This window comes from Erythrolamprus reginae, chromosome 1 (genome assembly GCF_031021105.1).
Source record: "Erythrolamprus reginae isolate rEryReg1 chromosome 1, rEryReg1.hap1, whole genome shotgun sequence".
NCBI lineage: Eukaryota > Metazoa > Chordata > Lepidosauria > Squamata > Dipsadidae > Erythrolamprus > Erythrolamprus reginae.
In genome coordinates this window covers 89,878,186-89,950,274 of record NC_091950.1, presented here as the reverse complement: position 1 = coordinate 89,950,274, position 72,089 = coordinate 89,878,186, and the positions used below count along the sequence as shown (strand labels likewise).

General features: G+C 40.5%; 1 protein-coding gene across 1 annotated transcript; it reads right to left on the bottom strand.

Moving 5' to 3' along the window:
- Positions 1 to 11,807: 11,807 nt before the first annotated feature.
- On the bottom strand, positions 11,808 to 65,051 carry LOC139157587 (deubiquitinase DESI2-like). The gene is made up of 6 exons (XM_070734499.1): positions 64,912 to 65,051; positions 54,689 to 54,695; positions 29,274 to 29,346; positions 26,035 to 26,128; positions 17,905 to 18,046; positions 11,808 to 12,050 (listed from the first exon to the last, which is right to left on the bottom strand). The coding sequence occupies exons 1-6, from the start codon at positions 65,049 to 65,051 to the stop codon at positions 11,808 to 11,810; spliced, it is 699 nt and encodes a 232-aa protein (XP_070590600.1).
- Positions 65,052 to 72,089: the final 7,038 nt, after the last annotated feature.

The window sequence follows — 72,089 nt, the reverse complement described above, 5'->3', positions numbered from 1 at the left end:
CTCGAAGAGATGACACCATTTGTGTTCTTTTCCTCTCTGTGCATGCACAGAACACTTTGCACATGTGCAGAGGATAAAAGAACCCAAATGGTGGCATCTGGCCAGGTGGTTGGAGCTTTCTGATCCCTTCGTGATTAGCTCTCCGACGACCAACTGGCATGAGCAAACCAGGAGCATTTCACCCTTGTATTGCTTGACTGTTTGATTATGTTTCATCAGGTCAGCATCAACTCTTTGTACACACACACACAGACACACACTGCTGTACTGCTCCTTGTAGCAGGGGATTTTCAGGGGATTGTTCCTAGGAAGGATGAGCTAAGAACATCAACAATGTATGTCAAGAGAGTATACAGCATCTTCCAAGAAGGGTCACCGTCACCTAGGACATCCTCTTCAGTAAAGCAAGCCTGTATTGGGCAGCAGCAATATAGAAAGATGCTGGAGGCAGAGGGTTACTTTAATGTCAATGGCAAAGGCATCAATTCAAGCATTCTGTATGGGAGAAGCCAATGATAAACCATTCTTGTTCATTGAGGGGGTAAAATCACATGGGTAGAAATTAGAAATGGATGAAGAGCCGACGTTCTAATAACAGGCACATACTGTGGATAGCAGATGACCCTGAAGTGTTTCTAACTACATCACAGATGCTTCAATTTATGCTTGAAATAAAAGGCTACATAATATTTACCATCAGGAGTAAGCCATTTGCCTGGGCAAGGCTGACTCATATATTCTAGTAATGAAATCAGCAGTCATGGTGTTCTGCAAAATAATTATTGGTTCAGATATATAGTGCTTGTTCAGACTCTAAGTTTTATTTTTCTTTATTTCTTTATTTAGTTTTGTTCTTCCTTCCTTTCCTGAGCCCAAACTAACTGATTTGGTGCTCCTGATTTGTCCTTACTGCAATGCTGCATGGTTAGGCCAAGAAACAGAGACTGGGCCACAGTCATACATTGAGTTTCCTGAAGCCTGTCAATTTACATTAATCTTTTGAAATTGCTTGTATTATTATTATTATTATTATTATTATTATTATTATTATTATTATTAAATCATTTTATTATGCTCTTGCATATGATAGATTTGAGTTCCAATTCTAAATGTCCAGAAAGCAATTTAAATACATACCGGTACTTGTCTTGTTAAATAACAATCCAATATTTATACCAGTGTTTCCCAACCTTGGCAACTTGAAGACATTTGGACTTCAACTCCCAGAATTCTCCAGCCAGCGAACGCTGGCTGGGGAATTCTGGGAGTTGAAGTCCAGATATCTTCAAGTTGCCAAGGTTGGGAAACACTGATTTATACAATAGTAATTTTTGTTTCATATGCATACATAAAAATATGTAAATTAGATTAGATTATTTTTAGAGTTGGAAGAGACCTTGTAATCCAAACCACCTCACGCCCACTCAAGCAAGAGTCCCTACACCATTTGGGACAAATGGAAGTCCAATCTCCCTTTGAAAGTCTCAAGTGTTGGAGCTCTCACAAGCTCAGCAGGCAAGCTCTTAATTAAATAAATAGCTGTATCTGTTATCAATCCAATTATTGATGTAGCAGAGAATAACGGGTGATGGGTCAAGCATTCTTGTTTCTGGAATCAGCCCAAATGTTTTACCTGAAGACTACTTACTTTCACACATGACTGGATTGACAGTTGTATCTTATTTCAAGATGAATGATGTGATGGTATACGTCCGAGGGCAAAAGTGCTGGTTGTGTGCTTCATACAACTCTCTTCTCTAACCCTAAAAGCCATGGGGCTTCCTTTGAAAAGTGTTCGGAAACTTCAGATCATGCAGAATGCGGCCGCAAGAGCCATCGTGGGGCTTCCTAGATTCGCCCACGTTTCCGCAACACTCCGTGGCCTGCACTGGCTGCCGATCGGTTTCTGGTCACAATTCAAAGTGTTGGTAATGACCTTTAAAACCCTACATGGCATTGGGCCAGAATACATCCGGAACAGCCTTCTGCCGCACGAATCCCAGCGGCCGATAAGGTCCCACAGAGTTGGCCTTCTCCGGGTCCTGTTGACCAAACAATGTCGTTTGGCGGGCCCCAGGGGAAGAGCCTTTTCTGTGGCGGCCCCAGCCCTCTGGAATCAACTCCCCCCAGAGATTAGAACGGGCCCGACCCTCCTTGTCTTTCGCAAATTACTCAAGACCCACCTTTATCGTCAGGCATGGGGGAGTTAAGATATTCCTTCCCCATAGGCCATTACAAGTTATGCATGGTATGTTTGTGTGTATGTTTGGTTTTTATAATAAGGATTTTTAGTTGTTTTATTAACTGGATTGTTACATGTTGTTTTTATCATTGTTGTTAGCCGCCCCGAGTCTGTGGAGAGGGGCGGCATACAAATCCAATAAATAATAATAATAATATAATAATAATAATAATAATAATAATAATAATAATAATAATAATATCAACCATGGCAGCTAGTTCAGATCTGCTTAGGGGTATGGCCAGCCCTGCTAATTTCTTGTTATGAGAATACAGGATTAGAACTTAGAATTTGATCTGTCAGTTTGTATAGACAAGAACATACTATTTAAATAATTATTTAACTACCATTTTTTTAAAAAAAATCCAAATGGTTTTATAAAATCAGAAACCATAAATTGCAGTCTAGGAACAGCATCAAAAACAACAGCAAAACTCAGGAAGGACCACAAAGGGTAAAGCAGCAAAGAAAAGGCATTCAATATTTTAAAGCCAGTACTGTTCAAAAGAAAAGAAAACCCAAAGAGCTGACCCAGGCGCTTTTGTTAAAATCAGAGATAATTTTACTTCCCACTGAATTTCAGAAACAACCATAAATAATCAACCTTCGTATATCCATATTTGTCCAAACAGCACTTAACTAGAATAGAAATAAGCTGTTTATAATCAACTCTCTGCTGCTTTGTGGGCTCCCAGATAAGTATGTATCTGCATTGCACCAAGAATAACAACACTGTGTCTTAATCTGTACATAGAGGATCGTTTTTAAATGTATTTCATTCGTCTTCGAATGAATGAAGCAGGATCTTCACTGCCCTCCTTGTCCCATTAAATTTAGTATGTTTAATATAGGTCAGCAGGCATTGCTGTGAATTGCCTATTGTTTTTCAACCTTTGTGCTTTTGGAGCCAGGGCATTCAAGGTTATTATTATCCTATATAACATTTCCTAGTTTGTAATTTTAGGAACAGCTTTTTGAAGGAGAAATTATCCCATTAAGTAATGCAATACCTAACATTGCCTCTTCATCTTTCTCTGATTACAAAAAGAATCCAAGAAATATATAATTGCCACCTGCTGTATTCTAAGGTTCTAAGTTTCTTCTCTGTTTTTTTCATATTTGCACTTGCTTGTTCTGAGGAGATAATATGATTGTACAGCTCCCGCATGATGGATGGATGGATGGATGGATGGATGGATGGATGGATGGATGGATGGATGGATGGATGGATGGATCGATCTATCTATCTATCTATCTATCTATCTATCTATCTATCTATCTATCTATCTATCTATCTATCTATCTATCTATCTATCTATCTATTTAAATTCTATGGCCTACTGACATTTCCTAGGGCAGTGATGGTGAACCTTTTTTTCCTTGGGTGCTGAAAGCATTTCATATGGAAGTTCTTGTAATATTTGCTTTGTTGTTGATTTCTATTTGTTGTTGTTTTTATTTCCAGTTTGGGGTTTGTTTTTTTAATCTACTATCTTTACATTTGTATTTTTCATGTTTTTGTATTTTTATTTTTTGTTAGTCTCTGATAAGTGAAAACTCTTTTTATATATAGAAATAGTGTGTGTGTGTACTTCTTTCACATATGTTACTATTAGCGTTATGTGAAATGTAAACAGGTGCCCAAAGCAGACAGTTGCTAAACTAAACCATTTTAAAAGCCTACATTTTTTCCAAATGTCAGGAAATACATAATATCACACACACAGCTGCTGCTGGACACAGGCCAAGCAAATTATATGTATAGCTGCCCAACATGAGCAAACCTAGATAAAATCAATAAGCATTTGGCATCATGTTTATGCAACTGCTGTCCATTGACGAGATGCCATATCTATTTAAACCATGCAGTAGAGTATCCATGCACTCGCTGGTAATCGACCTGAAGCGATGGTGTTCTAAAGCAATAAGAACCAAACATTCAGGGATTTATGCTTTCTCTTTTACCAGGACAGATATTCAAGAAAGATGTTAAGATCAATCATATAGAAGAGAACGTATAAGTTTTCTTAAAACTTCAAAACTCAAAACTTGAAACAAGGTGAGAAGCAATCTAGAATTAAGGAGAAATTTCCTAACAGTGAGAACAATAAACCAGTGGAACGGTTTGCCGCCAGAAGTTGTGCGTGTTCCACCATTAGAGGCTTTTAAAGTTCTCCATCACTGCTCTAGAGCAGTGTTTCCCAACCTTGACAACTTGAAGATGTTTGGACTTCAACTCCCAGAAGTCCCCAGCCAGCATTTGCTGGCTGGGGTATTCTGGAAGTTGAAGTCCAAATATCTCCAAGTTGCCAAGGTTGGGAAACACTGCTCTAGAGCCTTCAGGAAAGCTTCCTGAAGCCCTAGAATGCGAAAAACAGCACGACGGGCAAACCGGAAGACTGTTTTCCGAACTTCCAGTTAGCTCATTCTGCTGTTTTTTGCACTCCGGAGCTTCCCTAAAGCCTCCGGAGGGTAAAACGGCCTTCCCCAAATCCAAAAATCAGCTGGCTAATGCACACATGCATGCTGGAGCAGACATAGGGCAGTGTCTCGCGTGCCTTCTGATATGACTAAGTGTGCCACCTGTGCCAAGCATGCCATAGGTTCACATCACGGGTAGAGAGTCTCCTGCTTGAGCAGGGGGTTGGACTAGAAGACCTCCAGGGTCCCTTCATTCTCTGTTATTCTGTTGATCTTTCTGTTAAAAGTGTACAGTTCCACTTCAGAAATTTTAGGAATGTTGTATGGGCATTCTCAAAAAAAGAGGTTGCTCCTTGCCATCTCCTTTGGCTTCCATCCCTCTCCATAGAAACATAGAAGATTGACGGCAGAAAAAGACCTCATGGTGCATCTAGTCTGCCCTTATACGATTTCCTGCATTTTATCTTAGGATGGATATATGTTTATCCCAGGCATGTTTAAATTCAGTTACTGTGGATTTACCAACCACGTCTGCTGGAAATTTGTTACAAGCATCTACTATGCTTTCAGTACAATAATATTTTCTCACATTGCTTCTGATCTTTTCCCCCAACTAGCCTCAAATTATGCCTCCTTGTTCTTGTGTTCAGTTTCCTATTAAAAACACTTCCCTCCTGAACCTTATTTAACCCTTTATAACATATTTAAATGTTTCAATCATGTCCCCCATTTCCTTTATGTCCTCCAGACTATACAGATTGAGTTCATTAAGTCTTTCCTGATAAATTTTATGCTTAAGACCTTCCACCATTTTTGTAGCCCATCTTTGGGCCCGTTCAATTTTATCAATATCTTTTTGTAGGTAAGGTCTCCAGAACTTTTTAGTCTCTCCTATATCTCGTATTTCTTCTCTACTATATCCTCTATAACCTTCATTTTATATTATTGTGTATTGGACAAAATAAATAAATAAAATAAAAAAACTGAACACAGTATTCCAAATGTGGTCTCACCAGCGCTCTATACAGCGGGATCACAATCTTCCTCTTCCTGCTTGTTATACCTCTAGCTATGCAGCCAAGCATTCATCTCCATCTTACCTCTGTCTTTTTTCTGCGCAGAGGAGCACAGAAAATGAAAGAATATAAAGATAGTTTAATCAGACGAGGTAGGTAATCTGACAGGCACCAAGGGAAACATCAATAGGCATACTGGTACCCAGAGGTAGAACGTTGCCGATTCTGAAATAAAACCAAGAAATGAAATTGTATATGGTTCAGATCAGGGGTGGATTCCAACTTACCTCACTGTTGGTTTGCTTCCTCCTGCATCGTATGAACGTGCAGTAACAAAAAATCCAGAAAAAAAAGCTGAAAAAAGATGGCAACCACATGCACAGTACTGCAACTCAGCTTCTGCGCATGCTCAGAAGGGAAAAAAAATTAAACCCCTCCACAATTTTTTTTTAAAGGTGGATGCACCCACGGATTGGCACTGACCAATCTAGTTCAGTGATGAACCGAGGTGGTGCAGGAGGTAGAGTGCTGTGCTGCAGGCCACTGAAGCTGACTGTAGATCTCTAGGTTAGCAGTTCAAATCTCATCACCAGCTCAAGGTTGACTCAGCCTTCCATCCTTCTGAGGTGGGTAAAATGAGGACCCAGATTGTAAGGACAATATGCTGGCTCTGTTAAAAAGGGCTATTGCTAAGATGCTGTTATGCCCTTTGTTAAATAAAAAATGTTTGTTGTTGTTGTTGTTGTTGTTGTTATTATTATTATTATTATTATTATTATTATTATTATTATTATATGACATCATGACATAACTAGTGGGTCGTTACCAGGAAGAACCAATCTCTGGTTCAGATAAATGATTGCAACATCTAGAAAACAGGCATTTTGTAGAATTTCAGCTGCCCTTTTATATAACAAGTCTATACATTTCTCTTTGGTTTTCTTTCTTTAATAGGAGGCACTGTTGTTCTGTTTCTAATAATGATTTTTAAAAATGCTCAGTCAATATGGTCAGCAGAGACAGTGCAATTGCAATTTGAAACAGAATAGCAGACAATGTGGAGACACTAGTCCTGAGAAGAAGTGGTGGAAAAAACTAGAGCTAAGAATACCAAAAATTGAAGTAATGTAAGACATGTCAAAGACCAGGTAACAAAACAAGCTTTGCTGTGTCAGAGTGAAGAGAATGGGAACTCTTGTGTCTTTATAAGAGTTTATAAATCTAGGACTGAAGTGTAGAGGTGATTGATCAGTAATTTGACTAACCCAAGATGACAGCATAGGTATAAATTTGTATTTTTTTTCACCTTACTTTTTGTACGTTTTTCATGCTAAATCCACAATTATTATAACCAGGTTGTAGTAGATGGGGCTACTCACTGGAAAAAAAAATAGTAAATCATGCTAGACCTTTAAATAGCTGCTATTCTTCCTTAGTTTTTAATGGTGGAGAGGAAGCAGTGGTGGGCTCCTACGGGAATGGTCAGGTACGCAGTACCGGTAGCAAAATTTGGGTTTTTTTTCCTTTTTTTCCCTTCTGGGCTCTGGGTATGTTTTTCCTACCATGGTAAATGAGATTGAACGTGTATAATTTTAGAAAAGCTGTGTAGATAATCAGGGGTGAGCTACTGCCCGGATGGTGGGGAACTCAGTGGACACCCAATTTGCACTGAAAGATGTTGAAACAAAATGCATAAGCCACGCCCACAGTGTGCTAGTAAAAATTTTGGTAGCCCATCACTGAAAGGAAGTTTAAATAGTGAATACAAGTGCACTAGAGTGCCTTCTGTCCCCTGTCCTATTGCTCTCCTATATCTCCTATACCTTTCTTCTTTTCCTATATCTCTTCTTCTGTTCTTTCATTGATATGTTCTATTACTGTATCTTCTTTTCTATTCTTTCTTAGATATATTTTATTATGAGTATCTCCTCTATAACCTTCATAATGTATTTTACTATGTGTGTGTGCATATATGTATATATGTCACGTGTTTTTTTTTGCTGAATTTGAAAATTAAGGGAGACTGGGATAGATCTATTTCGGCCTTATTTTGGCCTCATCAGCTAGCCATACCCACTGGGACTTGAACCTGCAACCTTTGCCTTGTAAAGCAGAGAATTAACCTCTAGGCTACAGTATCCAATCCCTTCAGCTCTGCACCAGGGAAGGGTTACATATTTTTGTGTCGAATCACCCTGGTGTATTGAAGGAACATCACAGCTCCTATTTTTGCCTCTTGGCCCAACCCAGGGCCATTTCCAAGCAGTTAATTTTATTGATAGCCGACAATTCTATCTGTATGTGTCACACAAAATTAAGGGAGACTAGGATATATATATACCAGCTGGTACAGAGCTGGAGGAATCAAGGTCTGGTGGCTCAACTGCTAATTCTCTGCCTTACAAGGCAGAGGCTGCCAGATCGAATCCCAGTAAGGAAGGGTGTGGCTAGCTGATGAGGCCAGAACAAGGCCGAAATGGTACCATCCTAGTTTCCCTTAATTTTAAAATTTCAGCTAAAAACATTTGATACATACAGAATATAGTTGTCGGCTATGAATAAATTAACTGCCTTGAAATGGTCCTGGGTTGGGCCTAGAGGCAAAAAGGAGCTGTGACGTTCCTTCAATATACCAGGGTGATCCGACATAAAAAAAATATAGCCCCTCCCTGGTACAGAGCTGGAGGGATCAAGGTCTGGTGGCTCAACTGCTAATTCCCTGCCTTACAAGGCAGAGACTGCCAGATCGAATCCCAGTAAGGAAGGGTGTGGCTAGCTGATGAGGCCAGAACAAGGCCAAAATGGGACCATCCTAGTCTCCCTTAATTTACATATACATATATATGTACATGTATATGTATATGTATATGTATATGTATATGTATATGTATATGTACATGTATACCCACTAAAACTCTCATTGTGTATTGGACAAAATAAATAAATAAATAAATACATAAATAAAAATAAAATAAAATAAAATAAAATAAAATAAAAATTAATCCTTAGTACCATTGTTTTGGTATTCTCTATTGAGTTCCCATAAATTCACATTGTTCACCTCCCTAAATAGGGAGAATCCCTTGTTCTGAGTAGGAGGATCCATTTATGGCATAGAAACCACAGAGTTGGAAGGGATCTTGTAGGTCATCTAGTCAAACCCCCTGATTAGGCAGGAAACCCTACAACACCATTTCAGACAAATGGTTATCCATCATCTTCTTTAAAACATGCAGTGTTGGAGCAACCCACAACTTCTAGAGACAAGTTGTTCCACTGATTAATTGTTGTGTCAGGAAATTTCTCCTTAGTTCTAAGTTGCTTCTCTCCTTAATTAGCTTTTACCCATTGTTTCTTGTTCTACCCTCAGGTGCTTTGGAGAATAGCTTGACTCCCTTTGTGGCAACCCCTGAGATATTGGAACACTATCATGTCTCCCCTAGTCCTACTTTTCATTAAACTAGACATACCCAGTTCCTGCAACTGTTCTTCATATGTTTTAGCCTCCAGTCCCCTAATCATCTTTGTTGCTCTTCTCTGCACTTTTTCTAGAATGACAATAAATAAATAAATATTTATTTATTTACTTATTTACTTACTTATTTATTTATTTAATTTTTTATGTCGCCCTTCTCCTTAGACTCAGGGCGGCTTACAACATGTGAGCAATAGCACTTTTTAACAGAGCCAGCCTATTGCCCCCACAATCCGGTTCTTCATTTGAGCCACCTCAGAAGGCTGAGTCAACCTTGAGCCAGTGATGAGATTTGAACCGCTGACCTACAGATCTACAGTCAGCTTTAGTAGCCTGCATTACTGAACTCTACCTGCTGTGCCCCCTCGGCTCAAAACTTCCTTTTTGCATCGTGGCAACCAAAACTGAATGCAGTATTCCACGTGTGGCCTTACCAAGGCATTATAAAGTGGTATTAACACTTCAAGTGATCTTAATTCTATTCCTCTCTGTTTATGCAGCCTAGAACTGTATTGTCTTTTTTGGCGCTACTTTTTAGGTTTTTAAGGTGATGTCAATTTGTCACGGTTCAGGGTCAGTTAGAAAAATATACACCAGGTCTTTCTGATGCAGGACAGAAGTAATTGAAATATTTCACAAATGTCTTTATATGACGGGCCCCGTTTTGGCCGGCAGAGTGCTACAGGAGGCCATCTAGGCTGAAAATGGGGTGCAGAAGAAGATGCCTCATTTTGGTTGTTACTGGTACGGATAAGGAAAATATAAGCAATCATGATTGTTTTTCCATAGTTATGACTTTTGCAACGTTCCTGTGATCAGTAGCAGGTTCCTACTGGTACGGATAAGGATGCCACAGCAGTAGTAAAACTGGAGCTACATGCGGAGCTTCGGGTCTCTAGTGTGCACACATGTGCGTCCCAGTGTGATTTTGCTTCCTGCACATGCGCAGAAGCAAAATCTTGCTGAGACATGCGCACACACCAGAGACCCAAAGTTGCGTTCGCAGTGCACCAGGGGCAGCAGTAGCTTTCCTGTGAACATCTGATCAAAATTCAGATGCTTGGCAACTGGTTCATATTCATGACCGTTGCAGTGGATGTCAGATTAATTTAACAGCCAGGTAATTGGAGATGAAGGTTCGTTCTCTGAGCTTGGAGAACAAACCTGCACCCTCAGCCTACACTTAAGCTACAGACATTTGCCACTATTGGAAAACCAGGTTAGTCAGTTGCAGTCATTCACTTAACAACTGTGGCAAGAAATGTTGTAAAAAAAGGGGGGGGACTCACTTAACAAATTCTCACTTAAAAATATAAATTTTGGGTTCAATTATGGTCATAAGTCAAGGACTACCTGTGCTTCCAAGGTAGAGTTCTTGGAGCACTTCCAAGGTACTTCTAACACGCTAGTGCATTCATGTTCATTAATTGAATTTCACTATTTAGGAAAGTGATGGCAAACCTGTTTTCCCTTGGGTGCCGAAAGAGCATGGGTGTGCGCTACTGTGCATGCACGAGTGTGCACGCCCATAATTCAATGCCTGGGGAGGGTGACAACAGCTTCTCTCATCACCTGGAGGCCCTCTGGAGGCTGGAAACAGACTGTTTCCCAACTTCTGGTGGGCCCAATAGGCTCATGTTTTGACCTCCCCAGGCTCCAAAGACTTCCCTGGAGCCAGGGGAGGGTAAAAACATCCTCCCCCATTCCTCTAGGGCAGGGGTGGGCAAAGTTGTCTCTTATATGGCTAGAGGACCTCAATTCCCAGAATTCCTCAGCCAATCATGCTAGCTCAGGAATTCTGGGAGTTGAAGTCCACATGTCATAGAAGAGCCAACTTTGCCTACCCCTGCCCTAGGGCAATAGCTCGTGTGCTTGCAGATATAGCTTCGCATGCCACCTGTGGCAACCATGCCATAGTTTTGCCATCACTGATTTAGGATGTTGTATAATCACAAAGTTTTTCTTTCTTAGTTTAAAAAAAAACCAGACTCAGACACATATTTCTAGATAATTTTTGCTACTGTAGTTGGAGAGCAAAGTGTTCTTCAGTCTATTATACAGTATTTGAATTCACACTCACACACACACATACACAAAATCTGCAGTGTTTGTATAGGAGCACCTTTCACTGACCATTCCAGTGGCTTAAGAAACTAGTGATTTAAAAAGAACGCAGAGACAGTTAAGTGGCGTTTGCTGCTGGTCTGAGGGAGGAGAAAGTTGAGGCTGTAGTTTCGGTTCCTCTTTTCAATATTTAAAGGAGCCTTGGAGGAATGGGACAGAAGGCCTTCTGCATGTGTGGCCAGAGTTAGAGGATTAAAAGAGTTCCAGATGAAGCATCTGTCCCTCAATATGGCTTCTTTTCAGGGCTGCTGCGTCATATTCCAGAGAGCGTAATACTTTTTGCTTCGTTTTCGCAATGCGGAGAATGTCAGCTCCAGAAGTTTAATCTCAAGACACCGTGTTGGTAACAATTCTAAATGTAGCTTTAAGTAAACGGCAGTCCTTTGAAAAAGAGGCAAAGGTTTCAGCTTGTCCTGGCAAGAATGCTTCACCGGTTCTCGGGGAAAAGATCGAGCAGCTTCGGGAAAAGACGAAGGAGCAACCAGTAGGGCAGGGGGAACGTTTTGAGGGCCGCTTCCATGGGAAGAGTTCAGACCCTTGTGTGCCGGCAGGTTCGCGAAGGTCCTGGGGCGGAAGCAGCTGCAGACGTCGATGGCGATTCCTCATACGTCGTGTCTCCCTGCTCTTCCTTATGAAGGCCAAGGTTGATGTGAGTCTGCAGAGCGGCGGGGGTCAGCCATTCCTTGGGGAGGCAGCTTTGCAGGAAAGGAATGCAGGAGCTAAAGTAGGCCAGGCGGTTCACCCAGCGTGGGATTTCCTTCCCGCATAGGATCTGAGGAACGAGAGGGAAACAGACACACACGCAAAACAATTATTGTTCCGTTTGCAGATAATTTGCCATCTTTTTTTTACCTCTGGCAATAGAAAAGAAAATTCATGGCCTTGACCATGAGGCATAGAAGCAAGAAAAAAAGAATCCAATAAAATTTACCAACCAATAATTGGATGGGGCGGTGGGCAGGGAGCAAGGTGACCTTTCAACCAGTTAGCCGACATAGTTTAATCTACTGCAGTGGTTCCCAACATGGGGCCCGTGCCCCACAGGGAGGCAATTTGATTTTTAACGGGGGGGGGGGGCAATTGGAACTTTGTTTAAACCAAGTTAATGGCTTTTTAGGCTTCCTCTGCGCAAGTTCACTTTTTGAATAAGAAGAATTATATATCACTGGTGGGAGAAGGGCTCAAGATTTCAGGGATGCTTAGGTGGGGCCTGACCAAAAAAAGGTTGGGAATTATTGATCTACTGTATTTTTCGGAGTATAAGACACACCTTTTTCCTCCCAAAAAGAGGCTGAAAATTCAGGTGCAGCTTATACTCAATGTAGCTTTTTTCAAAGTTTTTTTTTCCAGCCCTAACTAGGTGCTAATGATCTTCCCAGCTCTTACCTTACAGGTTATTTCATTGTTACTCTTTGGGAAGAATGTTTTCCAAGCCCTAAGTCTTTGCAGTGTTTTTTTCATTGCTCTAATTTGCTCTGAATGTTTCTTTCCAGCCCTAACCAGTTGCCCTTACCCGCTTGCAAACTCTTTCATTGTTACTCTCTGCCAATAATGTTTTCCAAGCCCTAAGTCTTTGTGGGTTTTTTTCATTGCTCTACTTGCTCCAGATGTTTTTATTCCAGCCCCAACCAGATGCTAACAATGTTCCCAGTTTTTACCGGCTTGCAAACTCTTTCTTTGTTACTCTCTCTGAATAAGGCTTTTTTAAAAGCCTTAACCAGGGGTTAAAATAATGTGCTGAAGCTGACCAGACTAAGGATGCTAGCCAGATGAATATCTGGTAAGCAGATTCTTTTCCCTATTTTCCTCCCTAAAAACTAAGGTGCATCTTATTGTTGTGGTTAGCTCTGGCCCAGCTCCTGCCCCAAGGACTGTGGATGTGGGGGAGACATCCACATGCTGCAGGCCTGTTTTGCCCCCGGTGGAATCTGCTGATGAAGGCTCCTCTGACCAAGAAGACATGAGTGACAGGGAGGAGGAGAGTGTGGCAGACAGCTCAGAAGGAGATCAATTATCTAGCTCCTCCTTGGATTCAGAACAAGAGTTAATGATACAGCCACCCATGCGGAGAGCGATGCATAGGCAACAACAACTGAGAGATTATTATCAAAGAAAATGAGGCCACCTGTGGTTGGGTGGGGCTGTGGTAATTAGTGAGGCTGCTATAAATAGCAGCCTGTGGGTTTGGCCATTGTGGAGGATTATCTGATCGTTGTGTTTCGTGACTGCTTTACTGACTTTGACCTTTTGTGTGCTGATTTTCCCCCGCTTTGAAACTAAACCAGAGCAAAGTGTGTTTCACTTTGTGAAAGAAGAAGGACTGTGAATTGCCTCACAGCTGCAAGCTAAGTATCACAGAACTGATAAGGGACTTGTACAAATTACCAGTTTGTTTGGAGACGAGTGCTCTTTGCTATACCAAAAGAGGGCTTGGATTAAGTGAATTTTCATTATAAAGAACATTGTTTTGAATTTTCAAACGTGTGTGTGTCTGAAATTGTATCTGTGCATTTTTGGGAGTATTCTACCAGAGAGCTTGACAGAACACTTATACTCCAGTGCATCTTATACTCTGAAAAATACGGTATGTTTAATCCTTACACTGAAGAATCTTGAGAGTTAAAAATTACTCGTACCATTGATTTATGAATGTTACTATTCTTCAGACCTTACAATTACGCTGAAAATGGGGTTGCCTGTGGGAAGGGGTACTCTGCTGTGAACTTCCCTGCAGAGAAAAACAGAAGCTTACAGGAATCAATAACATCTGGAGAAAATGGCAGGATACCATGTAGTTTATTCTGCAGGCACATTCCAGAAATAGAGCAATTTTCTTCCTGCGGTGCTAAGATGATGTGATGAATGTGATGAACGTGAGTCCTGCATTGCATACCAGGAAATCTTATTCTACGGTGTGCACTGAAAGATTTAAATGAGTACTTGATTTCCTTCCAAAAGCACTTGGCCAGGAGCTTTCTGTGGTCACATGGTTTCCGGTTTTAGGATCGTCTAAAAAAATAAAAAATAAAAACCCAACCCAACAACAATAACCTCATCTAAGCTCTCTAATTGTCCTTTTGGGTCTTCCCTCCTCTTACACCGAAGCACAGCACGAACATGATGCTTTTTGCTTTGTTTTCTTCCAGGTCATCAGGTTGTCTCCATTTCATCCCCAGTTCATGCCTGAAGCTACTTAAAGTTGTTGCAGACTGATCTGGTGTTACTGTGGTGTTTTCTCTTTTAAGTAAGCAACAGGTTCCACCAGGGGTTTTGTTGTTGTGGATGAAATCTGCATCACGTTATGGTGCACTCTGATGATCCTGAAGAGATGTGATGAAGCCAGGATCTTTTGGGCACTTTAGTCGGTACAAGTATGCCCCTTCTCCTCTGGCCCCTACATAGTAACTTACATGGCATTGAAACAGATTACCGTATTTTTTGGTGTATAAGATGCACCTTTTTACCTCAAAAAGTTGCGTCAAAAATGGGTGTGTCTTATACACCGGATGTGGGGCGAGGATCAGCAGCCACGGGGGCTGTTCCCAAGGCCACCCAGAAATCATTGGCTAGAGGCCAGCAGCTCGACCCCAGGAATGAGTGGGGCATGTGGCAGCAGCTTTGGAGAAGTGGGCGGGCATCACCTCAATGCATCCAATTGGTGGAGGAGCCCATGGGGCAGCTTCGATCATCCAATGGGATGGGGCTCAGCTCCATCAGCCCCCCCACCCCAATCTCTCACCTTTGGGGGCCCTTTGGGAGGGTGCAGCGATCAGCGAAGGCACTCGAAGCAAAGCTTCCTCCGCTCAGGAATTCTGCAGCTGGCGCCTTCTGCTTGGAGCTTCACTGACTGCTGCACCCTCCGAAAGGCACCCCCAAAGGTGGGAAATTAGGGTGGGGGCTGATGGAGCCGAGCCCCATCCTGCTGGATGATCGAAGCTGCCCCGCAGGCTCCTCCACTGGCTCGATATGTTGAGGGGACACCCACCTGCTTCTTGGAAGCTGCTGCCGTGCACCCCATCTCAACTGCCTGGCAGCAGGCTTTCTGGGCATTCCTCCCAGGGTCCCTGCCGGCACTGCCCCAGCTGTGGCGGCAGCTGTCCTCAAGGACCACTGCGAAGACTCTCCCTGTAGAGGGCGGGCTCATTCAGGCTCCCTAGCGCCGCCGCTTCTTCCATGGAAAGGCAGCAAAGGGGAAAATAAGCCTGTCCCCCGCAGTTGCCTTTTCATGGTGGCAGCAGCAGAGGCGGCGCTCGGGAGACTGAACGAGCCCGTATCCCAGGACCTGCCAGAGAAGAAAACAAGGGAACTTCTGGTGGGCCCAGTAGGTTCATGTTTCGCCCTCTCCAGGCTCCAAAGGCTTTCCTGAAGCCAGTGGAGGGTAAAAATGCTCTCCCGCATCCCCCCGGAGGCTCTTTGGAAGACAAAAGCGCCTTCCCAGAGCCTCTGTGTGAGTTAAAAATCAGCTGGCCAGCACTCATATGCACGACAGTTGAGCTGGGCTGGGGCAACAGTTCGCGTGCCAGGAGATATGGCTCTGTGTGCCCCCTGTGCCCCCTGTGCCATAGGTTCGCCATCACTGGATTAGTCCAATATATGAGCCCAGCCAATTCTTTCCCGAATTCTGCTTATGATGTGTATTTTGGCAAAGGGACAGGAAACAATATGATCCCTTTAGATGGTTTTTTTTTCTGACCCTGTTTTTTGTTTTGTTTTATTATTTCCTTAGTGCATTGCACTTTTTAAAAACAATTATTAATCATATGCACCACCCTCAGACCATTGCCAAGCAGGCAGCTATAGAAATCAATCACTTAATCTACTTTACAATGCCCAGAATGGAAACCATGGTGCCAATCTCTTAAAGAAAAAGTTTTGTCACTTAGAGAACACTGCTTTCCATAAATCAATCAAATCAAACAGAGCAAGCAAAAAAAAAAAGCCACAAAAAAGCCCAAGTGCCTTCCAGTAATAGCACTTGATTCTTCCACTGATGTGTAATAATTTCCAGCTTAATGTACATTTATTTAGCTCCTTTCAAAAGCTAGGGAAAGAGAGAGGGAGGGAGAAAAGGTACAGCAAATGAAAAAAATGCCTTGAGATTCTTAATTCTGCCTAATTCTATCGCACAGTCTTTTGGGGTGGGGAGAAAGCCACATGACCCGCCTACACAGCCCAATTCTCCATTGCAAAGGAAATTTGAATACGTCTCAGTAATCTGACCTCTGAAACCGCAGTTTCCTTGCAGTCATTTGTAAGGAAGCAATCAACCTGCTTTTCCATGGCAAAATGCCGCTGTGGAATAGGCATTGTGCACCTTCTGGGGAAAAGAAAATTAACCCTTTCCTTCTTGCCACTTGATTTCCTCTTAAGTTCCCTTTGATGTCTGCTAGTCTTATAAACCCAGATCTCGTCTTGCACTGTATGTCTGTATCCTCAGTCAGCAGGGGATTGCGACTGGATACCTGTAGAAATTATTTGGGGCAGTGGAGGGGAGAGAATGAGGCATCTGCTCCACTTTCAGAGAAAGCAAGTTTTCCAGCTGTGGTCCTAGAGACCATCCAGCAGGTCAAAATGACTGATCAGGCTTTTTCCCCTTTTCCATTCTCATTATGTAAAAAAAATAATAAATGCACAGCTATTCCACGATGGTCCAGAGACACATAAATAACTCAGGAAATGGGAAAGTGCTACAAAAAAATTGCAGTTGGTGACCTTTTCTGTGACACTTCATTTAGATGGTACCTACAAATATCAAAGAGATAAGTCAAGAGAAATGAGATGTGGGGTTCCCCTCCCCCTCGGCTTCCTTTTCTTTTTTTTAAAGAGGAAAGTATCCAATCCTTACCTGATAAGCCCTACTTAATAATTTCAAGGCTCAAGAAAAGCAAATGAATGCCATCCAATCATTTTGTTCCTAATCCTTCGTCTTAGGAACACATCAACCAAGACAATAATTGTCTGTAGCAAGAATAGGATTGATGTGTCAATTGTGTTTGCCTGTGGGTACCAAACGGCACAGGGGACATATCCAGTGAGCCTCTTATCCTCTCTAGCTGGACAGCTGCCAGCACTAACCACTAAAAGATACACTTTCTTTCTTTTTGTTCATGTTCGGTGATAAAAAAACGAGGAAGGCAGACAAAATATTAGGAAACATGAGAAGATTCTAAAGCAGTATTTCCCAACGTTGGCAACTTGAATATATTTGGACTTCAACTCCCAGAATTCTGGGATTTGAAGTCCAAATGTCTTCAAGTTGCCAAGGTTGGGAAACACTGTTCTAAATAATAAAAAGCAATATGTGGAATCACCATTATTTCCCTACATGAATAAATAAAGCAGGATAATTGCCCAGAACAACTTTGGGATCTGAATTGCACATCCTCTTTTGGATAGAAAGCCTGTAAGAAAATATCAGGGTAAGAAACTTGGAGTGTAAAAAATTCATCCTGGATTCTTAACAAACAGAGACTGTAGATATTAACAGGGCAGATGTGATGGTATCAGTTGTGTTATGATAAGGGATTCAGCCATAGCAATCTAATCATAGTGGAAGTTGTTTTGGCTCACAAACTGCCGGAGGATTATAAAGTAATACCCAGAGAAAGAATAAAAGGTGAGTCCACCTCTGCCAGAGCAGCTGAGAAGTGATTGCAATTCTTGTGCATGAGATGATAAGCATTGCCCTTGTACTCTTTGCCCAGTTCCTCCATGATTTTGTCCACATCTTCTTCAGTGAAGTCTGTGGTGCCCAAGGCAATGGATTCCCTAGTTGGAAAAGAAAAGAAAAGTCAAGCGACAAGGAATGGGCAGTCAGAGAGACAAGACACCAGTTGTGCTTTGAAAGGGAATCCTTGGGGTGAATTAAAATAGCCCAGTTTCTTGTTCAGACTTCTACATCAGACTAAAAGAAGATCCTTCTGTTCAAGGAATTGGATTAACTTTGAAGAGTGAGTCTTTTAAAGCAGTAGCATCTTTTTTTCAGGCTTCTTTAATCAAAAGCAGAAATGAATCGCTTCATCCAAATCTTTTTTCAAATTGCACCAGGGGTGGGTTCCACTTACCTTTGCCACCAGTTCACATAACGTGACATTTTGTGCCCGTGCGCATCCACCCATAGGATTTCACTTCCGCGCATGCTCAGATGATGGATTCTGCCCGAAACACAGCTGAGGAGCTAATCAGCTGTGCTTCAGGCAAAGAAATAAAGGTCAGTAATAACCCGGGGGTAGGCGGGAGGGCTTTTTTCAAAGCACAGAACAAAGAGAAGCCATCCAAATACAGGAAAATCAACCGAAAATTCAGGAAAAAAAAGATGGCAGCAATCATGGACTGGCACAGACAGGTCGCTAACAGTTCGGGCCATCTGGTCTGAACTGGGAGGAAACCACCCCTGAACTGCACAATGCATGCACACACACAAACACACACACACAAACACACACACACCTCAGTCTGTTTATCTGCCTGTTCTATCTCCTGTTTAATGAAGCCTTCAGTGAAGCAATACTATGCATTTAGATATCCTGTTAGATTAATTCACCATAGCATTCGCTTTAAATTCCCAAATAACTGAAAGCCATTGCTCTATTTTGTCTATTTTTATATCCCTTTAAACAAATAGCAACATATGGGGTGTAAATAGTACCACTATAATCATTTAGTATTTACATAGCATCTAATGTCTGCACTGACTATTTTAATACAGAATCTACATTCTCTTGGGGAAAAAATTATCCATGTCCCCTTCTGCCTCCCAGCAAATTCCTATTCAGAGTCTCAGCTATATGGAGAACAGCCAGCCAGCAAGGAACCTAATCCTATTGGGAGTTGTCTGGAACCCACCCGTGCTGGATTTTTGGCAAGGCCATTCTTTGAGATTCTCGCTACTGAGATTCAAATTTGTCTGTTGGCAAATGTTTCTTCCCCCACCCCAAAGCATCAATCATGGCAAGTGCCTTTCACATGGGTTGCGTCAAGTATTTTTATACCATCCTGGAAAGATAATTCTATGGCACATTGCTGATCTGTGCTGTTTCTGCAGCTTTGACTACTGCACAGCCCACAGCCCTTTCTGGAGTCATCATTCACGCTCCCGTTAGTCACAGCTGAATTACAGCAAGGTGCTCTACTCTGGGCTGCCTTTGAACATGATCAACAGTGGGAGTAAAATGCAGTGCATGGGAGTCGCTTTGGGGATATTGGCTCCTGATTTCAGGGGCCGCGTTTGTTGTCAAGATGTTTTATGAGCAAAATTCCAGATGATGCTTTTGACCAAGAAAGTCCTATGTGACTTCTGTCCAAGTAACCTTTGACACCATCTTCTCCAGAGAGAATCTATCATCTTTTACAATCATCTGAATTTTAGCACCAGACGTGCCCGAATTATGTTTGTTGGTATGGATGTTTGTTAGATTGGTTTGGGGGCGGGAATGTTTCCAATTGGGTTTCTTAGGGTCTTGGGGTTTTATTTATTGCTGTTATTATTTTTATTATCATTAGACTTGTATGCCACCCTTCTCTGAAGACTCAAGATGGCTCACAGGGTACAATACAAAACAATGTGTATACAAATCTAATTAAATAATAATAATAATAATAATAATAATAATAATAATAATAATAATTTATTAGATTTGCATGCCGCCCCTCTCCAAAGACTCAGGGTGGCTCACAGCAACAATAAAACAATGCAGAAAAAACTCTAATAATTAAAACTGTAGCTAAAACCCATTTTCTTAAAAACAATCGAGGCAACTACACAATCATACCCACTCATAACTTTAATGGTCAGAAAGGAGGATACATTAGTTGCCCCGTGCCTGGCGACATAGATAGGTCTTCAAGCTCTTGTGAAAGGCGAGGAGGGAGTGGTTCGAATCTCCGGGGGGAGTTGATTCCAGAGGGCCAGGGCCACCACAGAGAAGGCTCTTTCCCTAGGCCCCGCCAGACGACATTGTTTGGTCGACGGGACCTGGAGAAGGCCAATTCTGTGGGACCTGATCGACCACGGCAGAAGGCGGTCCCATAAGTTAATTAAAATGATAAGCTAAGATCCCACTATATTAAAAGCAGTCAATCAACTCAGTCACAACCACACATCACATTTAATAGTTGGGGGGACATGATCTAGTTATGCCTGGCGACATAAGTGAGTCTCTTGTGAAAGAGCTGTTTGACTTCTTTTTTTATTACTGTATCGTTGTATTGTTTTTATTGTTGTGAGCCGCCCTGAGTCCTACGGGATTGGGCGGCATATAGAAGTTGAATAAATAATTAAATAATTAAATTAAATCTTGTGCCTTCCGCTTCAAATATTAAATGGGTGGCTTTTTTCTGTAACTCCTCTCGCTCTTTGGTGGTGTTATCAGTGGAGGGTTTCTACTAGTGTGGTAGGTGACTCCGCACCACTAGTGGCCGCCAGATCACACAATTTGCAAGTGGCCACTCTGGTTCCAGTCCGCTGGACAGTGCCATCTTTTTTCTTGAATTTTTTTGGCTTTTTTGCTTTTTGCACATGCACGGAAGCAAAAAAAACGTTGAAATCGCATGTGCACAAGCGCCCCCTCACAAGATTTTGGCGTGTTTTTGCTTCCTGCATGGAAGCAAAATCACACGCATGCACAGGCGTGCCCAAATGAAGAAGGTGTGTGTGCAGAACACCGGTTTGCAAAATAAGTGCAACCCGCCACTGGGTGTTACGCTCAGGGATGGGCTACTGCCCGGATGGGGGGAACGCAGTGGGGTAGCAAAAATGGAGCTCCACCCCAGAGCGCCCAATTTGCACTGAAATATGTTGAAAGAAAATGCAGGGTGTCCTGCAAAAGTCACCCCCACGGTATGGTAGTAAAAATTTTGGTAGCCCTTCACTGGTTATGCTTTTTGCAAAGTGATGTGATGCTCTTCGCTAGCAACAGAACAATGGAGATTGTTGCCTGTTTAGGCTTTGGGATATTTTGCTCAGCTGTTTTCCCAAGGCTTCTTTTCAAACCTAATTAATTCTTATTGTTAAATTTCTTTCAGTTCTAGATCTTAAATCTTTCTTTCTTTATTAAGTTGTGTGCTGCCCGTCTTGTCTAGAAGCAACTCAGAAATAAATCTTAATTTGGTTTAATTGTTTTACTGTCGAAATTGATGGCTGATTATTTATTTTTTTTACATGAGCCACCCAAAGTTTGCTGAAGGGGGCAAGTCATAAATTATCAAGGAAATAAATCCATCCATATCAGTACTTTTTTCAACAGTGGCATTTTTGAGCAAATCTATTCCAATGTCGGTGTTGAGTATGAGATACACTTTATGTCGTTCTTGTTCCCTTATTTCAAAAACAATGTTATGTACCATTATTTATGTCGCAAAGAGTTCGTTCAGAGTGGTTAGTCCTGGATTTTGTATCTTTCTTTGCCCTGTGTTCTTGCCACTGACCTCTGTTTGGCTAGCAAAGCAAGCAAGCAAAGCAGAACAATTAGAGAAAGGCTTTGTGTGACAGCTAGCAGCTGATCCCCAGCTTGCTTTTTCTAGAAATTCCCTTCCCCCTTGAAATGTGTTTCTCCCCCTCTTCCGAGGTTCTTCAGGCACATCATACATTATTTATTTCAAAAGTTTCCAATATTAAGACTGAACTCTGTTGCCTCCCTCGGTTTGCTCTAAATGGGTTAGATCAGTGGATCAACGGCCTCCGTATTCAAACATTTGTTTGTCTCTTCAGATTCCTCATTTTTCTCGGTGATTTCATTTACTGTAGTTCAGCTTCCAATATGCTGACAGCTGCAGGGAGTTTTCTGCAATTCTTCCACATAAGAGAGACCAGGGTGGAGGATAACTGACCCTGAATCTAATGTGGTTTCTCCTGGTGACAAAGAAGCAATCTGGTAAGTCACGGGATGGACTGCATTTGTACAGTCCAGAGCATATCCTAGTAACACAAGGTGCGATTGTTGACTCAGCCTTTCATCCTTCCGAGGTAGGTAAAATGAGGAGCCATATTGTTGGGGGCAAAACGTTTACATTTAACCAATATAACAACTACCTACAATACTATCATATAACTCTTATTACATCCACCACTGCAACCACTAAGCTCTAACCACTAACTACAAACCACCCAACACAAACCACTCTATAACAATCCACTGTAACAAACCACTCCCATGCAAGGGTGTTACTCTTATTATATAGGTTACAGCCAATCAGATTGCAGCACATTTAGCAAACCCACGATTACATGCTGATTATGGCTTACATCAGCCTTTCCCATGATTTCAAATCATTTACTTGCATTGTAATATAAATAAGCTTATGCAGACTTTGTAAACCACTTAGAGAAGGCTGTAAAAGCACTATGAAGCGGTATATATGTCTATGTGCTATTGCTATTCACCACAGCGGTTTAAATGTGGGGGGAAGATGAATCTTGGGGGGGAGAGAGCATGTGAGAACTATATTCATGTGTTCTTATGCTTTTTGACTCAATAACTTACCATGGCTCTGAATTAAAAATGCCCGAACTGGTAGAGTCATTCAATGAATGGAGATAGCAAAGGGTGGGGTTTTTTGCCCTTTGGTTACAAATGCATGTTATAGATCAGTGATGGCAAACCTTTTTTTCCTCAGGTGTTGAAAACATTTGTGCACATGCTATTGCATATGCGTGAGTGCCCACACACATAATTCAATGTCTGGGGAGGGCAAAAATGGCTTCCCTTGACCCCCAGGCTCTCTGGAGACTGGAAATGCTCCATTTCCTGAATTCCGGTGGGCCCAGTAGGCCTGTTTTTCACCCTTCCCAGGCTCCAGAGGATTCCCTAGAGCCAAGGGAGAGTGAAAATGCCCTCCACCATCCCTGAGGCCCTCCGGAAGCTGAAAACACCCTCCCAGAGCCTCCACATGAGCTGAAAATCAGCTGGCTGGCATGGACATGTGCGCTCAAGCTAGGCTAGGGCAACAGTTTGCATGCCAGCGTGTGCCTGCATGGCTGCATGTGCCACCTGTGGCACGTGTGCCATAGATTCACCATCACTGTTATAGATGCATTTCTACATTACTATGCATCTCTTAGCATTGCATATAGTGAGTACATTCTTAACCAGCCATAAACATCACACAGTAACTCTCATTTTATCACTATAATAATCTCATAAAGGAGGTTGAGGGACAGAGACTGCTCTAAGGATTCAAAACAGGATTCAAAACAGGAAAAGAGTAAAAGTTGCCTTCCTTACACCAACGTTTCCACATTTGATGTCAACAAAATATGGTCCCATTACCGAAGCCACCAGGGCAATTCACTGTATTGACTGGGGATGTTAGCTCAAACACATGGTAGACACCAGGTTGGAAGAAGATGTTGCACTGCAGGATAGGACAGGTTTTAACCCTCCCAAACCTACAACCTGCATTGTTTCAAATAGAGTGGGGGGTGCGGGAGACCATTTAATTGAAAAGGGCTGCTCTTAGTCTGGGGAATGAAGCTGGGAGCATATTCATTTGAGCAAGATGGAGTTCAGCTCTTTGTTTGCTACCTGTGATGGATTTCTTTTAAGAGTTATATTACAGTTATTTTCTGTTTCTCCCCTTAGTGTGAGAAATTTTGCTGGCAGTTTTCAAGTTCCATGGTCAGAAGCACCTCTCAAGAGTACAAAATGAGATCATGTCCATGGTTATTTCGTATTGTACTATAAAATTAAGGTACATTACATTGGCATCCTTCGGTCTCGAATGACCATGGTATCATGCTCGGGACTCTCCAGAGCACGAAGTCTGGGTAGGTTAGTGTGGAAGATAGACTGTTACCCAAGCAGTAGATCCCCCCTCTGCAGTCTTTGAAATATTCCAGTGGAATGGCAAAGGCCAATACAATTGGTTCCAACTACATCACAGGAGTTAGCAGAAAGTGGCTATACAAAGTCATGAACTGCTTCCAGGACTCAGGCTATGGATTTTGCCTCAAGGATTACTCCTGAATCCTTTTCCAATGCTGAATATAGCTACAAGGCAATGGAGGTTGCAGTCAGTTTCCCTTCTCCTAGTGGTTGACCAGAGCATCTTTCATCTCTTACTGTGCTCTTAGTGTACCACATCACTTGCAGAGACCACCTTCATGACTGTTGACCTATTCTAATAGGTTTCATCTGCTCAGTCCACTGGAATCTGTCTTCATATGCTCAGGATAGACAAGTACCTATCTTACTGAAGGTCAATGACCCATCGGCTACTCTCAGCATGGTTTGGTTAGCCTGTCAAAGCTGTTGCCTGGGACGTGTCCGCTGTGCATGCTACAGCTGCTAGCAGTAAAGGGCAGCCATTTGCGGCCCTACTGGGATGCTCGGCAGGGGGCATGGGGGGGCATATGTGCAGGCACCCATCCTTCATATTCTGCGCATACGCAGAGTCATGGGCCAAAGCTGCCCCACCTGGGAGCCACCAGCACAGGGGTAGGCTGCTAGCCAGAATGCTAAATTGGGCTCACTGCCAGGGCTCATGTGTGCTAGTGGGGCCAGTGCGCTTTTGCTTCTACAGCTGTGGAGGTAGCAAAATCACACATGGAGCCGCAGTATGCCCGTGTTCCGGCAAGGGTTTTTTGCTTCCGTGCATGCTGTGTGCACAGCTTCATTTCTGCCGTGTTCTATGCCATCCCCCTTGCTGCCCAACCCTGGCTATTAGGAACCACAGGTGAGAGCTGAGTGACAGGTGGGGACAGGGGAACCAAAGGTGAACAAGCTGCCCTAAAAGGTCCCTTAAATGAGCTTGCATAAAAGGACACAACATGCCCCTACACCAGAGGTGCTACCCCTCCCTCAGCACTCCATATGTATATGTAGGGTAACAACCCTACACACACATATATGTGTGTGTGTGTGTGTTGTGGTTGGCTCTGAACCAATTCCTGCTCCGAGGACTGTCGGGGTTGGTTTGGGAGAATCCTCACGTTATCAGAGACCGGTTTTACTGCCAACAGCTTCGGACAGTGAAGCTCCTGTGTCAAGGACAGGTTCTGGGAGTGAAGCAGGATCAGAGGATGAGGTAATTACAGGCAGCCCATTAGCTAATTACCCCATTAGTGAGTCATCATCATCGTCATTAGACTCGGAAGAAAAGGGACTCATAGATGCTCGCAGGCGGAGGTGTATGACGAGGCAACAACTGCAAGTATTATAGAAAATAAGGGGAAACCCCTGTGGCTGGGGCATTTAGGCTGATGAATTGCCAGCGTGGTTGGGAGCGTGCATGGGAAATTATCCGTTTGGTGAGAGACAAATGCTGCTTGCTTTTGAACTGCTTCATGATTTACAAGGACATTTTTGAACAATTCGCAGTTAAGTACAGTGTGAGGACTCTTGAAAGGGGGTGGCTGTGACGTCTTCACAGCTGCCTTTTATCTGCTTTGCTTTTGTTTTTGCTTTTCACAGCATTCCAGGCTCGTGGTTTGTGGGAGAGCACTTTGGCTGATTTAAAGTGCGTATGTACAATATTTTTCTGTTGATAAACCGGCTCTTTGTTTATTTTACCATAGTGTGTGTTTGAATTTGGACTTAATTGGGGCTTGTACATGAAGCCCGGCATAACAATATGTACACACATACACCACCACCAACAACAACAACAACAACAACCCTACTTGTGTATATGCTGATTTTTCACCTGCTTCCTTGGTTCTCAGAAGGAATCAAAGAAAGGAAAGCTTTGGGAAAGGAAGCAGAAACTGGGACAATGCCCTGCGGGTGGCCAATCCAGAGAAAGGGTGGAAGAGCTCTTACTTGAATTTAAAGGTCTCTCCAAGCTCCACCGCACTGCCTGGTGTGATCTCAAAAATCCCACTGAAAGGATAGGGATGTCCTCCATAGGCAAACTCTAGCAAGAAAAGAAAAAAAGACTGTAATTAAGAATGTAAGAGCAGCATCTGTGGTGGGGCTCTGGCTCAAGTTAAGATAGCGTACAGGGTGACACTTTTCCATCTGCAGTTACATAATTTGCTTCTCTTCCTTCTTCAAAGAGACTGGACCAGGATTGCTACCATGGTGGTAGCGGACTGCATACCGGTAGCAGCCGCCAGATTGCGCAATTTGCACGCGACTGCTCCAGTGGCAGGCCTATGGGCGCCGCCATCTTTTTTCGTATTTATTGCTTTGTGTGCACGTGCAGAAGCAAAATCTTGTGAGGGGACACGCCGATAGAGATTTGGGCAATTTGTTTGCTTCTGTGCATGCTCAGAAGCAAAAATATCACCAAATTTATATGCGCGCACATGACCCCTCCTGAGATTTCAGCAAGTTTTTGCTTCCTGCACAAGCACGCAACACAACCAAACTGTGTGTGCAGTGCGCCAGTAGCTGCAACAGTAACAATCCGCCCCTGGAGTAAACGTTTTTCTGTCAGTTGTGATCATTGGCCAGCATGGCTATACGCCAAAGATGCACAGGATCAGTGATGGGTAGCAAAATTTGGAGTTCCACCCCAGAGCAACCAATTTGCACTGAAAGATGTTGAAACAAAATGCATAAGCCACGCCCACAGTGTGGTAGTAAAAAGTTTGGTAGCCCATCACTGCACAGGACACTGTTACTTCCCACCCACATGTTACCTGTTGGCTTGTCTCAGTTAGCTATGCTGTGAAACTTTCGACAATACCGAGCAGAGAATTTTAACAGAGCATGGATGTGTGATAAAGCCAAGACACAGACGTAGTTAAATAAGTATTATTTACATATAAACAAAATATAAACAATCCTGAATAAGCACGAAGCAAATACAGAATAATACGCACTGAGCAATTACAAGATTAGAGCACAAAGCAAAACACAACATAGATAAAGCACGAAGCTAATACAAGCACAAAGCTAATACAAGCACGAAGCTAATACAAGCACAACTCCCCCATCTCAGGCAAAAGTAAAGTAAAAAGGAAGTGACTGGGCAGAATCATGAGCCTTTATAGCTTCAATGACGACATAGCCTTGAACATTAACTCTTCAAGTAAATGTTAACTCTTTGAGTGCACATTAACCCTTTAAGTACAAGTTTGGTACAGTTTACAATATGCAGTTTATAATGGCAATCCCTAACACACATGTACCTTGTACTAACATTACCTTTTAATTTACTTGCATTTGCATGCTTTTGAACTACTAAGTGGACAGGAACTGGGGCAAGGAGCTCACCCTGGTGCACAGAGCCCTGATCTCAAATCCAGGCTGTCAGTTCTTAAGCTGACAAGCTCAGCATCTTTAATCACTGTCTCCCTTAGTCTGCAATCTACGACAATCTACTGCAATCTTCTCCAATGTATTTTGTCAAACAGATGTAATTCGTGGCCCTTGAACAGATTCAACCTCATTGAAGTACCCTGATCTCTAAAAGATCCCCCCCCCTCTATTTTTCTTTTCATCATAGCTTTGTAGTAGAGCTTTAAGCAATGGCATACAATTGTGTAGAGCAGTGATGGTGAACCTTTTTTGGCTCAGGTGCCAAAAGGATGTCCATCAGGGGTGGGCTACTGCCTGGATAGTGTGGGGGGGGGACATGCAGTGCGGTAGCAAAAATAGAGCTCCACCCCAGAGCCCCCAATTTGCACTGAAAGATGTTGAAAGAAAATGCATAAGCCACGCCCACAGTGTGGTAGTAAAAATTTTGGTAGCCCTTCACTGGGCTTCGTGCATGCAATACTGTATTGCGCACATGCCCACACCCATAATGCAATGCCCTCCTCTTGTGCATACATGCACTGCCTCCCCCACGTGCACCCAGACCTCACTGAAACCTCCGGATTTCCGGTAGGCCCATTGGAATCAACTCCCCCCAGAGGTTCGCACTGCCCCCTCCCTCCTTGCCTTCCAAAAGAGCTTAAAAACTCATCTTTGCCGCCAGGCTTGGGACTCTTAGATCTTCCCCTGACCACTAAATGCCTTAAGTATGATTGCTGAATGTTTGGTTAATAAGTTAATTTTTTAGGTTAATCTTCTCTTTCTAATTGTTTTTAATATTGTAGTACTACTTGGATTATATTACTGTTCTTTTTTTATATATGCTGTGAGCCGCCCTGAATCCTCGGAGAGGGGCGGCATATAAATCCAATTAAATAAATAAATAGGGCCATTTTTCACCCTCTCCAGGCTACAGGAAAGCCTGCGGAGCCTATGGATGGTGAAAACAGGCCCAAGGGGCCTACTGGAAGTTCAGAAATGAACTTCCAGGAGGCCTATTGGGCTGCTTTGAGGGGGGTCAAAAACGGGCCTACCGGAAGTTCAGAAATGAACTTCCGGTAAGCCTATTGTCCTCCCCAGGCTTTAGGAAAGACTCCAGAGCCTGAGTGGGGCCAAAAGCGGGCCTTCTGGAAGTTCAGAAATGAACTTGCTGTTTACAGCCTTTGATATAATTACTTGGTTCACTTAGTGAGGTGTCTTTGAATCAGGATCAACCCTGATGACTGTGGACAAATGTTCCTATCTCCGCGGCAATCCACAGATCTTTTAAGTTATCCAGATCCTGCCCATCTGTTGTCTTCCCCTTCTCTTACTTGCCTCAACTTTGCCAACTGCCATCCATTTGTATCAGATGCCAGTAGAAGCTGAGTGCTGATTGTTGCCTCAGGGGAGCCATCAATCTTCATTTCATCCAGGATGGGCTGATTGATTCTTCTTGCAGTTCATGATAATCTTAGTAACCATTTCCAAATCCATAATTCAAGAGTATCTCCTATCCCTTGCTCCTTCTTAGTATCTAGTTTTCACATCCATACATTACATCACTAGAAAAACCATTATGTTATTTTTAATATCATTTTTAATCTATTCAGTGGAAAGCACATTTGCTTTCCTAAGGGACTTAGGAAATACTTAATATTAAGCTATCGCAGCCCTTCACTCATGTAGGATTTTTTTTGCAACCTATTCAAAAATACCATTTTAAAAGAACCTCAAGGAGACACCACCCCCTTTGTTTTTTAAAAAAGTGGGAAATTACAGCTATTTGCAGGCATAATTCACAGAAAACTCCATACCTCTACCGTAGATCTCAATTCCAGAATGGAAAACTCCAATACCCAACGTGGAGGTGTATTCATTTATCCAGTACTAGGGAAAAAACAGATTTAAAAGCATTTAATGAGAGACCAGTTTTTTACTAGGACAAGTTTTTTTTTAATCCTACAAGCTTTGGGTTTGAAGCTAAAATATAAAACCTTGAAACAATTGAAAATAAAATTGCACAAAGATAATAATTTTTTTTTAAAAAAAAAAATCCTTAAGAATAGCTTAGTCAACATCTGCTTAGAAGCTCAGAGCTGGAGAAACATCTTCAAAGAAAAATGAGAGCATCCAGTTGCCTTTTGAAAAAGCACCTTTGGGACATCTGCTTAGAAGAGATTCAAATGCTTAATCTAGAAAGATCACCCCCTGGGTTTTTGAATGCCATGACACATTTTTGGACTGCAGTTGCGCATAATCTGTGGAACAGCAGAATTGAGTTAGAATAGAAGTTGTGACATTATGTCACAACAATTGCAAAACCAGTCTGTCATGTGGTAGAATTATCACTGGGGTTTGTCAGGATAAAGGGGCTTGCGCAAGAAAGGATTGGCACCCTGAGATATGTAAGGTTGGAATTGGGAGCCCCCTCATATTTCAGAATATTGTGTAGTGGGTTGATTACAGCTGAGCAGAGAAAAAGAACTACTTTCTTGAAATAAAATCCACAGTAAAGGAAAGTCAAGTAATTCCGGCAAAAAAATATTGAAACGTATTTCACAATTATCACCATGACTGTACTTAATCGATGTAATGATGACATCTTGTAGCTTACCACTATTGTAAGCTATGCCATCCAGCTCCAGCCATGGATATGAATGATTTATTTGCAGGGGGGGTTAAATTGTCATTATACTGTTTTAAAATGTTGTGCGCCGCCCAGAGTCCAGCAGGAATTGGGGAGCTTATAAATCAATTAAATTAAATTGAATTGAATTGAATTAAATTGTCACCCAAGCCTGCATCTTTTAGCCTGGACTTCCACATTCTTTTAAGGCCTTTATTAATTGTATTTTTGTTTTTATTTTATTAGTTTGTCAAAAATGTAAAAGATAACAGGTATAAATGTGAACATGGACATGAACAAAGGAAATGGATACAGATAAATGGGGAGAGTAGGACAGTAGGGATGGTAGGCACACTGGTGTGCTTATGTACATCATTTACGTACATCTTAGGCAGTGAAGGGCCACACTTACCTTTTCCTACTGGATTGGTCCCGGAGGCGGGACGGGCGTGGGAAGAAGGGGGCATGTGCACCCCTGCGTGAGATTTCAGCAAAAGTCTCCCGCAAGGACACAAGCACACACAAGATTTTAGTGATTTCTTTTTTTCCGCATGATGTATTGGTTTAAAACTATTGTGATTCCCTTCTGACTCATCACAGTGAATAAGCTTGCTATTCAGAAAGAAAGCATCTACAACCTGTGTTGTGGTTAGCTCTGGCCCAGCTCCTGCCCCAAGGACTGTGGATGTGGGGGAGACATCCACATGCTGCAGGCCTGTTTTGCCCCCGGTGGAATCTGATGATGAAGGCTCCTCTGACCAAGAAGACATGAGTGACAGGGAGGAGGAGAGTGTGGCAGACAGCTGAGAAGGAGATCAATTATCTAGCTCCTCCTTGGATTCAGAACAAGAGTTAATGATACAACCACGCATGCGGAGAGGGATGCATAGGCAGCAACAACTGAGAGATTATTATCAAAGAAAATGAGGCCACCTGTGGTTGGGTGGGGCTGTGGTAATTGGTGAGGCTGCTATAAATAGCAGCCTGTGGGTTTGGTCATTGTGGAGGATTATCTGATTGTTGTGTTTCATGACTGCTTTACTGACTTTGACCTTTTGTGTGCTGATTTTTTCCGCTTTGAAACTAAACCAGGGCAAAGTGTGTTTCACTTTGTGAAAGAAGAAGGACTGTGAATTGCCTCACAGCTGCAAGCTAAGTATCACAGAACTGATAAGGGACTTGTACAAATTACCAGTTTGTTTGGAGACGAGTGCTCTTTGCTATACCAAAAGAGGGCTTAGTTTAAGTGAATTTTCATTAAGAGCATTGTTTTGAATTTTCAAACGTGTGTGTGTCTGAAATTTGTACCTGTGAATTTTTGGGAGGAGTCTACCAGAGAGCCCGACAGAACAACCTGTGGGTGCTATATAAATTTGCAAAAGAAAATATGTTCTTTCATGTTTATCATAAAAATTGACAGTGCTGGGTGAATGGTGTGCAGAGAGAGTTTAGAGTTTCTATTGGGACAGCATTAGGATTTTCCAAGATCAGGTTTTCAGTTTTGTGAAACATGCTCAAGTTCACTTTGGAGGGAGGCACTCAAATAAATATGTTACAGATAGTTGCTGTTTTTCTTGTCTTTGTTTATATTGCAGCAAATATGTAGTTTGGAAGGGGGGGGACTCCACAAGGATGAAGATAAAATTCAGGAAGCATATAGGCTGTAATTCTACTGTAATGACGAAAGTGAAATTAGATGCATGTTATGGATTTAATATCTTCTTCAGATGAAATCTCAGCCTTCTGTCACGGATATTGAAGATCTAAGCCTTTCTGAATCCCTCTCTGCATTTTAATATGCCCGTGAGGATATTCCATGTATTTTCAAACATCACAAACATGTTTAGATTGTCAATATACTGATTTTATTTGATGTGCTAGAGTTTCAGAATCTCTGATTCTAATCCTCTGATGATAATGAATCCACTGGCAAATTTAGTTAATTTCTCCTGGATAATCAACTAAGTGGCTGTCAACCAATTCCTCTGCTTCGATGAGATTTTCTTGCCATCTGGATTGTATATAGCTACCATCTCTGGATGGTCCTAATATGTTGGAATATCAACGACTGTAGCATGTCCATGCATAATGATATGTATAATCCACTTTCCCTGCCTTTCTACTTGCATTATTGATAGTCTGCTATCCCTAGTAGCTCACTAAGTATTTGGCGATGCATTTTGAATGTACATTATGGTTGTGCATTAAAACAGAGCTGCCTTATTATTCAACAAACAAATCCCAAAGATGCTTCAAAGGAGGCAGCTGCAACCCAAATAATGTATATTCCTAATTCCAAACAGCCTTGCCATCAAATTTCCACAGCTCTACAAATGTATTTCCTTCCAGAAAGTCCCCTAATATTCCTTGGTTTCTGGCTGAGAAATCAAGGACATTTAGGAAACTCTCAACAAGTGACAACACCTGGTTCATCTTGGGTAGGCTCAGAAGCAAAGTTGAATTGGAACTGGTTACTAATTAGAACAGAAGCCCTTCTGTGTGAGTTTGATTTCATCCTTGTCCAGCATAAAAAAAACCCCTAATCCATCTGAATTTCTCTATGAGACTTCAGACTGTTGCACCAGTGGGCCTTCCATCCCCTATCCAATTGTCTCTCCTTATCTCATTTATCTTTTCTTCCTTTCAAATATGTTTACCTATACTTTTATATCTTTTCTTCTATTCTTTTCTTTACTTATATTATTACATATCTTTCTCTTCAATGTGTATTATGTATTGGACAAAATAAAATAAAATAATAAAATAAAATAAAATAATAAAAAAAAATTAAAAAAAATAAAAAATAAAATAAAATAAAATAAAATAAAATAAAAAATAAAAAATAAAATAAAATAAAATAAAATAAAATAAAATAAAATAAAATAAAATAAAATAAAATAAAATAAAATAAAATAAAATAAAATAAAATAAAATAAAATAAAATAAAATAAAATAAAATAAAATAAAATAAAATAAAATAAAATAAAATAAAATAAAATAAAATAAAATAAAATAAAATAAAATAAAATAAAATAAAATAAAATAAAATAAAATAAAATAAAATAAAATAAAATAAAATAAAATAAAATAAAATAAAATAAAATAAAATAAAATAAAATAAAATAAAATAATAAAATAAAATAAAATAAAATAAAATGTCTGCAAAAATCAAAATTTACAGCTATGCTAGAGAAAAGCCTGACAAGTAAATTGCATGAACACGGTCATCAGGAGTCAAGCTTGACCTCTAAGAGAAACTTTACCTATTAGGGAAAAAATCTTGGAAATAACCCAAATAACCTGTCAAATCTTTCATTAAGATACAAATCTCAATATACCTGTAAAAAGGGGAACTTCTTCAGCCTGAGCTTTGCATAATCTTCTAAATTTGAAAGCCAGAGAAAGGGGTTCTAAGATACATAATTTTCCAAATGCGTACTGCAGTCATCCTGACCCTTGTCTGTTGGAGAAGCTCATACGTTGTACTAAGCCAAAGTGTAATTTGCCTTTAGCTTATAACCATAAGTGTTCCCAGGTAGGAAAGTGGGAAACGATGATATGTTTCTGAAGATGTCTTAATGCAAATTCCGTGACTTTTACAGTATGTGCTTTCATTTGGATGCTGAGCAATAAGTAAACAATGATGGGTTTTGTGTGATGACAACATTAGGCACTTGTCATTCCGAGGGGTTCTTGGTGTTCTCTGAGCTTGATAGTTTTCTTGCAGATGTTTCATTACCCAAACTAGGTAATGTCATCAGTATTTGTGATCAGTGCACTAGCAGTGATGGTGTTTACTTTGTCCAGTTAAAGAATATCTGCAAGAAAACAACCAAGTTCTGAGAGCACCAAAGTTCTCTCATTTCAACCCTGGGCTGGAAATATTTTCCTGTATTAGTACTTGCCATTCTGATAACTTCCCATTTTGCTGTGGACAAACTTGGCTATCCTAGTTAGAAAGCAATGGTCCCACCGAGTGGGCCTTCTCCGGGTCCCATCAACTAAACAATGTCGTTTGGCGGGCCCCAGGAGAAGAGCCTTCTCTGTGGTGGCCCCGACCCTCTGGAACCAGCTCCCCCCAGAGATTAGAACTGCCCCCACCCTCCTTGCCTTTCGTAAACTCCTCAAAACCCACCTTTGTCATCAGGCATGGGGGAACTGATATATCTCCCCCGGGCCTATACAATTTATGTATGGTATGTTCGTATGTATGTCTGTTTAATAATGGGGTTTTTAAAATATTTTAAATTGTAAATTATTAGATTTGTTATGAACTGTTTTATTGTGTTGTGACCCGCCCCGAGTCTACGGAGAGGGGTGGCATACAAATCTAATAAATAATAATAATAATAATAATAATAATAATAATAATAATAATAATAATAATAATGTGGTTCAATGATTGATGTGAAGCCAGCCAGATTTGGTAAGTTTAGTTAATCACGGTAGAATAACCCTATGGTTTAGTGAGGTTTGGGAACCCTAGGAAAACTATAGAGCAGAAACATTTCATCTACCGTGTCTCTAATGTTATGGCTGAAAATGCCATGGTTCGGGTAGCTAAAATGATATCATCAGAGGAATTTCAGCAAGCTTCAGGAAATGTTTTTATTTTTTATTTGGTCTGTTGTGTAGATATTTGGGTGGTTCGGGGTGGGGAATGTGTGGTGGTTGGGGCCTTTATTTATTTTATTTTATTTGGATTGTTGTATGTGTTGGGACTGTGTACACACATGCAATGAAAATAAAGTACCGCATTTATTTTATTTTATTATTTTATTTTATTTATTTTTTATTTTATCTTGTCTTGTCTTACCTTATCTTATTTTTTTCCAGAAGTACAAATCTTTAGGGAAAAACTGAACAAAGAATTAAAACATGCGTTCTGGTCAGGGCGATCACCTTCTTGTCCACAAACTTGCCTCACAATACTGAGAATGGTATGAACTAATATTTTTAAGGAGAATGCAACAAATAGCTTCCAATGGAGGGGGCCCTCACATTCCCATCCATTGCTTTGTTTCATACAATGTACATTTGTCTATAGATTGCCCCTTTCCCATGAACTGATGCTGGGAACTGAAAGCAAAGCTATGAAGGCCCAATTGTCTTTAACATTAAGAGAGTTTGTTGAAACAAGAGCATTTGGGCATGATGCCATAGCAGCTCAACCTCTACAGGGAGGAGAGAGAGGCTGGCTTAAATTGGAAGAAATTCAGAGTTGGAGTTGGAACAAATCAAGTTTCCATCAATGGTCTGCCCACAAGTTCTGCAGAGTTTCACTCCTGTGAATAGTAAAAATGGCCTTTGGGACACTTTTACGTACACTCCAGCTGAACCAGAAATGAATCAGCTGAAACTGAATAAAGATGACAGTGTGAGAGGCTACATTTGAAGGACCTGTTGTGGATGTTTTCCTTACTGAACAACTTAAATTAAATTTGACATTGAAGTCTGATGAATTGTTCTGCAGACAGGAGCTTCCTAGGGTATTTTGCTCGTGGGTATGCCAGATCTTCTTCATGGAACTTTGTGAGTATCCAAATGTTGTTATTTTTCATTTATACTTTGAATTAAGGCTCTACAAGTCTTCAAAAGTTGTATTTTGGAATGCTTGGGGATGAGAAAGAAGCAAATTTGTTGTGTATGTGTCCACATGGAAAAACAGTCAGGAGCTGCTTCACTGTTTGGTTTGATGGCTGCATGCCTCAGAGAGAAAGTCCATTCAGGGAGTAGTAAGGACAGCAGAGAAGATTATAGGAAGCTTCTTCTTGTCATTCAGGATACTGCTTATAAGTGTTACATGCTTAGAGCTCAAAGCATTGTTAAAGACCCCACATACCCACTTCATGCTCTGTGTCTGTTGTTCCACTCTAGGAGGAGGAGGTTTCGAAGTATTTCTAATAGGACTACCAGATTCTGTAACAGCTTTGTTTCCTATGCCCATCCATCTGGTAAACCCGCAAGATTCATTTCTCTCGCTATGTAAATGTATACATCCGAAATGGACTGTGTTGTTTCTCCATGTCATATAAGACATGTGGGCATATGCATAATTTTGTATTTATTTATTTATTTTGTCATATTCTGTCACTCTATAACTGTCTGGTTTGGTCCTGCAACCCAACAAGACCGACACAGACTTCAGAGGATAATTAGAACTGCAGAAAAAACAATTGCTGCCCACCTGCCTTCCATTGAGGACCTGTATACTGCACGAGCCAAAAAGAGGGTGGTGAAAATATTTACTGACCCCTCACATCCTGCACACAAATTGTTTCAACTCCTACCCTCAAAACGTTGCTACAGAACACTGCACATCAAGACAACTAGACACAAGAACAGTTTTTTCCTGAACGCCATCACTCTACTAAATAAATAGTTCCCTCAACACTGTCAAACTTTTTACTAAGTCTGCACTTCTATTTCTACTAGTTTTTTCTCATCATTCTTATTACCCTTTTTCCTCCCACTTAGGACTGTATGATTATAACTTGTAGTTTATATCCTAAGATTTTTATTAATATTGATTGTTTCTTCATTGCTTATTTGACCCCTATGACAATGATTAAGTGTTGCACCACATGATTCTTGACAAATGTATCTTTTTCTTTTAGGTACGCCGAGAGCATATGCACTAAGACAAATTCCTTGTGTGTCCAATCACACTTGGCCAATAAAGAAGAAAGAAAGAAAGAAAGAAAGAAAGAAAGAAAGAATTTATGTAGTGTATATTAGAGATGGTGACTCTGAGAAGTGTATGCAGTGAAATTTCATTTTCAATTAGTGTCGATTAGTGTACATTCAAAGTGGCAATAAAGTTATTCTAAATCTAACAACTTCTGAAGCAATTGTATAGGGCTTGAAATCTCAGAAAAAGAAAAAGAAAGGACAAAAAGGATTTTGTTATACCTCTTATATTTTCCAAGGAAACTGTTTCAATCAGAATCAAAGCGCTCCCAAAACTCTATTTTGTGTGCTTCGAAACCTGTTCGAAGTTTCATACTTTTCGTTCCCTTCTTCTTATATCAGCATGATGGCCAACCCATGGCACGTGTGCCACAGATGGCACACAAAACCATGTTTAAGGGCACTCTAGGCTTTGCCCTATGTGAGCTCCCGTGTGTATGCACGTACTGGCCAACTCATTTTCGGCCTTGGGGAAGGTTGTTTTTGCCCTCCCCAGGTTTCAGGAGGCTTCCCTGAAGCCTCCGGAGTGTGAAAAATGTTCCACCAGACAAACAGGAAGTCTGTTTTTCCAAATTTCCAGTTTGCCAGTTGGGCTGTTTTTTACAGAAGCCAAAAATCACCAAAATCTCACACGCACACGCGAAGCATGCGCAGAAACAAAAAAATGCTGGGATGCACCTGCATGCACACAAGACAGCCGAACCTGTGCGTGCAGCTCAACTATTGCGACTGATGCGGAGTCCTTTACCATTCCGGTAGAAACCCACTACAGTGGTACCTTTACCTATGAACGCCTCTACTTATGAACTTTTCTAGACAAGAACCGAGTGTTCAAGATTTTTTTTTTGCCTCTTCTCATTTTCCACTTACAAATCCGAGCCTCCAAAACTGTAACCGGAAAAGGCAGAGAGAAGCCTCTGTGAGGTCTCTCTAGGAATCTCCTGGGAGGAAACAGGGCTGGAAAAGGCAGGGAGAAGCCTCTGTGGGGCCTCTCTAGGAATCTCCTGGGAGGAAACAGGGCCAGAAAAGGTGGGGAGAAGCCTCTGTGGGGCCTCCTGGGAGGAAACAGGGCCTCCACCCTCCCTGTGGTTTCCCCAATCACACACATTATTTGCTTTTACATTGATTCCTATGAGGAAAATTGCTTCTTCTTACAAACTTTTCTACTTAAGAACCTGGTCACGGAACAAATTAAGTTCGTAAGTAGAGGTACCACTGTACTGCTCTTTACCCAATGCTGCTTTTAACATTTTTCTTTCCAGAAAGAATCAGTGAAGAATAAAAGGTCATGATGGCTACATATCTCTTTTGATGAATGGTCTTTTGATCCCCCCTGAAATGCTATTTCAGACTTTGGAGTGAGCCAACCAGTGAGGGAGTCTTGGAGTAGACATGGATTTAAACATGAATTCCAATTTCCTCTACAATTACCAGGTTTATGTGACAATTAGTAGTATCTTTACTAGAGGCAAAGAACTGAGTTCAGAATAATTGCCTTCATTTCATTGAAGATCCTGCTTTTTAACACTCTCTCCCAGATCTCAGTAGGCTCGAAGCCAAAGGTTATTTGAGTTTTCCAGGCCATGACTACCTCATTTACCTTCCAAAGAAGGTTCCCTGGCTTGAATTAATCATTCTGCCAATAATGAGAATTAGATTTATATTCATGGCAACACAAATTATTTGGTTCAAAAACAAAGTCTGCGGAGAGGGGTGACATACAAATCTAATAAATTATTATTATTATTATTATTATTATTATTATTATTATTATTAATTCTTGGGGGGGGTTGTAGGAAAATGTACAAAGGTATGCAAACATTTTTAGGGCAGGGATGCATAGTCAGACAAGTACAGTGGTATCTCTACTTATGAACTTAATTCGTTCTGTGACCAGGTTCTTAAGTAGAAAAGCTTGTAAGAAGAAGCAATTTTTCCCATAGGAATCAATGTAAAGGCAAATAATGTGTGTGATTGAGGAAACCACAGGGATTGGAGGGTGGAGGCCCTGTTTCTTCCAAAGAGATTCCTAGAGAGGCCCCCCAGAGGCTTCTCCCCACCTTTTCCAGCCCTGTTTCCTCCAAAGAGATTCTTAGAGATGCCCCATGGAGGCTTCTCCCTGCCTTTTCTGGCCCTGTTTCCTCCTAGGAAATTCCTAGAGAGGCCCCCTCAGAGGCCTCTCCCCACCTTTTCCGGCCCTGTTTCTTCCTAGGAGATTCCTAGAGAGGCCCCCCAGAGGCTTCTCCCTGCCTTTTCAGTTTCAGTGGCTCGGGTTTGTAAATGGAAAATGGTTCTTGAGAAGAGGCAAAAAAACACCTGGTTCTTATCTAGAAAAGTTCATAAGTAGAGGCATTCTTAGGTACAGGTAACACTCTATATAAGCTCTTGGATAAAAGCACAGTGGTGGAAGAAAATCCCAGTAGATTTTCATAATGAACAGCAGCCTTAAGCTCCTCAGAGAAGTATGAGGAAGGAAGTATTTACAAAGATATTTAAGGATCTGAGACCTGTGGGAGGAAAGTGGCCTTAGACATCCATTCAACAATCTGTTTTGCAGTTTTTAAAAGACTATCAGGTTCTTGTGACATAGATAATCTTTCCATCAATATATGGCTATATTCTCACTGTGCCAAAACCAAACAAACCACATTATGCTCTAGTGTGCCATTTAAATTCAGCCACTGTGTCATATAGAGTGCACAAAATGTCCCAGAGTGGAAAGTTTACTCAGATGTGGTCTTTCACAAATAGTCCATTCTGCAGCTATAAATCATTTGAAGACTGCCCTGCCTGATACTGTGAATGAAAAAGATTCATGTATTTGCAAAGACAAACCTCCCCTCTTGGTTCTTTCCCATCTGTCACTTCCACATTTTAAAGAGAGTAGTATAGGATTATATACACAGTAAGCATGTTTTTCATTCTAGTGTCAATTGTGTAGAAGACAACTTCATAACCTAGCTCCTTCTAGCAGGAATATTCTTCTTATCCCGTTTTACAAAGTCATGAAACGTTAAAAGATCTTTCCTATTTCAACAAGATATTGACAAAATTGAATGGGTCCAAAGACGGGCTACAAGAATGGTGGAAGGTCTTAAGCATAAAACTTATCAGAAAAGACTTAATGAACTCAACCTGTATAGTCTGGAGGACAGAAGGAAAAGGGGGGACAGGATCGAAACATTTAAATATATTAAAGGGTTAAATAAGGTGAGGAAGGGAAGTGTTTTTAATAGGAAAGTGAACACAAGAACAAGGGGACACAATCTGAAATTAGTTGGGGGAAAGATCAAAAGCAACATGAGAAAATATTATTTTACTGAAAGAGTAGTAGATCCTTGGAACAAACTTCCAGCAGACGTGGTAGATAAATCCATAGTAACTGAATTTAAACATGCCTGGGATAAACATATATCCATCCTAAGATAAAATACAGAAAATAGTATAAGGGCAGACTAGATGGACCATGAGGTCTTTTTCTGCCATCAGACTTCTATGTTTCTATGTTTCTATCCTTGTTAGAAAAATTCCCTTCCCAGACTTCTCTTTTCAACCAAAGTAAGAGTTCTGATTCCTGCAGTTTTTTAAAAATGTAGTTTAACCACACCTCAGTATTTTCAAATGGCTGTTCTGACTTAGGCGTTCCAAAACCACGAAGCAGACTCCTTGTCCTAACAAAAACCCTTTTTTGTTAAGTTACTGTGAATTTATCTCATTCACATCCAACAAAATATTTCAAGAGAGCATTTACAGGCCCTTCTCCATTCATCATCCACTTGTGACCTTACTCCCAAGTCAGCCCTTGTTCCTCAACTATTCCCTTCGTCTGGCAACTCTGCACATTCGCGCATTGGAAACAGGCTCCAGCTGCTCGTCTGCCTCATTGATGTCTGACTCCAAAGGCAACTGATAGCTTTCAGACAGCCCTGGTCCCATCTCTGGCTCTGATGCAGAGCACTAATCAGAGCCTTCCCCAGACTCCACTACTGGCCCATGTTTCTCCCCAACCTCCTCACTGTCCAAATCTGCTATCAGCTCCCCTGGCCACTGGCAGCTACAACAACAGCCCATCAAATATTTTGGCAAAAAATATTAAGATAATGTCCCCAAATTTCTCACTGGTGATTGTAACATTGTTCATTTTTTTTAAAAAAAAACCTCCAACAATGAGAGGATATCTCCCTGAAATTAGATCCCGTGGATGAGAGGTGGGAGGGAGGCAGATGGATCTTTATTAAAGTGTTTCTTTTGTTCCATTTCTTTAGAATATTTAGACCTATCTTTTCATGGCATGCTTAAGAATAAGATGTATCTACCAGAGATAGATCTACAACTCATACTAAGTATCAGAACACCCCTAAATAATCTCAAGATTGAAAACTAACCTAAATCATGATTCCTCAGAGTGATATTGTTTCCATGAACCAGCTGGATGCATGGAAGTTTATTTTATTTATTTTATTGTATTCATTTGTCCAATACATAAATACATAGGAAGAAAAATAGACATGTGATAATATAAAAGAGGGTGAAAGTGAACTTAGAGGAGAGGATATATGAAAGGAAGAGAATATATAAGATAGGTGAAAGAAAGGAAAGACAATTGGACAGGGGACGAGAGGCACACCAGTGCACTTATGTACACACCTTACTGGCCTCTTAGGAACCTGGAGAGGTCAATTGTGGAGAGTCTAAGGAAGAAGTGTTCTGGGTTAGGGGTTGACACAATTGAGTCCGGTAGTGAGTTCCACGCTTCGATAACTTGATTGTTGAAATAATATTTTTTACAGTCAAGTTTGGCATGGTTCGTATTAAGTTTGAATCTGTTGCATGCTCTTGTGTTATTGCGGTTGAAGCTGAAATAGTCATTGACTGGTAAGACATTGCAGCATATGATCTTGTGGGCAATACTCAGATCGAAGTTGAAGGGAAAGATGAAGCAAAGAGGAGGAGGAGGAGGGGGGGAGGAGGAGGAGGAGGGGGAGGGGGAGGAGAAGGAGGAGGGGGGAGAGGGAGAGGGAGGAGGAGGAGGAATACAGCCCTATCATGAACATCTTAAGCTTGTAAGTGACCATGTCTAAAATAACAGCCTGGAAAATGAAAGAAAAGATGAGGTTGTTTGAATCTAATGTAATGAAAATCGATGAGCAGATTTGATAGCCGTAATGTCAGAGCCTCAGTTATTTGGTGAATGGGAGGTAGGAAATGAAGAATGACCTGCATGAGCAGAGAATTTGCTGTCCCTCCCTTGCTCGTAATGAGAACATGAAAGGAGTCCTGCGGCTTAGATCTTTTGACTCCAATTCTGATCCTCCGGGGGTCAACTAGATATTGGAGAGTTTTGCATTAACATTGTGCATGCCCTGGAAGCAATGAAAATGTGGATAGAAAGCAGCCACACCTAGCAGCACATTTCAGTCTTCAGCCCCAGCTCTTTAAGAAACGTGCACTAGGAACCCTGTTCTGAGTTGAGTCAGAAGAAGGGGGACAAACCCCTTCCCCCACAATAATCCAAGCTGTATTCCTCTGTCCTGTTTCTTTGCTTATTTCAGTGGGATATAAGAAAATAAAATGTAGGAACCAATCACACATCTCACTTCCTTTTAGCACTCTCTGTGTGCAGTATATAAATAAACCTCTTCCAAGTCTCTCACGGTGACATGCAATTATTTTGCAGCATGTAATTCAACACTTTAAGCATATATTTCTGGAGTCATTAAAGCTATTACCAGTTTGTGGGGGGGAGGGAAATAATGCATATGGAAATTCTAACAGTAAAAGTAATGACTACTTGCATGCTTTTCTGGCATGTTGAGCACTTTTTAAAAGTTTTCTCTTCTCTTCAACCTTTTTGTTCATCAGAATTCATGCAAGATTTCCCACTATGTCCATTAATCTTTTCAAAAGCTCATAGGCTTGTCTTAGTAAAACAGAATTATATCTGAGTTGTCCCCCACTCTCTTCCTTTAACATTTAAGTGACCTCTCATTTAAAGCCATCTTGATTCAAGCCTAGGCAAACTTTAAAGTATGGCCATGAATGTAAAATCATCATCATCATCATCATCAAATAAAAAATTTAAGAACTACAGTATATGCTTATAAGTGATGCCCATCACTAATGAAATATAAACTTGATTCATGCATGTTGGTTCACTACATAATAAATACAACCTTATCATATTTTTGGAGTATAAGCCGCATCTTAGTTTTGGGGGAGGAATCAAGGGGGGAAATTCTGCTTCTGCCTCCCAGCAAACAGTATAGATGATATGCACTGTTTGCTGTGTATTTCTGTGCATGTGTGCCTGACCCATAGAAATAGCAAAGAATTGGGGAAATGTACATTATAGCAGCATCTTAATGCCAGAAACTTTTCTTAAATGCAGTCACACTAACTCCTCCCAATTATTTAAATAGATCTACTCCAAACATGACTAGGTCAGGGTGTAACTCAGTATTATATTACAACTTTTAGGTTTTTTAATTACATTAATTGGATCCAGATGCATTCTTTTTTTTCTTTGATATGTTGTGAGCTGTCAGCCTTGATAGCTTCAAGGCAGGATTAGACAGATTCATGGATGCCAAGTATATCGGTGGTTATTGAAACAGATGTCCAAATGCTGTCTCTATTTTGGTTGAGGCAGGCAGGATTCCCATGAGTACTATTTGTTGGGGGTCAGGGGAAAGGGAGGGTCTTGCCTTCTCTTTCTGCTCAAGATCCCCGTGGACAATTGGTGGGCCACTGTGTGACACAGAATGCTGGACTCGATGGGCTTTGGCCTGATTCAGCATGGCTCTTCTTATGTAAGTTTCCTTGAATTTCATTTGGATGAGAAGCAAGATATCTACAGGAAAAGGCATCTTTGGGATAACCATGACCTGGATGACTAAGAATCGCCATAGACACCATGGAAAACTCTACAATTTTTTTTAGATTAGGGCAGGCCAGCTACAGGCTGAATTTATATATGATTTAAGATATCAATCAGAGGGGTTTTGAATTTAAAAAATGTCAATATTACAGTCTAAGACAAACCAGGAGAATCAGGAAAGATAAAGTGGAAGATTGGAATTTGCCTTCACAATCCCTCCAAAGCTCTTTTCTGGAAATGAAATAGAAGCCCCACATAGTCCTATCATATATCAACAGCCAAAATAATAATATATCTAAGTTTCTGGAACTCAAAAATGCCTTTGATAACTAGCTCACATTTATTTTTGGATTGATTCACCTTTTTTTCTAAAGCCTCCTTTTAAGATGAAGTACCCTAAAAATGATAAATAGCCTATCTTAAAAACATAATTTAAAAGTAGTTACATATATCAGGTTAATAAAAGTAGATTAAAAACTATTAAAATGTCATATCAGAATTCCAAGGTTTATTAAAAATGGTCTCAAAGCATCAGGGATTAAAACTAGCAAAAATTGCATTTATTCAACAACCACCTTGCAGCCCAAGTGCAAAAACATATCATTAAAATGGCTTGGGAGAGGTCACCAGCTGTGAAAAAGCTATTATTACATTAGTGACTAGGCACTCCTATTAGGGTAGCTTGTGGTAAATCAGTGGTCCACATATTACAATATGGAAAAACAGGTAAAGAAAAACCATCAGAATAACAGAGTTGAGAAGGACCTTGAAGGTCTTCTAGTCTAACCCTCTACTCAAACAGGATATCTATATCATTTCAGACAAATAGCTTCTTAAAAGCCTCCAGTGATGGAATGCCCATGACTTCTGAAGACAAGTTCTTTAACTGGTTAATTGTTCTCACTGTTAGGAAGTTTCTCTTTAGTTCTAAGTTGCTTCTCCCTTTGATTAGTTTCCATCCATTGTTTCTTTATTTTATTTATTATTTATTTATTATTTATATCTGTATGCCGCCCCTCTCCGAAGACTTGTCTTGCCTTCTGGTGCTTTGAAAAATAGATTGACATCCCCCCCTCTTCTTTGTGGCAGCCCCTCAAACATGGGAAGACTGCTATCATGCCCACCCCAATCCTTCTTTTCACCATACTATACATACTATAGTATATTCACTATGTAGTATGTACACTATACATACCCAATTTCCACAACCGTTTTTCATATGTTTTAGCCTTCAGTCCCCCAATCATCTTTATTGCTTTTTTTCTGCACTCTTTCCAAAGTTTCAACTTTTTTAAAAGTATGGTGACCAAAACTGGATACAGTATTCTAAGTGTGGCTATACCTAAGGCTTGATAAAGTAGCGTCAATAATTCATGCAAATTTCATTCTGTTAGATCGATTGTTCGTTCAAGTCTGTTGAGATCTGTCTGGATCTTCTTACCCCTATCTTCTGAGGTGTGGGCTATTCTTGCCATGTCCTCTACAAGCTTGATGAGTTCCCTTTCTATTCCCTCATCTAAATGTTGAAGAATACTCAACCTAAAATAGAGCCTTGGGGTATCCCAGTGCATACTAGATGCAATTCCATTGAGGACTACACATGAGTGCAGTTGATCATCTAGTTAGGAATCCATCTGGTGAGGGTGCTGTCTATCCCATACTTTTCCCTTTCATTTCACACAATCCCTTTATCACCATATTCATTTGAATAGTTTGAACTAAGATCAGAAACGAGGCGATTTCGTGACAGACTGATTTCAAAAATGTCCTAAAATGGGATAATATAAATGAAAAATAGTACATTTTTCTTGCATGCGCAGACCATGGGAAAAATATATATATATATGTGTTGTGGTTCAGCCTGAGGCAGATCAAAGGACAGCTGCGTCTCTGCTGGATCCATGCCCGGAGGAGGCTGACAGCGAAGAGGAGGGGGCTGAGCAGTCGGACGGGGGAGAGTCCAGTCAGGAATGTGACCAGGAAGAACAGTATGGGAGCCCCGGGGAGGGGCTCTCCCCAGCCAGTAGCTTGGAGTCTTTGGAGTCATTAGGTGACGAGGCACAAGCTGTCATCAACATGCGACAGAGACGTTTAGATCAAAGGAAGGATCAATTGAGGAAATATTATCAGCATTGAATAAGGAACACCAGGGCTTGGGTGTGGTCCTCATTAGCAGGGAAGGGTTTATAAGGCAGGCAAGCGCTTGAAGCCATGTGGAGTGTTATCAGTTTGGAGTTTCTGTAACCTGCATTGTTTCTCGGTGTCTCTGTTCCTGGCTTGTGGCCCAGCAGTCTTGAAGACCCGTGGGAGGTGTATGTCTGTTATCTACAGTCTCGTCTTGGCAGCAAGAATCCTATATTGATGCATGGACAATTACCTTCGTGTATATATTTGGAGTTCCAGTGTTTTCCTGCTTTGTAAGGACATTTTCTGTTAGCTTCGTTTTCCTTGAACATTATAAAACTGTATTTGAATTTTACCGGTGTGTCTGGCTTATCTTTTTGGGTTGGTCATAGCTTCCAGAGTGACCCAGACAGAATATATATATATATATAAGAAGACCTTTTCCAATGTTGTTTATAAAATTTACTGCAGAGATTATGATGATTCACTGGAAACTTACCAGAGAACTTGCTAACCTGCTTTAAAGGTGAAAATGTTTCTACCTGTTAAAATGCATTAAATACAGTGAAAAGCTAAATCCCTTTGCCCAAAATTTGCACTTGTGTTAACCTATTTCCGGTGACTAGCTCCTCACATTATGCTAAACTTTTTTAACCCTGATTTATTGGATAAACCAGCACAGGAAATTTAAGCATTGTTTACAAATTTGCAAGTATTATTCCTATTTGCTTGACAAGTTTCTCCAGTAACTTCTATGTTAATTATTTTAAGGTTACATTTAGAATAACTTTATTGTTACTTTAAATGTACACTAGTGAGCATACATTAAAATGAAATTTCATTTCGTTCAGCTCTCAAAGGGTCATGACTTTCAGTATATACTACATAAACACAATAGATAATAAATAAATAAGTAAGCAAGCAAGCAAACAAACAAACAAACAAGCATATAATTTCATAATTTCATGCATGGTATGTTTGTGTGTATGTTTGGTTTTAATAAGGGATTTTTAATTATTTTAAACATTAGATTTGTTACATGCTGTTTATTACTGTTGTTAGCCGCCCCGAGTCTATGGAGATGGGCGGCATACAAATCTAATAAATGAATGAATGAATGAATGAATGAATGAATGAATGAATGAATGAATAAATAAGCATATAATTTCCCTTCTAAGAGGCTTCTTTTGAGCATGTTCTTTTGTACCTGCTTCATCCATGAAAAAATTCATCTTCCTCTATTGCTAGTGTGATCTTTTCCCAGTCTTTCAAGGAGAAAGAATAACTGGAACATTGTTATAATAATACAAGTTATAATAATCTTAGACAGTGTCTTCCAATTGGCAGCTTCACACCTAAGATCTCAAGAGTTTACTATTTACTTAAGGAGCACAGAGATTTTTGAATGAGATGAGCTAGAGGTACACAAAAGAAGGTGCTAATTAAAAATGTATTTTTGCTAATTATAATTTATTTATACAGTGGAAATGTATTTTTAGAAGTGGATTTGGGAGATAGAGATGAAGGAATGTTTATTTTCAGAAAGTGGTTGCAGAGTTGCAAACACATTCACAGCTGTCTCGTTCAGCTTTGGGTGTCTGATTTCATTAAGCTATGACCTTGATGCCTTTAAAGGAAAATCAGGACTAAGCCTTAGTCTTGTATTGAATATGTACTTATAGGATGCATTAGTATTAGTATTAGTATTATTAGTATTAGTATTAGTTTTAGTTTAAGTTTTAGTATTAGTATTAGTATTAGTATTAGTATTGTGGATGCCAAGAGAGATGAGTTTTTATGTATATGTTCTAGGAGTGTTCAGTAGTACAGAATTTTGGAAAGAAGTGCAAGATGAAATGAACAGAATGTTAAATATTAACTGGACAATCACAAAAGAAATGGCAGTACTAGTAAAAAAGGGAGATTTAAGAGAATTTAGAGAAATAAAAGTGGCAGCATTGGAAAGCGCTCAAGCAGTAATTGTATTGAGTTGGAAAGAAGCAGCAAAATGGACGATACAGAATTGGTATCGGTACATGGTGGACCACATTCACTTTGAAATTATGGAGGTAAGGATGAACATGTACAATGAAAATAAATTGAAGAAACTGATGGATTGATGGGGACATGGTGAGAGGTTATATGACAAGTAGTATTTGTGATCTAGCCATAAAGAATAAATTAGAATCACTCTTTGATATGTAAATAAAATGCAGATTCTAGCTTAGAAGAATGTTAAAGATGTTTGTATGACCCTCCAATTGGTGGTGGAGTATGTATGTTGTTAGGTGGGGGGTGCACCTTCACAGGGCACTGTTTTATGTTGTATGATGTACAGTCTCTGTGTGTAACATTTAAAAGACCAATTAAAAAAATTATTAAAAAAAAGTATTAGTATTAGTATTAGTATTAGTATTAATTTAGATGCCGCTCAACTCCCGAAGGATTCTGGGAGGGTTAGAATTAGGGACTTCTAAAAAACAGTTTAAAAATTTATCCAAACTTTCTAAAAGAAAAAGGAGTACCTGTAGATGGCTTTGTTCTGTTCAGGAAAGAAGGGGGTAGAGAGGTTTCTGTGGCAAATTTATTAAGGCTTCCCAGTAAACAAGCTGCAATCTCACCAATTAATTGGGAATAAGATCTATTACACTTACTGGGACTTGGCTTGGAGTTAGACTTAGACTAACTTTCTTGTCACTATAAAATGTATGCTAATCATCACAGATTAAAGCGAAATTTTGTTGCATGCAGCTCTCAAAGGGTCACCGCCTTCAATATACACTATATAAATATGACTGTTCTGACATATACTTCCTGACAAATAATAATTAATAGTAATAATAATAATAATAATAATAATAATAATAATAATTTATTAGATTTGTATGCCGCCCCTCTCCGAAGACTCGGGGCGGCTCACAACAACATAAACAGTGTACAGATCCAATTTTTTAAAATATAATTTAAAACCCTTTTAATAAAATAATCACACAATCCAATCAAACCATACACCAACTTTGACAATTGGTGTGTGTGTTAATTTCCCCATGCCTGGCACCACAGATTGTTTTAAATGACAAACGAAAGGTGAGGAGGGTGGCGGCAGTCCTAATCTCTGGGGGAAGTTGGTTCCAGAGGGTCGGGGCCACCACAGAGAAGGCTCCTCCCCTGGGTCCCACCAGACGACATTGTTTATTCGACGGGACCTGGAGAAGGCCAACTCTGTGGGACCTAATCGGCCGCTGGGATTTGTGCGGCAGAAGGCGGTCTCGGAGGTATTCTGGTCTGATACCATGTAGCACAAACGGAGTACCTAAAACATCTTTTTATTTTAACAGCTGTGAAATATGTTCATTCCCAGCCATAATAAGTCCCAAACAATGTTAATTAGTCCGACAAAAGTCTTTCTGAAGAAGGTTGATATCACCAACCTTTATCTCGTTTGACACACTGCCAAAGACATAATTGGCAAAGAGCTTTGCAAGGCCAAACAGAAACACGGAGTCAGAACCAAAATACTGAGACACGAATTGAACAAAGTTGCTTCCCGCAACAAGCACATCAGGTTGCTCCTCTTTTATGACCTTGTGGAGAGCCAATCATCTCCAAGCCTTACTTCCTAGTAATCCTTTTTTCCCATAACTGTTCTTGCCTTCTGGCAGCTCTGCGCATGTGTGCATTGGGAACAGGCCACCCCTGTTCCTCTGCCTCACTCATGTCAGGTTCTGGAGGCCCTGGAGTCAGTATAGACCCCCCCAGATGGCTTGGGCTGGATTTCTGCCTCTGGCACCGAACCTTCTCCAGGCTTCAGGCCTGTCCCATGTTCCTCCCCAGCTTCCTCACTATCTGTTCTGTCTGGGTGCCCCCAGACTTCAACACCAACTGGAAAAAGCAGCCAGACACGCTGGTAAAAGAAAAGCACTTTATAGTTTGAAAAATAAACACAGAGAAAAACCTGTTCTTCCCAACAGGCAGGCTATGAGACTTCACAGCAGAGTCCTGACGGCCAGACAATACAGCAGACTTCTTGCTGGCACACCCACCACTGTAGAGAATAAGACCCACACCTTTTCCCCCCAAGGTTTCAGTATTCAAAGTCACAAACCAGAATTCCAAGACGCCAAAGATCACAGCCAGGTCCCAGGACTCCCAAAGATAATACTCCACAAGCCAGGAAGGGTGGGTCTGCCTTTTCAGCCTTTCCAGAGAGCACCACACCCAAACCCAGCTGTTGCCTCTTTAGTGCTGAAAGTACCTGGCTAATTGTCCCCTTCGTTGTGTTGCTCTTCTCTGCCGGAGATCAATGATTGCTTGTGCATTTTCATCTAAGGAATCCAGGCTGCTTGCTGGGGAGAGCTCCCCCTCGGGGGACTCTGGCTGTCCTCCCTCTCCCTCAGCCTGAGATTCCTCCTCCCCATCTGCCTGAACCTCCTGTTCCTCATCCTCCCCCTCTGAGCAGGAAGCCGGCAGAGGATCAGCCGTTCCCTGAGGGGCCTCAGACGGAATCACAACACTATCCAACTTTGCTTCCAGCTCCGCAGGCCATTGATGGACCACAGCAATGACAAAATAAATAAATAAATACAAAATTATGCACACACCCTCATATATTATATGACATGGAGAAACATATACAGTCTAATTCGGAGGTATACATGCAGATGGTGAGAGAAATGAATCTTGTGAGTTTACTAGACGGATGGGGCATAGGGAACGAAGCTCTTACAGAATGTGGCAGTCCTGCTAGAAATATTTTAAAACCTCCTCCCAAAGGAGAGCAACAGACAAAGACCATTACATATAAACAAACAACAGAAACATTAACAGAAACAGAGTTGGCACGCAGTTTTCTTAGCTGATATGCTTGCTTGTTCCTGTGTTAGCATTCAGGAGAAATATATGTAACTGGGACCCTTACTTTGAAAGAGGCTAATATTTCTCTGTCTTGATAGGTTTCTGTCTGCAGTATTGATGGGCTTCTGGTTTTTTAATGAAAAAATAGTAAAATTGATTGATAATGTGCTGTTTTTAACGCCCAGCAATCACATGGATATATTTCCTTCATGATAATATAATAGAGCAAACCTTTTAAAAATGAATGATTTGGATTTTTATTTGGTTAGATTCTCCTTCTAGGATAGTGAATAGCAAACCTTTTTTTCCTTGGGTGCCAAAAGTACATACGTGAGTGCCCACACCCATAATTCAATGCCTGCAGAGGCAAAATGTCCCTCCAGTGGCCAAAAATGGCCCATTTCCCAACTCCTGGTGGGCCCGGTAGGCCCATTTTTCATCATCTCCAGGCTCCAGAGGCTTCTCTGGAGTTTGTAGAGGGCAAAAACGCCCTCCTCCATACCCCCAGAGGCACTCTGGAAGCTGAAAACACCCTCCCAGATCCCCCACATGAACTAAAAATCAGCTGGCTGCATGTACCTGCACGCTGGAGCTGAGCTAGGGCAACAGCTTGCATGCCGGGAGATATGGCTCCACGTGCCACCTGTGGCACACATGTCATAGGTTCACCATCACTATTCTAGGGGTTAAGGGGCAGAGAAGTGCTGGAAGAAGGATTAAAACTATTTCACACATTGCACATTATCTGAGACACGCTGAAATAGCCATGATTCTGAAATGTTGGTAGGCATAAATAGATTTATTTATTTATTTATTATTAGAGTTGAAAGGGACCTTGTAGGTCATCAAGTTCAACCCCCTGCCTGAGCAGGAAATCCTACAGCCAAATGGCAGCCCAATCTCCTCTTGAAAATGTCCAAAGTTGGGGAGTCCACAACCTCTGCTGGCAGGCCGTTCCACTGGTTGATCGCTCTCACTGTCAGGACTTTCTTTCTCATCTCCAGATTGAATCTTTCCTTGGTCAGTTTCCAACCATTGTTCCTTGTCCGGCCCTCTGGTGCCCTGGAAAACAGTGTGTCCCCCTCCTCTCCGTGGCAACCCCTTAAGTACCTGTATACAGCTATCATGTCCCCCCAAGCCCTTCTTTTTACTAGACTATCCATGCCCAGTTCCAGCAACCGTTCCTCGTATGACATGGTCTCTAGTCCCTGTATCATTTTAGTTGCTCATTCTGCACCCTCTCTAGAGTTTCTATATCTTTTTTGAAGTGTGGTGACCAGAACTGGATGCATTACTCCAGGTGCGTCTCCAAGACAAATCACTTTGGGGGTTTTGCACATTGCATGGTCCAATCTGCCCACTTTCTCTCTGATCTGCCCCTCCTTCTCACTCTGATTGTAAATTTGATCTGCAGTCAAATTACCATAGAAATCCCATTGAAATCAAATTTCTTTTCATGTATGTAGCAAAAATTATAATCCGGCTTTATATTTTAGCAGAAAATGGGTGATGGTTTTTCCAGAAATATTTGGCACGACAGCGATAGGCTATTTATACATGGGAAAATTATCAAAGAAGAGCATGTTGTTCTTTCAAACATTACCTTTGTAAGGATAATGAATACAATTTGTACTCATTGTATATTCTCTAGGCAGGCATAAGTAATTTATTCACACGTTAAAAGACAGGTAGCCTGGGGACCATGTCTTCAAAGATGATACTGTGCACAGTCTTGTAAATGGTTGCACGATCTCTAACCCTTTTGAGTGCAAGCAATATTCTCATAACCCAAGATGTAATGACTGGTTGCCAAGCAATGTTGCTAAGCATAATCTTGCCATCGGTGAGAAAAGAGCTATTGAATGCTATGATGCAACCACCCACACCATGGAGTTTTAAGAACTGCTTAAAGCCTGGACTGAGAATTGTCTACCTACCTATTTATCTATCATGAGAAATACAGTCACTGCTATGGTTAGTTTATCGGGGGGGGTGTTGGTGTTATTCCCTCCTTCTCCCTCCCTCCCTCCTTCTCTCTCTCTTTCCAGATGCATATGGCTTTTTTTTTTTAATTTCACTGTTTCTGTGTCCTATGAGGTAAGGCACTGAGTCATCCTGGAGTTTGGCTTCTACAGTTTTTTGTCTGCATCTAAATAACGATTTGTCAATTCAAGTGTTATTTAAAAAAAAGATTGGTGATAAAAGCTTTCCAAAACCTTGAGATGTGCACTATCTTTGTTATTTTTAACACGAATTAGAAAGTCCTTAAAACTGCTATGTTCCAATCTGCTGGAAAAGTAGATGGTATTATTTTGTTTCCAAACAGCGATCAGAAAGAGCTGTGCCAGTGGTTCTTAAGACTCTTTTTAGACTGAGAACTTGATCATCATTGGAAGGCTATTGAGGCTTCTTCCCCTGGCAATATGGCACCCAGATTGTATCTTCAGAACTCCGAAAATAATTACAACTACCATAATAAACATTTAAAAGAAATTCAGAATGGTCAAATTGCATGTTTTTGAATGTTTAAGATTTTGGAATTCCTGTCTGAACACTGCAAGATTTTACCTGAAAAGGCAAAAGCCTTGAATGATCCAGCAAACTTCTAAAATTCTGGCTGTTTTTTTTTAATTTCATTTCATTTTAGTGCTTATCCTAAGGTCTGCCTTGGATCATTAGTGGGAACCATTGCTTTGGTCCAAGATGAATAAAAAATGATCCAGTCAGTAAGTCTCATTCCAAGTGTCTTCTGATTATGATTTTTATTTTTATTTTTTTTAATTTATTCAATTTTTATGCCGCCCGTCTCCTTAGACTCAGGGTGGCTTACAACCTGTTAGCAATAGCACTTTTTTTTTAACAGAGCTAGGCTATTGCCCCCACAATCCGGGTCCTCATTTTACCCACCTCGGAAGGATGGAAGGCTGAGTCAATCTTGAGCCAGTGGTGAGATTTGAACCGCTGACCTTCAGATCTACAAGTCAGCTTCAGTGGCCTGCAGTACAGCACTCTACCTGCTGCGCCACCCCGGCTCATGATGCATTTCTGAAAACAATCTCGGCAATCAGATTTTGGGTGATCTGTGATTCTCAACAACAATGAACAAATACTTGTTTCCCTTCCAGACTTTAATTAAAAAAAATGTGTGTTGCAGTTATGGCTTTCTTGCATGGTAATATTGCTGTTTTAATGCTGCCTCCTCGCTGGAAAAATGAAAGATCCATGGATAAAATAAAGGCAGAACTTAGTCAGCGCAGTGCATATAAAGCTATATGTATAGAGGTGTAAATGGCAGAATGGGAAAAGTCACAGAAGTTACCAACTGCCAAAGAAGTGATCAGTTACAAATTTGCTTAATCTGACATATCAGCAGTTTAGCCACAGCTAAGTCACTCCTAATGGCATAAGAAATCAATTTGTCAATTTTAAAATCACTTTTATTGTCATTTGTTCCACTTGCTTGGACAATTGGGCAAGAACGTATAGAACACTTTACCCTTAGATTATCTATGGTTGACCTATCCAGATTCCTAAGAGGACAGTAAGGGGCGAGTACAAGTGCACTAGAGTGCTTTCCGTCCCCTGTCCTATTGCTCTCCTATATCTCCTATTCCTTTCCTCTATTCCTATATCTCTTCTTCTATTCTTTCATTGATATGCTCTATTACTATACCTTCTTTTCTATTCTTTCATAGATATATTTTACTATGAGTATCTCCTCTATAACGTTCATCATGTATTTTACTGTGTGTGTGTGTGTGTGTATATATATATATATATATATACACACACACACACACACACACACACACTAAAACTCTCATTGTGTATTGGACAAAATAAATAAATAAATGAATGAATGAATGAATGAATAAATGAATAAGTGAATAAGTGAATAAGTGAATAAATGAATAAATAAATAAATAAATAAATAAATATAAATAAGTAAATATAAATAAATATAAATAAATAAATATAAATATAAATAAATAAATAAAAATTAAAAATAAAAGGTTACTCACCATTGCTTAGTTATTCCCAGTGCAATCCCTTCCCACAGCATCTGTCATATTTTTCTATGGGTTATGGGAACAGTTTCAGCTTTATAAAACTACTTGCTTGGTGAAATACAGCTGCTGACTTTCCTTCTTTATGTAACCAATTCTCCTTTACGGTTGACTATTCTCCCCCCACGTTCTGAACAATTTGGTCATTGATCCACCTACACTTTAATTAGGTTGAGCATTTAAGCTGCATTAATGAGGCTCCCTAATAGGAAACAGAATTTCAGACTCAGAGGAGATATTAATACCAGAAAACATAGAAAAAGTTCCTAGCATTTGCCTAATTGGCTTAACATCTAATAGAAAGCCTCAATCACAAGGTGAGCACAAATGGATGGCTTTGGTAAAGGTAATAGCTATCGGGCTTGAGCTTAATGTGAGTCAACCATTTGAAATACAAATTGTATAACATGTTTATGCTATCCTCTTATGGGATTTTGTAATACATATTTGTCAATTTCTCTTTGTATGTTCATTGATTTACTATGATTTAATTTATGTACATTTATTTACATTCAAATATTTTACCTATTCAAGTTATATTTTAGCTTTGTATATACTTCTAGTTTTTTTCCTCTTATTTGCTCTCTCTCTCTTTTTGTCTCTTTCTCTGTCTCTCTGTCTCTTTATATATCTACCTACCTACTGTTCTGTCTGGGTCCCCCCAGATGCCAACACCAACCAAAAAGAGTAGCCAGAGACACTGGTAAAAAGCAAAGGCAGTTTATATAATTCAAAGCAAACACAGGTAACAAAAACTGTTCTTACAGACAGGAACACGATGCAATTTCACAGAGGTTTCACGAAGGCCAGGCAATAAAACAGGATTCTTGCTGGCAAAAACAACTCTGGAGATAATAAAACCCACGCCTCCCCCAAGTCTTCCAGGCTTCTAGGCCACAAGCCAAGATCAGAGACGCCAAGAATCGAAGCAAGGTCACAGGACTCCCAGTTGATAACTCTCTACGAGACTGTAAGGGCGGGCCTGCCTTTTCAACCCTGCTGAGGAGAACCACACCCAAACCCAGCTGTTGCCAATTCAGGGATGGAAATATCTTTCTAATTGGCCCCTTCTTTGAGCTGCACGTCTCTGCCGCATGTCTATTATAGCCTGTGCGTCTTCGTCCAATGAATCCAGGCTACTAGCTGGGGAGAGGGCCCCCCCCCTGGGGGTCTCAGGCTGCTCTCCCTCCTCCTCCTCCTGACGTTCCTCTCCCCCGTCTGCCTGGTCCTCCCCCTCCTGGTCACTGTCCTCCTCCTCTGGGCATGGATCCGGCAGAGCTCCAGCCGGTCCCTGAGGAGCCTCAGGCTGAATCACAACACTTACCTACCTATCCACCCACCCACCCACCCACCCACCCACCCACCCACCCACCCACCCATCCATCCATCCATCCATCCATCCATCCATCTATCTATCTATCTATCTATCTATCTATCTAATCATATATTTGTCAGGTTTCATGAATCAGAGCTTCTGGTTTTTAACCAGTCATAAAACCTATTCCAAGTTATCTAATAATCCATTTCCTTCTTGTTCTGCAGTTCTTTAGTCATTTTATCCATTTTGGTGCATTCAATAATTTTTGTTATGATTTCACTTTCATTTGAAGTTTTCCATTTTTTTGTATAACAGATCCTGGTTGCCACGATAAAGTGAATTACTGTATTAAGTAATTTTTTCTTTCGTATAATTTTTGCTTAGAATTGCCAGCAAATGTTATAGCCAGAAATTGGACATATGTGGAGGAAGACTTAAACCAATAATGTACAAAAAATGTTAAAGCTAAATGATAAATGTAAGAAAAACTAATAGACCGATGTAGAGCTATAGTAAAATAGGAACTGTGTTTCCCATATATGGGTGCTTATACAGTTTGTAATATCTATTTGCATATAATAAAAATCTTTTTAAAAAGAAATACAAATTGTACATGCATGTTCAAAATGACAGTTTCTATTTAAGAACCTCAGTTATCCTTTTTCTTTACTGATTGCCTTCTCTCTTGCTTCATAAATGGTACTTTTTATAAACCATGTCACAAAACTCAAGTGAGGATTAAAAGTAATGGAGCACAGCATGGTTTGAGTGAGCATGGCTACTAAGTCTTTAACTGATCCAGCTAAACTGATGGTTTGAACTCACTGGGGAATTTGCATCTTCAACTCTCTTATTAAACTGTCCTTTAACATTATTTTAAGATATAACTGGTACTCATAGCCTGAAGTCATGCTGTTTTGGATTCAGAGTACATATGTTTCATTTACATTGAGCCTTGTTAATTCTATGACTGCAGGTGGATCGTAGGATCTGTTAGGGCCAACATATATGAGCTGCAAAACTCCAGATGAATATTGAATGTTAGTTGTTACCCAATGATTGTCTCGATTTTTGCAGTCCATAAGTGGCAGTACTAATTCTGTTCCTTAATGTTTGGAGTCCTCTAAAATATTTTACTACACATAAAGCTATCTTAGTTCCAGATTAAAAGCCATGATGGTGCAGTGAGTAGATTCTAGTATTGCAGGCTAATTTTGCTGATTGCCAGAAGTTTGATCCTGACTGGCTCAAGGTTGATTCAGCCTTCAATCCTTCCAAGATTAGTAGAATGAGGACCCTGATTGTTGGGGACAATATGCTGACTGTGTAAACTGTTTAGAGGGGGCTGTAAAGCACTATGAAGCAGTATATAAGTCTAAGATCTATTGCTTTTAATGGGAAAACTGAGACAAAGCTTTCAATAAGAAGATCCCTTGAAATCTTGTTTTACTTGCCTTTTGATTGCCTGGCCAAATGTTAACTAAATCTCCATGACATTTGGCATAGTTGGCAAAAGAAGATAGATACACCATTATTAGTGATGGGCGAATCCAACGGTGTTCGGGTTCGGCAAGTTCAGACGAACTTTACGCAAAATTTGGCCAAAACAGGTGGAGCTTTGATGTCACGTATACCGGCAGGTTGCTAAGGACGCCAAGGTGATCACTTCCTGGATTCCATGGAATCCAGGAAGTGATCACCTTGGCGTCCTTAGCAACCTGCCAGTGACGTCAAGGCTCCGCCCCCAGAACCTCTTCGTTGGAGGGATTCCCCAGCTCCTTCAAAGGGAGGTCTTCACGTAAAAATAAACATTGTTATTTTTACGAAAAAAGACACCACAGCGGCGCTGCAAGCAAAGGGCGGTCCTTTCACGTAAAAATAAACATCCAGGAAGTTATCACCTTGGTGTCCTTAGCAACCTGCGGGTGACATCAAAGCTCCGAATGCCGAACGCAACCCCGAACTTTGCCCAAAGTTTCAAAAAAATTCAGGTTCGGGTTCGGCATACTGAACACCGCAAAATTCAGTACGGACCCGAATTGTGCAGATTCAGTTCGCCCATCACTAACCATTATTAATCTTTGGAATATTCCAGTTCAATTAAACATCCTAACAGCCATTTGCCTTCCCCATCTTTTTCTCAAATTATGTTTGTATCTAAGCAAGAAAATATCTTCAGTCTTGTGCAATGCTTTCAAGTCAGGAAAGTGCCACAGAAAAAACTAATCTATCTTCAGAGTGAAGACTTAGATGTTGGCACACCTTATTTTATGTGGCAAAAAAATAAATCTTATGCACGTGGTTCTCCACTGCAGCTATTAACATTTCATTAAAGGCAACGTATTTCCTTCTGGTACAACTATCTAGGAGGGTGAAGATAAATTTCTGCAATCTGTAAATACACAAGACATCAAGGCTTCAAGAAGAAACTATTTCATATCTGCCCAGATGCTCATAATTGCACTTTCATCCTCAGGCTAAGCTTTTCTTCGTCTAAAGTACTCCCATGTGCTGAAAGAAGATCATGCCAGCCATGACAGAGCCTTAAATCCATGGTAATTGGTATCCCTCCCACCTGCCACAATTGCACTTAATCTATTTTGTGACAATTGATGGAGCACTTCTATTCCCCCTCTCCTGGGCACACAAACACACGTACATACATCCTGGAGTCCTATGTTGTACACTGACTGTGTAATTCATAGAAAATTAAGCATTATATTCAAAACCCTCATAACAAGCCAGATCAGTTGTACCTTTTATTCACTTAGGTCGAACAAACTGCAAAATGGTTTATGGTAATAAAAATTCCCGCTTCCCTAGTTAAAATGAGTGGCTAGTTCTCATCACCATGCATAATTAGCTGCACTTGTATTTAGAAGTAAAGCATCTCGAGGTTCAACTACTGCAACGCTCTCTACATGGCGCTACCTCTGAAGAATGTTCGGAAATTTCAAATCATGCAGAATGCGGCCACATGAGCCGTCATGGATCTCCCCAGATATACCCATGTTTCTCCAACACTCCCCGGACTGCATTGGCTGCCAATTGGTTTCCGGACACAATTCAAAGTGTTAGTGATGACCTATAAAGCCCTACATGGCATCGGATCAGATTACTTACGGGACCGCCTTCTGCCACATAAATCCCAGCAACCGATTAGGTCGCACAGAGTTGGCCTTCTCCAGATCCCATCGACTAAACAATGTTGCCTGGTGGGACCTAGGAGAAGAGCCTTCTCTGTGCCGGCCCCGGCCCTCTGGAATCAGCTCCCTCCAGATATTCGTACTGTCCCCACCCTCCTCGCCTTTCGCAAGGCCCTTAAGACCCATCTATGTCACCAGGCATGGGGCAGCTAGATCATGACCCCCCCCCGACCATTAAATGTTATGTGTGGATGTGATTGAGTTAATTGACTGCTTTTTAATGCAATGGGATTTTAGCTTATAGTTTTAACTATTAGATTTGTATTCATATTATTTTTGTATTATATTCTGTGAGCCACCCCGAGGTTTCAGAAAAGGGTGGCATACAAATCTAAATAATAATGATGATGATGATGATGATGATGATAATAATAATAATAATAATAATAATAATAATAATAATAGTTTGAAATGTTCCTCCTTTGGTTGTGACTTTTTGCTTGAATCCAGCTATCTGTGAGCATGATGCTTGAACTCTGTACACATCGTAATCAATGTGTTAGGCTTAAATAAGCTTGTACTTGATGCTGTAAATTAAACCAGCAGACTAGGATATATGACCATGACATGTTTTAATGATTAAGGAAACAAGAATGAAAAAGAATGTCTGACTGCCTTCGAGTAGAATCTAGAAATATGAGGTGGTGCAGAAACTGCTGCCATGGAACTTTGATAAGAGCCATAATGATCTCAGTCTTTTGTAACATTACTGCATGAATGATTTGAATGGCATTTGGTCCCACCATATTATGACACGGTGGAAGAGATGGTGCAAATGTACTATTTGTTTGTGGGGTGTCAATTGCCTTGTTTACCTCCTTCAGATTGCCCACAAATGTTGCTAAGTTGTTACCAGCAATTATCAGGAAAATCTAAATTATTACTAGTTCTTTCTTATCTGACAAAGCAGGGGTGAAATCCAACAGGTTCTGACAGGTTCTGGAGAACACCTAGTGGAAATTTTCAGTAGTTCAGAGAGTACCACATTTGGCTGGCCCCAGAGTGGGGTAGGAATGGAGATTTTGCGGTATCCTTCCCCTGCCATACCCCACCAAGCCACGCCCAGGAAGCCACACCACACCCATCAGGCCATGCCCACAGAACCAGTAGTAAAAAAAATGGATTTCTCCACTGACAAAGACTTCTGATCTGTTTGGTTCATCTACAGTACTTATTCTAATTTCAAAAGCCTTCTGCAAGAAATGTGTTTAACATTTCTTTCTTTCCTGGTAGCCTACTAGTAAGGCCGGAAAGGGAAAAGCAAAGTAGCCAGTTCCAGAAAGAGTAAGAGGGAAGGTCTCTCTTTCTTCCCCCCCCTTTCATTCACAGAGTTGGTACAGCCGAAATTAGAAGCAAACCCTCCTTCTTGAGGGAATATGGAGCCCAACAGTTCTTTATGAATCCAAACCTACCTGGACAAGAGCATCTCAGGATTTGCTCATCTTCTGAGACCTTTCTGAATCCTAATAAAGAAAGACCCTTATTTATTAGAGATGAATCTTTTCTAGCACTGTGTGCAAATTACAGAAGATAGCAATAGCACTTAAAATGATATACTACTTTGCAGTGCTTTACAGCTTTCTCTCAGCAGTTTACAGAATCAGAACAGTGCGCCCAACAATCTGGGTTCTCATTTTATCGAGCTCGGACGGATGGCAAGCTGAGTCAACCTTGAGCCAGGATGGTTTTTAGGAAAAGTTTTTAAATAAGCATTTATAAAAACCAAGACAGCATATCTGTTCTTGCTGCTTAATCTCTTTTCCCAATTGTTTCACTTTAATTAACTGCTCCTCGATCCACAGCTCACATTAGAGAAACATCTTTCAGCTGTGGCGAGGGGGGCGTTTGCCCAGGTTCGCCTGGTGCGCCAATTGCGGCCCTATTTGGACCGGGAGTCATTGCTCACAGTCACTTATGCCCTCATCATCTCAAGGCTCAACTACTGTAGCGCTCTCTACATGGGGCTACCTTTGAAAAGTGTTCGGAAACTTCAGATCGTGCAGAATGCAGCTGCGAGAGCAATCATGGGCTTCTCTAAGTATGCCCATATCACTCCAACACTCCACAGTCTGCATTGGTTGCCGATCAATTTCCGGTCACAATTCAAAGTGTTGGTTATGACCTATAAAGCCCTTCATGGCACCGGACCAGAATATCTCCGGGACCGCCTTCTGCCGCACGAATCCCAGGGACCGGTTAGGTCCCACAGAGTTGGCCTTCTCCGGGTCCCGTCGACTAAACAATGTCGTCTGGCAGGACCCAGGGGAAGAGCCTTCTCTGTGGTGGCTCCGACCTTCTGGAACCAGCTCCCCCCTGAGATTAGGATTGCCCCCACCCTCTTTGCCTTTCGTAAACTCCTTAAAACCCACCTCTGCCATCAAGCATGGGGGAATTGAAACATCTCCCCCTTGCCCATGTTGTTTTGGTGTATGATTGGTTGTGTGCTTGTTTTTTATATATATTGGGGTTGATTTTATGAATTTTTTAACCTAAAACTGTAATTAGATTGGTAAATATTAGATTTGTCACTATGTACTGTTTTTGCCATTGTTGTGAGCCGCCCCGAGTCTGCGGAGAGGGGCGGCATATAAATCCAATAAATCTAATCTAATCTAATCTTTTGATTTCTGTCATACTTATGGTTTTAACTTCTTATGTGAACATTTTCTTTGAGAAGTAGGATATGTGAGGCATTACTATAAGGAACTGATGGCTTATTGGGAGAATTTGCTCAGCTGATGGGTTTTAGGATTACAAGAAATGTGTCCCAATGGGACCATATTTCCTTGATAAATCCAGCAGCCCAGTGTAGTTCTATGTCCTTTTCAACTTAGCACAAGTCAATATGTGATTATATTGCTGGACGTTATATAGCAGTGATAGCGAACCAAATGCCCAAACTGCACATGCATGCATGCCTATACCAAAAGATGTGCAAGTGTGTGTGAATGTGCATTTGCGCTGACATGTGCATGTACAGACATGCATGAATGTGCACATGCATAGTCATGCATGAAAGTACGCATGCACAGACATGCCCAGCAGTGACCTGAAGACCAGCTGGCTGGCAGGAGGCAGGGCATCCCAACAGCGGCAGCACAGCAAGAGTTAAGCTATTTTTCTTTTATGACCTTCTGTTTCATTTTTTTGCAGGGAAACAGAAGCTCATGAAAGAAACACCACAGAGATCGGACCTGGGGCAACGGCGCATTTGCCAGCAGAGAGGGCTCGGTGTGCCACCTCTGGCATGCATGCCATAGGTTCGCCATCACAGTTGTATAGTGATCTTCTTCTACTTGATCCATTTTTATAACAGGTAGGAGCACAGCAGATTTCAAATAAGAAACTATATGGAAATTCCAAGACTGTAGATTAGATTGGGAAATTTGGGAAAAAACATTCCAGAAGAAGGCAATGGCAAAGGTAATGTGCTTTACATATAAAATAAAGAGATTATAATCCATTTTTTTTCAGTGAACAATTGTTCCCAAAGTAGACGCAAATGGTAACCTGACTTACCAGCCATGCTACAAAAATAATTCCAATAGGCCACCAATTAACCTAAAAGCAAGCAATTTTAAGTTCCATCAAACAATACAAGAGATATTTAAGCTGGTGTAAAACTTCATATTAAAATCAGTAGGCAGGCAAAGCAAATAATTTTGGCTGGAGAATACCAACCAAAATGTTCAATGTTCAATGAACAAATGTTCAAAATTTGTTATTACTGGAATAAGGCCATTGATTTGAGCACAGCGGTGAATGATTTTGAGCCAAAGTTTGTTCTCAAAACACATACATATGATGTCTCATGTCTCATAGAAGAATAATCAGATGATAGATAGATGGATAGATGGATAGATGGATAGATGGATGGATGGATGGATGGATGGATAGAAGGATAGATGGATAGATGGATAGATAGAAGGATAGATGGATGGATGGATGGATGGATAGATACTGTATATATAGTAGATAGTGTTGCAGGATAGGATTTCTACATTCAAAGATAGGATATGGGAATTGGCATAACAAAAATATATTTATTTATTATTTATTTATTTATTTATTTATTTATTACTTAGATTTGTATGCCGCCCCTCTCCGAAGACTCGTCACATTATAGAGATATTCATGTCTTCCTATGCAAGAAAACAAATAATGCTGGTAGCCAACATGGGGGGGGGGGACATGAACCTGCAGTGCAACACATCTAGAGGGACCCAGTTGAGAATGGTTATTGAATATATTAAATTCTGTTAACTTATATATTTCAACACCAAGTGAACATAATTGCCATCACAAATATCTCTCACATAGGCACTTCTTTGCTGATCAGTTCACAGAAAAAGGTTGCAATTATTCAGGTGGCAGACTAATTATAATCAAAGCATATGTCCAACAGAAAAGGAAATGTGCTACTTACTTGCAAGCAATCCAAGACACAAGGTGTAATTTGGAACAGTTCTAGTTCAGTCTTATAATAAAGGAAGACCTTTATATTATTAGCTTTCATTAAGGGAACAACACTTTCTTTTTCATATATTTGTTTAATATTTCTCTTTCTTACATTTCACTTATTAATTATGAAATCAGCTTGAAAACAAAGTGAACTGAGATGCTTAAGGTAAAAGTTCCTAAACACCAGAAACAAAATGATGTTCCAAATTACAACTTTGCATTAAGCAATACCAACAAATGGAGAATTACTGAACATTCCAGGGTTAGCTGATTCTTCCATTCAGGTCTTTTCTCACTGAAATCCACTAAAACCTTTTACTATAATTCATATGTTGATTGACTAATAGAGCTTTTGTCTTCATAAATTTTTCAGAAGTGGAAATGAGCACTTTAGAAAAAGCCAGTAGCTGAATCTAAATTGACAATCAAATTGGTTATTATTTTGTACATCTGCTAATCCTTTGAGTCTTGGATGACAAAAAATAACAACAGAAGAAAAATCTTATTAGTCAAGATAATTCAAGCTGATTTGTGAAAGTATCTTTTATTAACAATTTAATATTGATAATCCAGAGGAAGCTATAAACTAAATTTATCAAGGTACTTCAGACTTTCATGGTTTTTATTGATGTTACTAATCTCTATTATCTGAATATCCTTTTTTTCCATTGACTTTAAACATATTGTCTCTACTTATTATCAGCATAACAAAGATCCAATATAGAAAAACAATGAAAAGTGTTGTTAATTCAGACAATCTAAAGAGAATACGTTCAGATACCAATAATGCTTTTGAAATAATAATACAGAATTAACTGAATTTTGCCATAAAGCAATGATAAAAGACCTGCCAATTGAACCAGTTCCCTTGGTGTTAAAGTTCATCTTAAAATATCTCCAAAATACATGAAATAATTTCTTCAATCACACTCTCGAAGTCCTAATGGGGGAATGCTAAGCAGGAGATTGTATGGTTATTTTTGAACAATGCTTACAGAACATTACTACATTTGTATTAAAAAGTCCGGGTTTTATAAGGATTTCTCTGATACATTAATTTCATTTCATTATCTCCCCCCCCCCCTTCCAAAGCTTCCTTCTTGGTCCAGAGTACTTAACTGCCTAGAAAGTCAGGAGCATCCAGTTCAGTATATAAGCCATATATCTTATAGCCTTTCTTCTACCTGGGCTTCTAAAAGGAGAGAACATTTCCAATAATAATTTCTTATTTAATCTGATGTGATGGGCTCCCTTCAAAACACAGTACTCTCTGCAGAAACCCAGGTGTGGGCAACAGTAGCTGCTCTGTCACCAATGGCTCTGAAGATTCAGCCCAGCCAAGTGCTGTGCATGCTGCTTGGCTCATCATAATAGAGTCTCTTGCCCAATCATATCCCAGAATTGTCTCCCCTACCTCCCACCTTGTAATGAAGGCATCTGCTTGTTTCTTACTCACCATGTCATAAACATTCAAGATCACCGGTTCATTTGCCATTGTAGATTGCAGTGATGCTTGGATTGAAGCCCTTAAATCCCTGCCAGATGTGGCGATGCCCAAGGGGATGGGGGTTTTTTCACCCTTAGTTACACAGGAAAACCAACGTCCATGCTATTGAGAAAATATAAACCATGGAGGGGAGATCCGCAGAGGGTTTTCCAAGCCTTTTGATGCCAAAGTTTCTTGGTAACGAGGCTCCTTTTAAAACTCTCAGCTAAATATTCAATCTTTTTTTAAAAAATCACTGCAGATGATTGATGTGCCAGTGTTTGTACAGCATGTTCCAAGTCAGTCCCTATCCTCCTGTCTCCTAAAGGCAAATCATAACTAACCACCACCAAAAGATAGAGTGGCTTGCTTTAAAAACGAGTCCCTTTAGACCTCCCAGGAGGGGAGAAACATGGAAAAGATTACAGGACAGGTGGATGGATAAATCCAAATGAAACATTTAGCCAAACGTGAAGTACTTTAAGTGAAGATCAAAATATGGAGTAATTTGGAGGAAAGATCCATGGAGGGATGGGAAGGGAAGCGCTTAAAGCAAAAATCTGCACCCCGTTTCTAAGCTAACACAAATCCAAGCAGACATTTACAGAAAATCCAAGTTCCTCTGTATATCGGGTCTCTAAAATCAGCAGAGGGGGGGGAATAGAACCGTCTACCCTGCTACTGTTTTGTTTTTCTTGTGCCTCAATCCCCAAAATGTAGAAATAATAAAATCTATCCAGGTGCTGAAATTTACCTTTCAAAGCTTCAGTTCCTCCTTCAATCTAGGTGATTATTTGGGGGGGGAATAGGGAGGGGGAGAGGCTTTGATACTGATTCAAGCTGAAAAATAAATCTGTAAGGAGGAGAAGAAGGTAATTTTTCTTAAAAGAAAAAGAGAACACACACTAAAGCGGTTCCCTCAGTCTCTCGAGGGAGCCGACCGGGAACTGTCCAGGGTACTGAAGCCTCTCCAGCCATCTATCCCACGGAACAGCACTCTTGGTAACCCTTTAGGAGAATCGCGTGCAAAACGCTCTCCGGGTGCTGATTGCAAAACCGTAGAAAATCAGGAAATGCCGAGCACCAAGTCTTGGCTCTTCTCAGCACTTTGTACAGGAAGCTAAAATCTCCTTTTTCCACACCAGTTTTCCTCAACAGGAACATTGCCCAGAGACTGGCAAGAGCTGAAGAGTGCCACTCCATCTTTTTCTGAGAGAAGGCATCTCCAAAGGGAGAACTTTAAACAACCAGCAAACGAATGAGAGTAGAAGGATACTTTTGGTGCGGGGTAGGAATAGTTCTGGACTTTCTCTTATCCTGCTGATGGTTAGGACTCTTGGGTCTGGCAGTGCTGCAAATTCCTGCTGGAGTCTCATGAATCCCATTCAGATTAGACCTGGAGGCCAGAGTAAATTGTGAAATCCATTGCGGTAAATTTCTTCCTGTATTTGCTCCTCCCTCCCCTCCAAAGCATAGTGAGATGTGCATTAAAGAAAAAGGAGGGGGAGCTTGGGAAGGGAGTGAGGAGGGGGGACTCTTCCTGCGTCCAATGAGTTTCGGGGAAGGGAGAGAGCTGACCTTAAAGCTGGAAAAGCGCAGATCCTGCTGTAATATCCATGAAAGGGTGCTGGGATTACCTCATCGGTGTGGGAGGGGTAGCTGAGGCGTTCTGCCAGCTTGCAGCCAACCACATCTGAATGAAAATTGCAGAGAGCCTGTTACATCAGCATCGCCCAGCATTCCCCTGTCTTTCGCAGGCAACAGCTGCCCACTTTTCCCAGCTGTGGGTGGACCATTCAGCTGAACAGAAAAAAGTGTTAGCATCCACCAATCACGTGGCAAGGACCAGCACTCGCTACAAATCAAGAGAAATAAAAAACAGACTAGCCTAGGGCAGCATAAATTTGTTTTGGTGAAGGCAAAGAGGGAACTGGTAGAGATTCATGTTTCAGTTTATTTGAAACTTAGTTAATGATTTTTTGCATTCTCATTTATACATTTTCTACATCATTTTGAATTAGAATAATTAACACTTAGTATATCCACTACAGGATTGGATAATTAATCCAAATGCATATCCTATATATTTAAGCTACCAGAGCATGCTTCAAGTGCTGGGGTAGTACATATACACTTATTTATATGTGCAACAAACAAGCATTTGTAAACTTCCTCCATGTCATCTGCTGAATTAAAAATTTAAAAGTAGTTCCACTTTCTTTGATAACTGAATAAGAAATTGTATTGGAGATGACTTGAATCCCAAACTGCTCACATGCTAGTTTTATTTTATTTCTTTTTTTTAAATTTATTTTATCAAAAAATTATAGGGTGATAATTTGTACAAATAAACATTAGATAAGTAATGATAAAAAGTAACAAAAAAAGACAATAGTACAGGAATGGTAGGCAAAGTGGTGCACTTATGCACACCCCTTAGTTGAATACAATTCTCCTCCCATCCCACCCCCATCCATTAAGAAAAAATAATTTCCTTTTAGGGGTAAATTTTATTTGTATAAATCCATAAATTTCTTTTCTGCTTCTCATTCTTTTTACTAATACTGTATACTATATTTTGCTATCAGCTTTATGGTAAATGCTTTAAAAGATTTCAGGATCACAGTCATATGTAAAATGTTTGTTTGTTGGTTGGTTTTTATTTGTCAAACATGTATAGGATAGCAGTAGTTTGTATAACATAAATAAAAAGTTACGATTAAAGAGGACAATAGGACAGTAGGCACAGTGGTGTGCCTTACAGATCTCTTAGAAATGGGGAGAGGTCAACTGTAGACAATCCAAGGTTACTGTAGACAATCTAAGATTACTGGAAGTTTTAGATGACCGGTTGGCTCAGCCCCTACATGTATCCTTCTCTTTTGATTTCACAAAGGAAGGATTCAGCCACTCTTCTGAAGTATATCATCATATATACTTAAGTTAAGCATTTTCTTTTGCATTTTCTAGGGACACCAACTATAATCTGGAACAATGTAGATAGGTTTTAAACGGGAGAAAGAGTTTATGTATATTGGAAGTTCATTGAAGATGATTTCATGGAGTAAATGAAGTGAAAGGCTTAAGAGAAAGTATATGGCATTTCCTAGCAAGTCTGAAGATTGAGAAGACTAGAGCTCAGAACAACATGTTGAACCAACAGGGTACATCTAGAAATAGAAGACCTGACCACAGGGCCTATTAGCAAAATGGGTTCACTGTTGGAAGAAAATTATTATCATCCAGGGTTAGATTTTCTTTCAGAAACTGGGAAAAATAAGACATGTGGGCAAAGGAATAAACATAAATTATATTTGGAAGATTTAATGTAATGAGCCACCACAGTCTTTACCAAATCAATTATCACCACTACAAATTTTTACCCATTTTGAACCAGCATGTGTTCTTTTCATCCAGATGACCAACTTTTTAAAATTACACTGCAGGGAAAATGGAAGAAAACATAAAATATTATGTTTCTATTAAAATGCTTTTTGAAAAGTATCAGAATTATTTCCATGGGTTGGGTTGGGTTGGGTGTAGCAAAGGCCACAATGAGAGAATGCATAGAGCAGGAATAAAAAGAGGGCAAATATTCAGATGTGCAAAACTGTAACTTAAATCAGTGGGCTACATGGCTTTCCAGAGAGGTATGCCATATTACTAGAAGGTCACAGTAAGTTTATATGGAGGCCACCCAGCTTTAACTGCCAGGCTTATGATCAATTTGTCATAATCCTCATACAGTATTTGATTCTCTGTGCTAATTTCACTTGCATAAATATTGAAAATTATTACAATTTATAATAAGTAACATTATTATCACTGTGTTTTGAAAACTTTTAGATTCATCTTCCTTGTAACTTCAGCATTCATTAGAATTTTCAAAGTGTTGGTAATGACCTACAAAGCCCTACATGGCATAGGACCAGATTACTTACGGGACTACCTTCTGCCGCATGAATCCCAGCGGTCGGTTAGATCCCACAGAGTCAGCCTTCTCTAGGTCCCGTCAACCAGACAATGTCATTTGGTGGGGCCTAGGGGAAGAGCCTTCTCTGTGGGGGGGGGCGACCCTCTGGAATCAGCTCCCCCCAAAGATTCATACTGCCCCCTCCCTCCTTGCCTTCCACAAGAGTCTGAAGACTCACCTATGTCGCCAGTCCTGGGGGATTTAGATCTTGCCCCTTTGACCAATAAATGTGATGCATGGTGTGATTGGATTGTCTGATTGCGTAATATACTGTATAGGTTTTTTATCTGTAATTTTTAATGTATTAGATTTGTTTTGTATGCTTTGTTTCTATATTTATTCTGTGAGCTGCCACGAGCTTTTGGAGAAGAGCAGCATACTATTATTATTATTATTGTTGTTGTTGTTGTTGTTGTTGTTATTATTATTGTTGTTGTTTTGTTGTTGTTGTTAATAATAATAATAATAATAATAATAATAATAATAATGATAATTTTTGTAAGTCATAAAATGGAAAAATCACCCCATTTATCTTAAGTGTTATTAATAACTACAGATCTATGTATTTGATTGTTGCTTCTGTCCAAAGGCCATCATAGAGGTTTGATTTGAACTACTCCTATTATGAGTGTCAGTTGAATGTTGTTTGTCTTAAAGGTGTCTATTCCTAACTTAGCTCATTTTGGGAAAGAGATTTCTTCCCTTCACCCAATTTTGCTCATTTTTAGTTACCATATTATATTGATGCAGATTAAAGCAACAGAAGGCTTAAGGGTATTCAGGGATTCATCCATATTACAATATTATTTGCATCTATTTAGATTAGCTTCAGACCCAGCCTTAAGTGTTACAGCTTATGTTACTTCTACTGTGTTAATCTTTCCAAAATATTGTAATTGTCTTGTGGAAAATTGATTCAAAACGAGGATATACAGTAAAGAGTTGGTATTATATAGCTACTATTAACTAATAAACAATGAATAGTTGCGTTTGGTCCCTTCCAAAGATAATAATGGAAGTTCAGTGTTCTTTTTCAACTTTAAGTTAAAGTTTATATCCTGAAAGAAATTGCCTTCTATTGGAGCCAATGATTAGTGTATTGTTGAACAAGTGGAATTATCCAATGAAGGAGAAGTGAATCAAATTGATGCACTTTATGTAAGTAGCTGATGAAAATTCCAAGCAGGATGAAAATGGGTCTAAATTTAATGAAAACTAAATCTGATTAAATGATCAACATAGTCTAACATCAGCCTGAGGATTTTTAATATAAGGATGTACAAGCTAAGTCCACCTTTGTCAAAAGTTGTTTTCCCTTCCTTTTTAAAGACCCCTATTCTAATTCTGACCTGAGGCAAACTTTTGTTAAAAGAGGCAGCCCCAGTTCTCTGTTATTAATTTCCAAAGCCCATTCTGCTCAAATTAAATTCAATCACTCATATAATAATAACAATAATTTATTAGATTTTTATGCTGCCCCTCTCCGAGGATTTGGAGTGGCTCACAACAACAATAAATACAATAGAATACAAATCCAATATAAACTATATTTAAAAGATCAATTATTATTAAAAACTAGCAATTCTAAAACAATCACACCAATCTCATACGTTGAGTCAGAAAAAGTGAGGGGAGAAATTAATCCTCACATGCTTTGTGGCATAAATGGGTGGGGACAATTTGTATCTCAGGGGGGAGTTGATTCCAGAGAAGGCTCTTCCCCTAAGTCCCGCCAGATGACATTGTTTAGCCGACGGGACACGGAGAAGGCCAACTCTGTGGGACCTAATCGGCCGCTGGGATTCGTGTGGCAGGAGGCAGTCCTGTAGGTATTCTGGTCCGATGCCATGTAGGGCTTTGTAGATCATTATAATTATTATTATGTAGGGCTTTACAGGTCATCTCCAGAGCACCAGAGGGATGGATGAGGAACAACAGTTGGAAGCTGACCAGGGAGAGATTCAACCTGGAAATAAGGAAGAACTTCCTGATGGTCAGAGCAATCAACCAGTGGAACAGCCTGCCTGCAGAGGTTGTGAACTCCCGAAATCTGGACACTTTCAAAAGGAGATTGGACTGCCATTTGGCTGGAGTGCTATAGGGTTTCCTGCTCTGGCAGGGGGTTGGACTTGAGGATCTGCATGGTCCCTTTCAACTCTAACAATCAATCAATCAATCAATCAATCAATCAATCAATAAATAAATAAATAAATAAATAAATAAATAAATAAATAAACAAATAAATAACCAGCACTTGTGACCAGAAACTGATCGGCAGCCAGTGCAGGCTGCGGAGTGTTGATGAGACATGGGCATAGCTAGGAAAGCCCATGATAGCTCTCGTGGCCACATTCTGCACGATCTCAAGTTTCTGAAGACTTTTCAAAGGTATCCCCATGTAGAGCGCATTGCAGTAGTCGAACCTTGAGGTGATGAGGGCATGCGTGACTGTGAGCAAAGACTCCCTGTCCAAATAGAGCCGCAACTGGTGCACTAGGCAAACCTGCGCAAATGCCCTTCCCGCCACAGCCGAAAGGTGATGTTCTAATGTCAGCTGTGGATCGAGGAGGACGAACTAGTTGTGGACCCTCTCTAAGGGGATTAATAATCTCCCCCCCCCCAGAGTAATGGATGGACAGATGGAATTGTCTTTGGGAGGCAGAACCCACAGCCACGCCGTCTTGTCAGGGTTGAGTTTGAGCCGGTTGACACCCATCCAAACCCCAACAGCCTCCAAGCACCGGCACATCACTTCCACTGCTTCACTGACTGACATGAGGTTGAGATGTACAACTGGGTATCATCAGCGTATTGATGATACCTCACCCCATGCCCTTGGATGATCTCGCCCAGCGGTTTCATGTAGATATTGAATAGTAGAGGAGAGAAGACCGGCCCCTGAGGCACCCCACAAGGGAGAGACCTAAAGGTTGACCTCTGACCCCCCC

Excerpts from the sequence above, each read along its gene's own strand:
- LOC139157587 (XM_070734499.1), bottom strand. The coding sequence starts at position 65,051 with ATGATGAGCCAAGCAGCATGCACAGCACTTGGCTGGGCTGAATCTTCA. Across the intron at positions 26,129-29,273 it reads AATTGAGATCTACGGTAGAG|AGTTTGCCTATGGAGGACAT; the intron begins GTATGGAGTTTT and ends TTTTCTTGCTAG. Across the intron at positions 12,051-17,904 it reads TCTCAGCTGCTCTGGCAGAG|ATCCTATGCGGGAAGGAAAT; the intron begins GTGGACTCACCT and ends CTCGTTCCTCAG.